The 59,918-nt window shown below is 41.2% G+C and overlaps 2 protein-coding genes across 12 annotated transcripts; both read left to right on the top strand.

Annotated features, from left to right (window-relative positions):
* The first annotated feature begins 8,863 nt into the window (after window positions 1-8,863).
* WEE2 (WEE2 oocyte meiosis inhibiting kinase) lies at window positions 8,864-38,250 on the top strand. The gene is made up of 11 exons (XM_027075630.2): window positions 8,864-9,235; window positions 16,683-16,879; window positions 18,648-18,699; window positions 21,507-21,679; window positions 23,319-23,440; window positions 28,705-28,851; window positions 29,477-29,584; window positions 29,723-29,808; window positions 30,546-30,716; window positions 32,368-32,510; window positions 36,875-38,250. The coding sequence occupies exons 1-11, from the start codon at window positions 8,891-8,893 to the stop codon at window positions 37,029-37,031; spliced, it is 1,701 nt and encodes a 566-aa protein (XP_026931431.1). The 5' UTR covers window positions 8,864-8,890; the 3' UTR covers window positions 37,032-38,250.
* A 4,764-nt stretch (window positions 38,251-43,014) lies between these two features.
* SSBP1 (single stranded DNA binding protein 1) lies at window positions 43,015-59,603 on the top strand. 11 transcript variants are annotated; one of them, XR_008296577.1, is made up of 10 exons: window positions 43,058-43,130; window positions 43,791-43,857; window positions 46,175-46,235; window positions 46,829-46,969; window positions 47,175-47,268; window positions 48,754-48,842; window positions 53,209-53,282; window positions 54,591-54,679; window positions 56,451-56,533; window positions 59,287-59,603. XR_008296577.1 is itself a non-coding variant. In XM_015067073.3 (8 exons), exons 2-7 carry the CDS (start codon window positions 43,834-43,836, stop codon window positions 53,250-53,252), a joined length of 453 nt encoding a protein of 150 aa, XP_014922559.1. In that variant the 5' UTR covers window positions 43,058-43,130; window positions 43,791-43,833; the 3' UTR covers window positions 53,253-53,282; window positions 59,394-59,603. The 11 variants fall into 11 exon arrangements, 8 of the variants coding, with proteins under 8 accessions (XP_053073962.1, XP_014922559.1, XP_014922556.1 ...); XR_008296578.1 differs by lacking the exon at window positions 54,591-54,679 and having other exon boundaries at window positions 59,394-59,603; XR_001429501.3 differs by lacking the exon at window positions 54,591-54,679.
* The last annotated feature ends 315 nt before the right edge of the window (window positions 59,604-59,918 follow it).

Below are 59,918 nucleotides of genomic sequence, written 5' to 3'. Positions count from 1 at the left end.
ATGAAATATAGAAGGAGGGGTGACAGGGCAGATATAATCAGCTTTTCGGGTTGTTGACTTATGTATGACAGATTTCCAGAGGCAGCAATATTGGGTTAAAATGTATTTGTGTTTTTAAGGTTCTCGATAATACTGCCAAATTGTTGATTCATGGGTATGTAAGGGTATCCACTTCATTTTGTCATAATTAGATATTACCGTTTAAAGTACTTTTTGCCAATTTGTCAGATGAACATGGCATTTTAAAACGTTTATTTATTTTGAGAGGGTGGGGGGCAAAGAGAGAGGGCGAGAGAGAATCCCAAGCAGGCTCTATACTGTCAGTGCAGAGCCTAATGTGGGGTTCGAACTCACAAACCATGAGATCATGGCCTGAGCACCCAAGGTGTCCCATGGCATTTTGTTTTTAAGTTAACATTTATTGACTGAATCTAATCATGTTTTCAAAATATATGTTGGTGATTTGTGTTTCAGTGTATTGTCTGTTCATGATGCCTTTTCCTCACTTTTGGGGTCTTTATGCTCTTGCTATCATTTTACGTGAGGTTTTTATATAGTAAGAATAGTAAGAATATTAGTCTTTTGGCACAATTTTTGTTAATATTACAAATATTAACAAATTGTAACAAATAAATGTTACAATTTACTGTATGATTTCAATGCTGCTTAATTGCTCTTTGAAATTTAGAGGTTCTAAATTTTGTGTTGTCAAGTTTATCACTTCTTTTGTGATTTCTTTTTTTTTTTAACTTTTAAAAAATGTTTTTATTTATTTTTTTTGAAGGAGAGAGAGAGAGAGAGAGAGAGAGACAGAGCTTGAGCGGGAGAGGAGCAGAGAGAGAGGGAGACACAGAATCCGAAGCAGGCTCCAGGCTCTGAGCTGTCAGCACAGAGCCCGATGCGGGGTTCGAACTCACAAACCGTGAGATCATGACCCGAGCCGAAGTCGGACGCTCAACCGACTGAGCCACCCGGGCGCCCCCACTTCTTTTGTGATTTCTTATGTTGCTTTGACATTTAGAAAGTTGGTCCCCGCCCAGAAATTTTTTCAATATTCCCTTTTATTCTTTTAGTTATTTATATGTTGATTTCTTATGTTGACTTTTGATTTCTTAATCTAATCCATGTTTATATTGATACGTGATATGAAGTGAGAGTCTAAAATTTTTATTGACTAGTTAATAATTGCTACACCACTTATTGAATAATTCTTTCAATTCCTATGATTAATAATTCCCCTTAAATTACAATATTAAATTCCTGATATTTACTAATTTATGTATTCTTCACCACTGATGTGACTATTCTTACAAGTTTTATAAGTTTTAATTTTTTTTTGAGAGGTAGTGTTCTCTACCCTTTAGAAAAATCTTCAGCTATTTCTTTGACAGTTATTTTCCCAGGTAAGGAACAGGTTACACTACCTCCGTGACCAGACTGCATAGTTAGTTGACTAGGGCGAATACTAGTGGTCCATACAAGAGTCCAGACTGTGGGACAAGCTGAGGTGTAAGAGGGTAAAATTAAGACTGTGAATAAAGGGCTTGAAAAAAAAAATCTTCCTGTGGCCTAAGGAATATCTGTACCCTTCTCTGTCCCGTGAACTTAAGTCCCATCTGTCCTGAGGACCCAGAGCTCGGGGCATCCAGAGGCATCCTGGGGAACCTGGTCTGTTCCAGACTTCTGCCTTCTTAATATCTACTGTATACATTAGACCATATTAGCCATACGTCAGACCCGCCTGCACCGTTTCCTTCCAGATCGCCTGTGCTACAGCCATTTGTTGGTTTGACCCAAGCTGAAAGCACAATAAATCATGTACCACACAGGCTGAGCTCAGGTGGAGGCAGAAATGGTTATAGGGATTAATAAAATGAATAGTCAAAATTACTAAGTTATTTAAAATCAACACATTCCTCCCTTTTAGGCCCCTGGAATTTGCAATGGAGTAGGAAACTTAAAATCTGAAACCTCTTAAAAGGTATTCATTCTGCAGTAGCGCCCACATGAGGATACATCGGATGCATGCAGGGCCCGCACCTTGATTCAGAGCATCTGCTGTGCACCACACCCTCTTCCCGGTAATGAAAACAGAGCATCAAGGGGGAGTTAAGCCCCTGTCCTGATGGAATTTAGATTCTATTGGGGGTCGGATGGGGAGACACAATGTTTAAAATGAACCGTTAAAAAAAAATAAAGTAAAATGCACCATTAAATGTATAAATATGATGTAGTGGTAAGTGTGAGGAGGCGTGAGACATGTTAAGAAGTCAGAGAATAGATGGTGGGAACTCTGTGGGTTGTCAAGGAAGCCTCTCTGACAAATGACCTTTGAGCAGACCCCCAGAGGAAGCCAGGGGCTGAGTGAGACACGCAGGGAAAGATTGTGGTGTCTGGAGGAACAGTGAGGAGTCTGGAGCCAGACAGGTTGTGGGGAGGGTGCTCCGGCCCGTGGGCCACGGAGCAGGGGCTGACTGTATTCTCAGTGAAATGGGAGGCCCTGGAGGATGTGAGTGCAGGACCGACCCTTTCAGGAGGACCCCTTGGCTACTGTTGCAGAACAGGCTGAAGGGAGGCCAGCGGGAAGCAGGGGGTGCCAGTGGGAGGCCTGGGGAACTGCAGGGATTTCTCCTAGACCGGAGGCAGGGGTGCGGAGAGAGCATGCTCAGCGTGTTTCCACTTACGGAGGAAGGAGAAAACTGTGGGAGGAGCAGGTTTGGCTGGAGAGGTCGGACTGCGGGTTTGGCCATGTTAAGACGGAGATGCCCTATTGGACATCCAGAGGGCGGCCGGATTAGGGAACTGCAGAGCGGAGGTTCAGGAGAGAGGTGGTGATGCAGATATACAGTGGGGGTCACTGGCTTGTGGAGGGTTCACGGCCGCGGGCTGCACGCTATTCCGACAAGTGAATGTGCACAGAGAAAAAAGCAGGGGAGACTGAGCCAAGGGACCTGCAGAGTTCAGAGGTCAGGAGGTGCACAGGAGTGGGCAGAGCGATTGAAGCATTTTATCGACCAGTTTGAAATATATATATATATAATTTTCATTTAAATTTTATTTATGTATTTATGTATTTATTTATTTATTTTAGAGAGAGTACACGAATGAGGGAAGGGCAGAGAGGGAGGGAGAGAGGGAATTCCAAATGGGCCCCACGCCCAGCGTTGGAGCCTGATGCAGGGCTCAATCCCAAGACCCTGGGACCATGACCTGAGCCGAAATCAAGAGTGGGACGCTTCATTGACTAAGCCACCCAGGTGCCCATTTAAATTTTTAGATATTATTTTAACATTCTAATAAGCAGGTCTCCATTTGATTAAACAATCAAATTGCAGACGGCACATACAGTGAGCAGCAATTTCCTTGTCCCCCAACCTTCCCGCACCCCTTCTCCCCGACTCAGAGGCTGCCACTTCTGACAGTTTCCGTCTTTACAGCTTCTGGGGGTTACCCTCTGTGGAAGAGCTTTAATTCTTCCCGATCACACTTCCCCCAAATCACTAAACGTTTGCTTTGTTTTGTTTTAAGAAGGTAAAACTTCAGTGTGGGGATCTTGTAATTGGATCAGAAGCATGAAGAGGGGCTGGGAATGTTTGACCAAGTTACTAGCAACTTCTTGAGCCCAGTCCTGGGAGCAGAGAGATACTAAGTCAAGACCCGGACACAGCAGATCCTGCTCTCTTCCGTTCCTACAAATTCCTTCCCGTAAAGCAGTGAGTGTGTGTGCGTGAGAGAGAAACAGAGAGACACAGATATCTAACGTCTGTGGTGGCAGGGATGGCCTTGGACTAGGTCACAAAGACAACCCATCTGGTCTAGCTTTGGAGAATCTGGGAATGGCCCAGGGCCACATAAATTCTTCCAACTGTGGGTAATAGGGAAGAGATCAGACTAATGAGTCTATACCGTAGTTTCAAAATATCTGCCCCTTAAAATATGGGTGGCACACCGACGGTCTCTAAGTTGTTGGGATGTCAGGTTAGCAATCTGTGCTTGTTCTAAGGAGAATCCCATGTCTTGTGAGTCATGTGTCTCTAACAGTTATTTTGACGGACATCTTCTATTTACCAAATGGGAAGTTCTGGTGAGAGAAGCAGTTTGTTAGAATCTGATTTATTCATCAGGTAGATTTATAGTCGATTTGAAGAGAATAGATTAATCTGAGGATTTTACTAATGGCACGAAAGTGGTCATGAGTGAAAGGACATGTTATCAGTGATTTGCTTTAAAATACTCCCACCCACCACCCCAAGACAATTGCAGATATAAATGAAGCAAGACTGTGTGAGTGCCCATAATTTTTGAAGCTACATTACTGATACAACAAGGCTCCTGATACTGTATTTTCTCTACTCTCGGCGTGCTTGGACATTCCTGCAGCTAAGCAAGAAGAAAAGTATTAATGAGGCTTTAAAATGAGCTCCAGGATGGGCCACCTGGGTGGCTCAGTCAGTTGAGCATCTGACTCTTGATTTTAGCTCAGGTCATGATCTCGCGGTTCATGAGTTCAAGCCCCGCATCAGGCACCGTGCTGACAGCATGGAGCCTGCTTGGGATTCTCTCCCTCTATCTCTGCCTCTCTCTCTCCCTCTCTCCCTCTCTCTCAAAATAAATAAATAAACATAAAAAAATAAAATAGAACGACCTCCAGGCTTTATCTTAGCCCACAATCTTTCCTTGGAATTCTGTTCTGCAGTCAAGGCTACTTAGTATAGTTGTATATGCACTTTGAAATGCAAAATTTGGTGGTGGCGAAATACAAAGTATTGTTAATGATTTATGATTTATATAATTATCACTAGATTTACTGCGAGGTCAAGATAAGGTCCCCCTTCAAGGCTCCTGGCCTTGCTGACCGCCCTGGGCTGCTAGAGGAGTCAGGAGCATCTGAAACCTCATGCTGCAATGGCCCCACACCCAGGGCAGCTGCTCCAGTCTGCACCTCCTGTCACTGCTGCCGACAGATTTGTCCTGGGAGCTGGTGACATGATATACGACAGATGATGAACTGATTCTGCTTTTCTCTAAGTTACTGCAAACTTTCCCCTTCAGGGACGAAGCAACACTTCCGGTTGTGATGAGAGACTGAGCAAGATAAGGACAAAGAAGACCATGGGGCTGGAGTGGGTAGGGACCTTAGAGATACCGTTTAGTCTGCTGGTGTCCTCAGCGAGTGGGAGAGCAATCCTCCCTGAGTCGACAGGCCCACAGGCCCGAGTCTGAGCATGCTGATGGCGACACTGTTGCCTCACAGGGTGTGTTCTGGTGATGACGGCCAACTTTCCCCTCTATCACCCTGGAGCTCCCTCAGATTTGCCTCCAGTCTTCAGAGTCCAGGCCCAACAGGCTGGAGCCCCGGAAAGTTGCTTTCAGCCTTAGCCCTCCTCAGGAGTTCACTTCCTGTCCTGGAGCCTGCCAGCTTCCCAGAAAGCCTCAGGGCAAAAATGTCCCTTTCTTGCTTGGGAAACCAGACTTCCCCAGGGTTCCCAATGGGGCAGTCTCATTAAATATACCACGAGCCAACACCGGTAATTTTTCAGAGTCTGGAATGACCCAGTCTTAATTCAGTCTTCAGTACATGATGTGCTAGAGAGCCTCGCGTTGGCTTTTGTTCACGCATCGTTTGCAATTCTCCCTCCTGAGGGAACAATGAGGCCAGCATGTCCTTCCTTGAAGTCACAGACTCCCAAATATCTCATTTTCCACGGGCTTAGCTTTATTTTTGCAAAGGAACAGGCTACCCCAAAGGCGAATACAATTTTCCACCTCTTCTAAACTGATCTGAATGGACAGACTTTCCTGCTTCTGTTCTTACCTGCGGTGTTTCAAAGGCCTCCGCACCAAGGTTGGGTCCGAGTGGGGCTCTGGGTCGAGACACTTTCTTGTCACTCAGCAGTGGGAGAGAGAACTTCTTCCAAGCACAGGGTTTAGGGATCTTAGCCCTGGGAGGCAAAGCTGGCTCCTTCCTTTTACATCCCATTCCTGGGAACACTGCTTTCCTCTAGCGCAGGGACCCCTGGTACGGTAAGAAAAATATTCAAACTTCTAAAAAGTAAAACACTGAGTTATTTATTTATTTATTTATTTATTTACTAATAGCTTTCTCCTTTTTTTTAAAAAAAATGTTTATTCATTTTTGAGAGAGAGAGGGAGAGAGCAAGTGCAAGCTGGGGGATGGCAGAGAGAGACAGAGAGGGACAGAGGATCTGAACCGGGCTCTGTGCTGACAGCAGAGAGCCCAACGCGCTCAATGAGCTCAAGCTCACAAACCACAAGATCATGACCTGAGCCAACATAGGACACTTAACTGACTGAGCCATCCAGGAGTCCCTATTTATTTATTTAAGTTTATACATTTATTTTTAGAGACAGACAGAAAGTGTGCGTGCAAGAGACTGCAGGGGAGGGGCAGAGAGAGAGAGTTCAAAGCAGGCCCTGCACCATCAGCACAGAGCCCCACATGGGGTTTGAACTCACGAATCCTGAGATTGTGACCTGAGCCGAAATTGAGAGTCAGACACTCAACCAACTGAGCCACCTAGGCGCCCCAAACACTGAGTACTTTAAAGAAAACTGAGATACATTAATTTATTTTCCCAAGTACAAAGTCTACTCAAAAACAATTTAAGGAACACCCACTATGTGTCAGGCATTCCCTTCTTGCCACAGATTACCTGGGTTCCCCTTTTGACACGTCATCTCATGATGTGAAGTTCTTTGCCCGGGATAGCTGCCTAGGGTATCCGCATGCAGTGAGGCAAAGATGGGATTTTTTATAAAGTGCAGAAACTGAGAACAAAGAGTAAGAACACCCCAAATAGTGAGGCTGTGGGCCACCAAGGTCAGCAACTGCCCAGTTCTCATTGTTCTACTTTCCAAGTTGGGAGCATCTTTTTTGTACTTGTTATTATGCCTTTCTTATTCTCAAGCCTTAGCACGATCATTTGCCCGAGGGACAATACATGACAGTGACAGGCGAATGGCACAAGTTTCTAACAAAGTCGCCGCTGGTGACATGGGGCCCAAAGCATCACGAAGGCACAGCTCCCTCCCCAGGTAAACAGTGTGGTCAGAAATAAGGGTGAGAACTCTAGCAAGGCCAAGAGGAAAGGGGGAGGTGGTGATGGTAAAGTACAACTTGGTCTGTCTAGTTAGCACCCCATAAAACAGCCGCCCGGTGACCTGCATGCAGGCCTGTGATACGCTCAGAGTGCTTTGGGCAAGTCCTATCCTGCTTCAGAGCAGAGCCAGCCTCCAGCTGGCCTGGACAGGCAAGAATGACCGGCCGAGGCCTGAGATGGGAATACTGGTCAACATCAAGACCGTAGGGAAGGAATAGTATCACACGACCTACCGATTTGTGAACAAGAAACTTGCTCCTCAACCCAGAATCTCAGTTAATAGATATTTATTTCCTTATAACCTGAGTCCTCCTTCCTCTGTTGATGACTTCAATGTCTCTGACCCCTCTGAGATGGTGAAAACCTGAGAAAGGGCAGCCTTGAGCTTCTGTATGCTATGGGCAATACTATTTCCCCTGTGGAATGATTTGGGAAGGTTTGCATGGGTGGTTGTGAGCTAGGGAAGGGCAAAGGATCGGACGGTGCCCACCTATAAAAGGCTGGAGCAGAAGAAAGCTTTTAGCTGGGAAAATACTTTCACATCCTCCCAGTTAGTTTCACTTGGATTAACACCCCTCATGGGTTCAGGTCAGAAATGGGAAAGACCCAGAGAGGAGAAAGGTGTGGAGGGATTGAGAGAGAGGAAATGGAAGAGAGGTGATGGGCTATGAGAAGCCAAAGACTGTAAGAGAAGAGAAATTAAATTTGTTTTGGTCGAGATCAAACTACCCCCAGCACCTCTCTCTTTGGGCCCACGTTTATCATGTAGATATACTTCCACGTGTCCAGGACCTTCAGAGTGTCTCCTGAAGTCACAGGAGGGCTCATGTATATCATTTTCTTTTTTCATGGATTGCCTTTCACACGGTTTCTCCTTTAAAGTGATATCGGTGGCTTTTATTTTCTTCAGGGAGTTTTTTTACTTTTCCCATGGGGGCCTCTCTGAGGAAGAAATTAAATGATGTAGGTTGAAGAGTAAAAAAAAAATATATATATATATATTTTTTTTTTACAAAATAAGGTATTTGGGGGCAAAGTAATCGCCATTTTCAAGTGATACATACCTGCTTCTATGTGTCACTGATCTTTCTAGGCTTTCTTTTGTCAGTTTAAAAATTTGTCTTTTTCCCTGAAAGTTTTAACTGCTGATACCTGGGGGCAGGTGGAGGATGTGAGATGCCTGAATTAGGGCAGGATGAACTCCAGCCAAGATAAGTTAGGAGACCATTTAAGGATGATTATGATATCCTGGTGATGCTGAGTTCTAATTAACTGCTGTTAGCCACTGGGTGGGGGGTGGGGGACAGAGGAGAGCATGATGTTTCTAAACGGTAGGTGGAAAAGAGTGAAAATCATTTCTTTCCGATAATGAGCTTGTTCCCGAATTGGCTAATGGGTATTTTTAAAGCCGTGCTAAATTAAAGGAATCCAACTATCTCACTAGTGTTTTGTAGCACACGGGTTCAGGGAGACTATGTGGGATATCCAAAGGGGTTCTATACATAAATTGGACTTAATTGCTCTAAGAGACACTGGAGCTTTCTTTAATCAGAATGGAAATAAGGATAAGCTGAGGCCTTACACATATGTGGTACTTAAGGGAGCAAACTAATGGTGTGCCTTTGTGTAGCTGTTAGTGGGCAGAAGGAAAGGCAGGCTAAAATTGGGAGGTTTGCTAGCTTACATTTTTTTCTCCTCCTTGCTTCTGCAGCTCCTAGTGCTCCCTTCTGATAGGCCTCCCCGCCTGTGCCATAGAGCTCTCTGCTGAGATGGATGACGGAGGTATTAACAAGGAACTGAAGCAGAAGTTAAACTTTTCCTACTGTGAAGAAGAGGGTGAGCATGAAGGGCAGGAGGAAGCACGAGAGAACAGCGAGGCCCAGAGCCAAACCCCAGACAAGTCTCAAGTTCAGGAGACAGAGGCAAAGTGCACCCCCCCCAGACCTTCCCTCAGTAGCACTCATGAAGTCGGTACCTTTCAGGAAACAGACACGATGAGTCCCAATCAGGGTCTGAGGACTCCGGTGTCACACTCTCGCAAATGTCCTGAGACACCAGCCCAGCCAGATAGCAGGAGCAAGCTGCTGCATTGTGAGAGCCCCTTCACTCCCAAAGTAAGTAAGTTGTGGAGGACAGGGGACCCAAGCCCCCAAGATCTGTGCTCCTTTGGTTCCGCTGATGGGGAAGGAGGATGCGTTCGTTTATGTGTATCTGGCAGATTTGCCTCACGGGCTATGTATCTCAATTACATATTAGTTGGTGAAAATGAAGACGAGTTCAAAGTTCCCAGAAAACAGAACTAAATGCCTTGCTAGCTGTCTTCTCAAAACCATTGATATCAGCAACTATTTGGTGTAGGCCACAAATAAATCTTGGTGGGGAAAAAATTCCTGGTTGAAGAATATTGGAACCGGAAGGAATATTTTTATTTATTTAAAAAAAATTTTTTTAATGTTTATTTATTTAAAAAAAATTTTTTTAATGTTTATTTATTTTTGAGACAGAGAGAGACAGAGCATGAACAGGGAGGGGCAGAGAGAGAGGGAGACACAGAATTGAAAGCAGGCTCCAGGCTCCGAGCCATCAGCCCACAGCCCAACGCGGGGCTCAAACTCACTGACCATGAGATCGTGACCTGAGCTGAAGTCAGACCCTTAACCGACTGAGCCACCCAGGCGCCCCAATGTTTATTTATTTTTGAGACAGAGACAGAATGCAAGTGGGTTGGGGCAGAGAGAGAGGGAGGCACAGAATCTGAAGCAGGCTCCAGGCTCTGAGCTGTCAGCACAGAGCACGACACGGGGCTTGAACTCACGAACCACAAGATCGTGACCTGAGCTGAAGTCGGTCGGATGCTCAACTGACTGAGCCATCGGAAGGAATATTTTTAAAAATGTTTATTTTGAGAAAGAGAGGGTGGGGCGTTCGTGCATGAGCGTGTGAGCACGAAGGAGGGGCAGAGAGAGAATCCCAAGCATGAACTGGAAGTAATATTAAGATCTAGAGCCCTAGTGCATTCTGCAAATGAGAAGTTCAACGTTTTAAGAGTTGAACTGGCTTTTGGCTCGGCCAATGGCAGAGGCAGGACTAGAAACCTGATCTTTTGGTCTCAGTCTACTACTGTTCTTTCCATTACGCCAACCGGCTCTCCTTTTATGTAATTATTTACTAATATTTCCTAATAAAAGAGTGTTCACATTCACTGTTGGAACACATTCACATATCTTTGCTGCTGCTCTTCCCAGAAGGAAATCCTCCCCTCTCCTCGGACCCGTGAGAGACCGGCTCTTCTATGTGAGCAAAGAGGTAACTTGTTGATACTTCTCTATAAGCTGCGGAGGGCAAATAGGCAAAGGTCCCAGGTGGTCGGTTTCGTCCTTTATTCTTGCTGTGATTATTCTCCTGTTATATCTACACGTCATTAAAATCAGGGTTGGGGCAGGGTTACCTCTGACAGACTAGTGCCATGGTGTGTGAGCCTCAGCACTGGTATTAACTCCGCTTTCTGCTGGCTCAGCTTGAGGTACTTAAGGCCATCAGAACAACATCCGCGCTTCTGTTTGTAGCAGAGTTACTGTCAGCAGGTCTCTGCAGTTCCTACTGAGCGTGCACACCACGACTACCAGGGAGGACTAAGCTTCTTGACTGTATTGTGGACAAACTGCTTTCATACGCTTAGGTGTCCATTGTGGGTTTTTCAATGGTCCCAACACCAATAATCCTTTTATTTTTTCCAGAAGCCAGTGTGGGCAAGGGGTACAAGACAGTCTCTGCCCTCAAAGTGCTTACAATCAGCAGAAAGACTGGGTGATATAGGCACTGTATGACAGGTGCTTCCAGACTGGTTTTGACGTATGTAAATTAGGTGGAGAGTGGGCTGAAAGAACATGGCTCTGAGCAAGACTACACAGGAAAGGAAATGGGACACGGTGTGTATGTTTCATTTCATTCACTCACTTAAAATGGAGCACGTTGATATTGGACCTTCTGCTGGAAAACCTTATTCACTGCACCAAAAAGCGCCCAAAAAATGAATACAGATAAACAACCGAAACAATAAAGTTTGGATCAGGCATGCTGAGAAAGGATTGGAAATTGAGTCTCAAGATCAGGAATGCCCTTCCTGAGAGCAGTCTTCAAGGATGAGCTGGAATGAACTAGGTAAAGACGGAAACGAGAACTGAAAGCCAAGGGAAAAGCATCTACCGAGTTAAGAGGGAAAAAAGATCATGCCCCACCTAGAAATTGCATGTTGCTCAGTGACAGGGGCCTGTATGTGAGAGGGTGCAGGCAGTGAGGCCAGAGTAGGTAGCCAGGAGCTAGATCTACTTTAAAAAAAATTTTTTTTTAATGTTTATTTATTTTTGAAAGAGTGAGAGAGAGAGAGTGCAAGTGTGGGAGGGACTGAGAGAATCCGAAGCAGGCTCCAAGCTCTGAGCTGTCAGATGGAGACTGATGTGGAGCTCGAACTCCCAAATCGTCAGATCATTACCTGAGCTGAAGTCAAGACGCTTAACTGACTGAGCCACCCAGAAACCCCCAAGATTTTATCTTGAAAACTTAGAGACAGTCATCAAATGGTTTTGATCAGAGGTCATTTTGAAGAACTGACCATCAGGTGAAGGCTGGCATGTTGTGGGAGAGACCTTGAGGCACAGCAGTATTTACGACAGATCGGCTAACAAAGGAGAAAGGCCTGAATTAGGTCAGTGGTGGACAGTGAGAAAGTGAGAGATGCTTAGGATTTGGTAAGTGACTTTGATGTGGGATAGTCGAGCTCAATGGTCAAGAAAGAATTTGAGACCTTTTATGCTGAATAAAGGTGTTTTTATTACAGCTTGGGGCCAGGACCTGTGGACAGAAAGAGCTGCATTGTGATTGTGAGGAGTGACTGATTATATAGGGTTTTCCATCCTATGGAGGTGAAGGTGATGTTAGGGCTCCAGGAAAGGCCTATAGGAGTCAATAGGTTCCTGGAGATTTCTTATTGTGTTATTCTTGTAAATCATTAAGACAGTTACAAACTGTAGTGGAGTTTCATGTCCTACATGCCTGTGATCTTTATCAACTGCCCATTTGTTTTTCCCTTGCCTTTGTTCTTAGGCAGTTCCTAGTGCCTGAGGAATGTTATATATCCCACCTTAAGCGCGGAGAAGGTGGGAATTGTGGGGTGTCAGCTAGTGTTTTTCTGTCAGCTTGCTTTTTGTTTTCTCCTCATATCTTACCCTTAAGTCTTTAAGATTGTTGAAGGTCTCTTTCTAGCTTCTTCCTGCTGAATAGGGGCGTATAGATGTCCTTACCTATGGGCCAACACCGTTCAGTTGGGGAACGTACAGGGGAGTTACAAGGCAGAGGCAGCTGGGTCCAGTGTATATAGCGAAGAAGTATCTCCATGGTTGGTAAAGAAGATCATCGTTGTTTGAAGAGCAGTTTGGGATCTTGTACAGGTTCACAAGAGTAAGAAGGCATGTCAGTTTGTTCATTGGTTTTTCTGTGAAGGAGGTACAGGTTTTATTCTTGATATGAGCCCAGGAAGAGTATCCCTCTAATTTGACTACAGTGGGAGTATATAATATGACCCAATAAAGACCTTTCTATTTTTTAAAATAAGTTCATTTATTTATTTTGAGAGAGAGAGAGAGAGGGAGAGAGAACAAGCACATGTGTGCACACATGAACAGGGGAAGGGGAAGGGCAGAGAGAGAGGGAGACAGAGAATCCCGATCAGGCTCTGCACTGTCAGCACAGAGCCTGACGCAGGCTCAAGCTCATAAACTGAGATCATGACCTGAGCTGAAATCAGGTGGACACTTAACCAAGTCTCCCGGGGGGGGGGGGGGGGGGTGGAAGGGGGCGGGGCCTGGATCTTTCCATTTTGGATATAAGGCCCTGCTGTATTAGACTCCCAATCTTTTAAATAAATCACATCTCTGGGGCTTACATGAGATGGACTTCCAGTTATAGTTAAATCAGGTTTTAGGAGCATGTGATCAGTATATTCATTAAGTAACTTATGAATTAAACCAGCCTTGAGTGAATAATTTAATAAAGTATTAGAATCTTCACCCAATAACTGGTCCACTGTAAGGAATGGTCTTCTATACCATTCAAAGGGCTGAGTCCTAGAGGTTGTTTTGGTGCAGCCCTAATCCTGAGAAGTTCTACTCGTAAAAGAATATCCCAGTTTCCCTGGGTCTCTAGACTAAGTTTAGCAAGGTGTTGTTTCAAAGTATGATAAGCTTTCTCCACCTTTCCAGAGGGTTGTAGATGCCAGGCTGAATGTAGAAAACATTTAATTTTTAAAGTTCATGCTATTTGTTTGGTTATTTATGCAGTAAAAGGACTATTGTCACTTTGGAGGGATTGTGGGAGGGCAAATCTAGGAATAAGCTCTTGCAACAAAACTTGGGTGACTTTTGTGGCTCTTTCCGTTGGACATGGAAAGGCCTCGACCCACCCAGTGAAAATCTCAACAAACACTAGTAGGAACTTCTAGCCTTTGCAAGGAGGCATTTGTGTGACCTCAAGCTGCCAGTCCTCTCCTGGATATGTTCCATGCCTTTCTACTGATTTTGAAAGGGAGGGGGGTGTGGACGGTACCTTCCAGATTTACTTGCATACAAACAGTACAATATTGGCAGACTTATTTTATTGTAGCTGTTAAATTCACTCCGTCAAATGTATTTTTAATTCAATGTTTTAAAGCATTTTTGCCCAAATAAGTAGCCTGGTATAAACCCTATATTACCTTCCATTGGTTATTTTTGGATATAAAGATTTTCCCCTCATTATTAGCAAGTCAGTCCTGTGCATTTTTTTCAGTATCCTCATTCCTGGGCTATATGAATTTCTTGGTCTGAATAGACCTTATCTTGCCTTTTGTTCTCTCATCAACTTGATGGAGAGGTTGAGGGGAAAATGAGGGATCTAGGGTCCTGTGAGGCTTCTGTCTTGTTTGAGTAGATGATATCTTGAATCAAGATAGTTGATGCTAGAGGACGTACAGGTCTGGAGAAAGCAGAGATGTCCTGTAAATCATTGGATAAATGAGTCTGGAGTGCAGGAAAACACACTAAATTGGAGATCTAAATTTGGATGTCATTAGCATCTTGGAAGTTGTTGAAGCCTTGGGTGCAGATAAGCTCAAGTAGCCTGGGTGCCAGAGTAAGAAGAGAAGTGGTCCAAGTTAGGAATTCTGGAAATGCCATGATTTGAGGGGCAGAAAAAGAACAGAGCTTGAAAGGGAAACTGGAAATGCTACTGAAGAATGCACACTTTGTGAGGAATATAGTTTGGATCAGAAGAGAGAGGGGGGACACTGATCAGAAGGGGTGTTATGCCAAAGACAAGAATGTCCAGGAAAGGAGCATTGGCCTAGTTCAGGCTTGCCCGAGAGACAGGACTAGAAATCATGTGAAGTGACTTCAGGTCACCATAAAGACTTCCTAGCGGAACTACCTGGAAATAGAAGAGCGTCCCAAGAGGGCTGTATGTCCCTGTGGCTAAATGCACTGAACACTAGTTGATGATCACTTGGTAGGAACACTGTAGGGGGGATTCAAGCATCAGGGGACTAATTGTACCAACTGGGCCTTTAAAGTCTTTCCAAGTCCTGAGACACTATGATGTTGTGTCTTGAAGGTGGGAGGTATTCCTCAATTTTTCTTCCCCTCCATCCTCTGTACCAGAGCTGTTACTTCTAGAATTAGCTATACTCCCTGGAACGCATTTATACTCTCAATCTGGACATCTTTCTCCAGAAACTTTCAATCTGCTCTACTTTTAGGCAGAACTTCCTTTCATAAACCTTGTTCCAAACTAAGTTCTTTTGAATTTCCAAAAGAATTACTCATTATTCTATTATTCTGGCAATAAAAATCCATGTTAATATAATTCATATATTTCCCTGTGTCATAAGCAGAGCTCACAAAATCTATCAGCCTTCATATTTCCAGATTAGGAATTCTGATATTGTCTGCCTTGATGTGGATACTTCTCCTTCCTTTTGTCAGAAAATGTCTAGGCTCTTTTTGTTGTCCTTGAAGTGTGGTCACCAGGATGTGCATCATTTCAGGTGTGGATGCCCCACTGTTTCATATGTGATAGATACGTTTTACTTTCCATATAATCATCAGTATCACAAAAAACTGTTTCTCAGGGACTGATTTACTGTAATTCTATGTTCATTGCCTGAGTCACAGACAATTGAGAAATATTATATAGTACAGTTGTACTTTGAGCAAGTACTCAGTCCTGTAATACACTTACAGGAAAATTGTGAGTTTATCATAGATAGCTTTGTCTGACAATAGCCCCAGGATTGTTCATCCTATAAACTCTAAGACCTGTAAAACCCTTGTAAAAACTTGACTCCAGCAAGGCCTTTTTCTTCATAAAAAAAAAAAAATGGTTGGGTTACTGGGTGTACTCTGTATTTTCCTTCATTTCTGCTTTTATCATTTTGGATTTCTAATTTCAATATTCATTCTTTGTATCCTTACATTCTTGAATTACATTTTTATAGAGTGAATCATGTTATAGTCTAGCTTCTGCTTCTACTCTGAAAGCCATGGACAGAGCGTGTCAAATAGTGGCATTTTTTTAGAAAGAGCCCCACAGTAAATGATTATGAGGTTATATCATGGCCCTGTGTCTACTGCTATGCCCATAACACAACTATTCCTCTGGCCCCTGACTTAGGTCATAATGGCATTCTGCTGTCTCCTCAGAATTCTTTGTCTTTGGCCTGTCACCTCTGTCCTTTTTTTTAGTTCTGGTAAGTTTGTAGGCCTGATGTTCTCTTACTGTACCCCACTTGGAGTGGGAAGTACAGCACATTTTCCTACTTATTGGTATGTTGGCTATAGCCACTACCAAGCTCAGACGATTATTTTTCAATTTCTTTACCCCATTTTATGGAAATTTTCTCCTTTGGTGTTGTATTATAAGTGGAACTGGAAACTTCTCCCGTGATTAGATAGTCTATGAAATCCTTCCTGTACAAAGTGAATACTTCTGCAAGACTGATGGGCTGTTGACTAACAGACTGTGCATTCCTTAAGAGATGGAATTCACCTATGTATGCCTCAGCATCTAGCCCAGTATCCACTAATTAGTAGGCACCAAACAAATGTTTGGATGAATGATTGAGGGGGAGTTAAAGCATACGTTGAGAACATAAGGACCAGGTCTTTTAGAGTCCTTTTTGTTTGTCTAAGCTTCAGCCTATCGTCTTTAAAAAGTTAGTGGTAGAAGTAGAGTTGGTATTTTTCTGGTCATCAGAATTGCCCGGGGGAAGGCAGTGGAGCTTAACAAAAGTACAGACTCCTGTGTTGATTCCTTGAGTTGGAATATCTAGAGGAAGACCAGGAATCTTTATTTTTCATAACAGGACCAGTTACAATGCAGCTAGTTTGCACTGAACCAGATAACCTCTAATTCCTTTTCAGCAATAACATTCTTTGGTTCAAATATTAACTAGCTGATAATGGATTTTTTTTTTTTTTTTTTTTTTTTTTTACTAAACTCCTTCTGTCTTCCCTTTTTGTCATCCTCATTCAGTGTCTGCTGAGCCAGTCAGTGATTTCTTCAACAGAGAAGCTCCCCTCCCGAGGCTCTAGACACTTGAGGCTCACACCTATTCCCCTTGTGGATGAGATGACCTCATCGGCTCTGGTCAATATTAATCCCTTTACGCCAGAGTCCTATAGAAAACAAGTCCTTCAATCCAATGGCAAGAGGAAAGCCCGAAGAGATCTGTAAGTGTACTGTTGCCTCTAACTTTTGAGAACTGATCTTACTATGGTCAAGTAGAAGGAAGAGTGTAAAAGTAAGATTAGGAACAAGAACTCTATTTGAATGCAGTTCACACATCCCCTCCTTCCTAAATGTTAATGTGGGTTTGTGACCTGCTTTTGGCACAGAGATTCCAGCATATCCCCATTCTGAAGTGTACTGTGAGGGGCCTTCTCTATAAAAGAATAGGGCAGAGTAAGCCATAGACCGCTGACTTCCATTTAGCAAGTTGAAGGAGCTACAGAATTGCATTTAGGAGGTCTCCTCTGGTTAACAGAAGGCTAGCCCCGGGGAAGGTGTAGCTCACCCTTTAAGGTCTAGCTCACCCTTTACTACTGCTTCAAGTCTAGCTTGTGTGACTCGGGGCTATAGAGCAAGGATTTGAACTTTTCCACAGGTGATGGCAGATCGGCTACTGAGAAAAAAGATAGTGTTGCTTTTGGAGGTGCTAAGAATGGAAAGCCAAATTGCATGCTCCACAAAGCCGCTGAATGGTAGAAATTGTCCAGATGAGGATTGTGCAGATTACTCAGGGACATTTCTTGACCATGTCTCTTCAAGGCTTCCTTTTTACAGAATGGAAGTGCCTCTAAAATGGGTCAGTCCTTTGTGTTCATATGTACTCAGCTAAATAAATGCACAGCTAACCATGTGAAGTACGCAGAGCATTTAATGTTAGGTTGAGATATTTCTTTTGGAATCAGTGACTCTGTATTAACCAGCTTTGTGGCCAGAATAGGTTGTCTCCGTACTATCTCCTGGATCTTAAGTAAATGGAACTTTAGCACAAGTACACAGGCCCACTTTTGTTACCCAGAATTGGTTTTAGCTCTTGAGGATTCTTTACAAACCATCAGAGTTAATGGACTCACTTCTCACTGCAGCTGGACAGAAAACACCATTAATTTGAATTTCCTGCAATGAAAGTGGGGATACTCGAGTAACATCTCTCAGTGCTTCTGTGAAAGTACTTTTCTCCCTTCTTTATTGTGGTGTTGTTACTTTATGAAGTATTAGAATGTAATATTAAACTTAAGTCACAAAGGTCCAGCATCAGTTTGTTTCCATGAGTGTTATGTCATCCTCCATTTGCCATTTCTACCCTGTACTTCTGCAGAAGAAAAATCTAGAGCTGGATGATGTAAGTGAAATCTTGCTTAGAGATCCTGAATGCAAGTGCTCAGGCCAAAGAGAGGGTCTGTCAGAGACTTCAGCTGATTTGCAAAGTCACTGAAAATCTCTTAGCCAGTGTGAGAGCTTATTCTGCTACACCGATGGTCTTCCTGTGAACCTAGTGCAAGGCCAGGTTCAGGGGAGGTGGGTGTTGGAGGGGAAGTGAGGCAGAGAAGAGTGCTTAGTGTCACATGTTCTGTGCACTCTCCCCTCCACTCTTCAGCACTGCTCTGTTTGCCTAGACCCCCACTCCTGCCCCTTAGCTGATTCCTACTCATTCTTGGAAACTTAGCTTGGAAACTCATTCTCTTTTGGGAAAGACTTTTATTCGTGACATCATGATTTGGGTGCTGCCTATAGTATCCTTGATATCTTGTTCTTATTCTTTCCTAGTGTCTTACGTTGAAATTTTCTATTTATCCCTGTCCCCAAATAAAAACTGAAGGGGAAAAGGAATGGTTTTATTCACTCTTAGAGCCCCAGAACCTAGTATAGTATCAAGCTCTATACTGCTAATCCTACATCGATATCATTTCTTTTTGTTATTCTTTTTTTAAGTGGGGAAGCTGGTCCAGGGGAAAGCGATGTAGAACCAGGGCTGCCTGCCAAGGTGAGCACAGTTCTCTGTTCCAGCTGTCATGACTCAGTCACTTCGTCCTATCACCAATCTCTCTCTCTCTCTCTCCCCCCCCCACCCCTAACTTCATAGATTTACAAATGTGCCTTGCAACTGAATTTATCTGGACTCTTCATCAGGGTCTACATTCTTTGCTTAGTTCTTACTTTATCAGACAGTGTCTGACCTGCATATTGCTGAATCATTACCTTGGAGTGTTTTTAAATTAATGGCTACTGCTTCTATCTTTGATTTCGGGAAAAGTTCTATATTCATGGAGGTACAGAAGTGAAGGGAAAATTCAAGATATTTAAGGCCCCCCAAAATGGAAAAACAGGACAGAGAAAAATGGCATAAAGCTGGAAGTTTAAATGTAAAATTTTAGCTCTTAAATGTGTCCGTACCTATTGATTTTTAAATAGTGTTTACAACTTTTGATGTAGCATCCCTCATTTTATAACCTAGCCTAAGAAAATAATAGTATAAATGTTATCAGCAGAGATGTGTACCGCAGCCTTAACTGTAATAGCTAAAAAAAAAAAAAAAAACCCAAAAAGCAAAAAACCACACCCTCCTAAATGTCCAATAAAAATATGGTCAAATAAATTATATTTTAAAGTGGAATTTTAAATTGCCATTAAGATGTTTATAATATGAAAACGTGCCTATGTTCAATATTCAGTATACAAGAGGGGGAGGGCTTGAGGTTGGGGACTGATGTGGATGGTAAGCTGGCTTATTTGGTGTCTGAGATGGGGCTAGGAAGGTATAGTGGGTGAGCAATTGGTAGAAGGCCTTGAAGCCTCTGACCAGAAGTTTGGCTTCCTTGCGGGAGATAATTAGGTGTGTCTGATTCTATGGTATCATTTTGCAAAAACGATTACTGTTTTTAAAAATTTTTTTTAATGCTTATTCATTTTTGAGAGACAGAGATAGAACGTGAGTGGGGGAAGGGCAGAGAGAGAGGGAGACACAGAACCCGAAACAGGCTCCAGGCTTCTGAGCTGTCAGCACAGAGCCTGACGTGGGGCTCGAACCTATGGACTGTGAGATCATGACCTGAGCTGAAGTCGGACGCTCAACCGACTGGGCCACCCAGGCGCCCCAACGATTACTATTTTTGATTACAAAATTTGTTACCATTTGAAGAGATAGAGAGAGGGCTGGTAGCTGTGAAACTCCAGGTATGGAGAAAAGAGAACTTGAGATTGACCAAAGGCAATGAAAATTCTAGATCTTGCTAATGGAGACTGATTGGCATTGTTTGTTGAAATGAAGAGGTAGTCGGAGTCAAGATGGTTTAAACTCAAAGCTAGATGAAAAAGTTCTTGCTAATGGGGACATTGAAAAATGAGGACTTCATGGAGATAAATCAGTTCAGATTGAGATTCATATAAATTTGTGGAGATTTTCTGTCATCTCAGCTATCATTTACTGAAGATTTACTGTGTGCTTGGCCTTGAACTAAGTTACACACACAGGCACACATGCACACGTCTTCTCATGTGATACTTAAAAAGAACCCGGAAGAGTAGTTGCTATCATCCTCCTTTACTTTAGATGAGAAACCTAATAAAGGAGTTCAGTGATGTGTCTAGGGTTACTTACTAGCTGGGCAACGGGTGACAGTGCGAGTGAGCCAGGAAGCTGAGATCCTAAGCTATACCTGAGCTATACCTGAGCTTATAAACTGAGGTAATCGATCTGATAATTTTGCTCTCCAGACTAAGATTTTTGAGGAGGCAAATTGAACACAAATAAGTGTACTCAACTTGAGATGAAAGTATTAGCAGCCAGAGTGTGAGACAAGTAGAAAGGAGTCAGAGGGTGGTGTCCTTCCCCCCCCCCCCCACCCCGCTACCCCTTAACATGTTCCACCCAGATCCCAGCCATTCTCTCAGCTGAGGACAGTAGCTCTTCTGTGAGCAGGTGTGTCCCCTCTAAAAACATAATGAGAAGAAGAATATTCCAGACAACAGAAATAACCTAGAAAAAGACCTAACCTATTAAAAGATGCCAGTACATCACTCACAGGTGGAATTTAAGATACAAAACAGATGAACATAAGGGAAGGGAAGCAAAAATAATATAAAAACAGGGAGGGGGACAAAACATAAGAGACTCTTAAATACAGAGAGTAAACTGAGGGTTGCTGTAGTGGCTGTAGGTGAAGAGATGGGCTAAATGGGCAAGGGGCATTAAGGAGGACACTTGATGGGATGAGCACTGGGTGTTACACATAGGGGATGAATCACTGGAATCTACTCCTGAAATCATTATTGTACTATATGCTGACTAACTTGGATGTAAATTAAAAAATAAAATAAAAATTTAAAAACCCCCAAAGAAATTTAAAAAACATTAAACAATGCAAGTACAGAGTTGTATAGATGGTTATAAAGAGTACAAAGAAGGTAGTCGGCAATTGGGAGGTTCTTGCTGCTATGAATACTGACACAGAGAGGTACTTGGGTGGCTCAGTCGGTTGAGCATCCGACTTCAGCTCAGGTCATGATCTCACAGTTTGTGAGTTCGAACCCTGTGATGCAGGCTCTGTGCTGACCGCTTGCTCAGAGCCTGGAGCCTGCTTCAGATTCTATGTCTCCTCCTCTCTCTGTCCCTCCCGTGCTTGAGCTCTGCCTTTCAAAAATAAACAAATTAAAAAAAAACACACAGAGACAAAATCCAATAGATTTGCTTTGAAAGTCTTTTTGAAAACTTAGAGAAATTTAGGAATATGCCTTAAATTTATTGCTCGTAATATGTTAGAATTATTTTAATTTTTTAATAAAATATTTCAGAGATGTGTTCTACGAGAAACCAACATGGCTTCCCGCTATGAGAAAGAATTCTTGGAGGTAGAAAAAATTGGAGTTGGTGAATTTGGTACAGTGTACAAGTGTATTAAGAGGCTGGATGGATGTGTTTATGCAATAAAACGTTCCATGAAACCTTTTGCAGGATCATCAAATGAGTAAGTACCTTTGAAATGTACTAGAAGTATAAACTTGGATTTGGAAAGTTGTTTCTTGTTAAAACATTTCAGTTTGTTTGTTTATTTATAGACAGAGACAGCATGAATTGGGGAGGGGATAAGAGGGGGTAGAGAGAGAATCCCAAGCAGGCTCCAGGCTGCCAGCACAGAGCCTCATGAGATCATGACCTGAGCTGAAACCAAGAATTGAACACTTAACTGACTGAGCCATCCAGGCGCCCCAAAACATTTTAAATAATGGCACTGATGTCATTAAAAACATACCCATTGCTACCCCCTCCATTGTATGTGGTCTCACATTTATAACTTTTCTGAATTTTCCAAGTCAGAGATAAGTTATTTCCTAAAATGTACCATGATCATTTGGGAACAATCATGTTGCGTTTTTTCATGGTTCTTGAGGCTTTTACTACTGGTCTTACTGCTTTTTCTTAAATGAATAGATTTATGGATTTTCTTCCTGTTTCATTCATTAGAAATATTGCCAAGTAGGAAGTTAATGTTAACTCATTGGTTATCTCCACTTTGTATTAACAATGAATTCATTACTAAATTCATTATGACTATTGAAATCAATGTTTTGAAGACTACAAGTGAGAAATTAAGAAAAATTTAAATTTCATTCTCAGAACTAATTGTTCAAAAGTTCTTCCTTTTACAAGGAAAACAAATATTTCCAGATTCAGCCAATGTATTTTGTGAACTGTGGGGATGTAATGCTTAATTTGCTGAATCTGAAATTATGGGCCTTAGAACTCTTCATTTTTATACTGAAATTCATCTAGTACCACATGCTACTTTTTTGTGTTGGATTTCCTATTCCATAATGAATCATGAATATTGGCAGTCCCCAAGACTGTCCCTATGACTATATCATATTGGCTGAGTGCAATATTATGACTTTCTAGCCTTCACAGAGAAGACAGAGGACCCATCACAATATCCTTCATCAAGTCTATGGTGGGCCTCTTGTTAAGACCATCAATATATTTTTTTAAATTGTGATACAGTGAAATTAAGACTCAAAGCATGTCTGCCATTGATATAATAGCAACCCAAGACTCCTCTTTACATATGCCATGTTCAATGAAAACAAACAAACAAACAAACAAACACACACCATGGATTTTGGCACCAGGATGACCAAGGTTCTGGTCTTAGGTCTACTATCACCAGCTTGACTTTGGGCTAGTCACTGAGCTTTCTAAAGCCTTCATCCTTGCCACTATATCTTACTGAGTAGTCATGACAATTAAATGAGGTAAAATAGTAAGCAAGCAATGAGCACTCAACGTTCTGCCACTGTTAATAATGCCTCATATCATGGAGCACTTGGGTGGCTCATCGGTTAAGCGTCTGACTTTGGCTCCGGTCATGATCTCACAGTCTGTGGGTTCAAGCCCCACGTTGGGCTCTGTGTTGACAGTGCAGAGCCTGGATGGAGCCTGCTTCCAATTCTGTGTCTCCTTCTCTCTCTGCCCCTTCCCTGCTTGCTCTCTCTCTCTCTCTTTCTCAAAAAGAAATAAACATTGAAAAAAAATAACACCTCATATCTTGTCTTTGAGAAACATTTGTGTGTATATTGATTCATTTTTCTTGATGCTTGTCTGTCTGTTAGGAGTTTGGCTTTGCATGAAGTTTACGCTCATGCAGTGCTTGGGCATCACCCCCATGTGGTACGTTACTACTCCGCATGGGCAGAAGATGACCACATGATCATTCAGAATGAATACTGCAACGGTAAGTATGTGGACTATCAGTGGTGGAGAGGGAGATGAACTTTTAGTCCCCAGGAAGAAAATCTTTGCCTCCCCCTTGTAGTTTATGCCACATGTAGCAGAGTCCTACCTAAAAGGTCTGTACTACAGTTTGGCTTGGAAGCAGAGAGCAGGAGACACGAAGTTGCATTGAAAAGGAATTTCAGGTTTATACTATTTCATATTTTTTTCAGAGCTGATGTGTGGCTGACACCCAGAAGCTACTAATCCCCTCACAGTTTACTCAATACTTAGAAACCTTTACCCCGGTGGTTTGAATGGTAAATCATCCTCCTCTTACCATTTGCTAGGTATTCTTAGAGAAGCAAGTCATACTCTGTACCATTTTTGGGGAGCGGGTGGTAAACTTAAGCAGCCAACTTTTGATTAATTTTCAAGTGGATTCCTGAATTTGAGGATTGTTGTTACCTTTGAGGCTTAGTGTTCTCACCAGAGGAAGGGCATGGGGTGAGCGCTGGGAATGAAATGCAGTGACTTCAGATTATTCTCGCAGGTCTTTCAGGACCATACATACACAAATAACTGGTCAAGCTTTTTTTCTGGGCTACTTACATCGCAAAATGTAGTCCTTTGGCCTAACGTATTTCTACTCTGTGATTAAGGGGGTGACCTAGCGGTATCTTTACATATTATTATTCTCAGATATTTTTAATCAAAATGTTCAGTGGTAAAATAGGAAAATGCTCCCAAATTAAATAGAAGCTTGCCATCCTTTTACGAGTGGTGATCTATATTCTGGCCATGGCAATATTGGATAATGGCACCCCTCTCAAACCTGCTCCCCTCCCCCACAACATGTACACCTACGCTGAAGTTTCTCTAATAGCACAGTCTTTGAGTAATTTTAGTAGCCACCAGATAGCCCTGAGTATGTAAGCACAGCCTGACTTTTGAGGACAGTTGACAAAGCTTTATCATTATATTTATGGATAAGGGTGACCTAGCGGTATCTTTACATATTATTATTCTCAGATATTTTTAATCAAAATGTTCAGTGGTAAAATAGGAAAATGCTCCCAAATTAAATAGAAGCTTGCCATCCTTTTACGAGTGGTGATCTATATTCTGGCCATGGCAATATTGGATAATGGCACCCCTCTCAAACCTGCTCCCCTCCCCCACAACATGTACACCTACGCTGAAGTTTCTCTAATAGCACAGTCTTTGAGTAATTTTAGTAGCCACCAGATAGCCCTGAGTATGTAAGCACAGCCTGACTTTTGAGGACAGTTGACAAAGCTTTATCATTATATTTACAAGTAGGTTAAGTAAACAATACTATGAAACACTAGAAACACAGAAAATGGCACACATATGATGCAAATTAATGGCATTTCTCTTACTGTTTCCTTAGAGCCTGATTTCCTTGTAGTCTTAACTGTGAACTTTTTTTTTCTTTAAAAAGGGAAAAATCCCTTTTTCTATTAGTCTTTTCAGGATAAAAAATGGACCCTTTCCTCGTGATTGAGATGTTGAGACTTTTCTTCCTAATTCCTCTTTACTGTAACCTGAGATTCCCTATTCTTGCCCTTCCCATCCCCCAAGATTGGTTTTGTTTTCATGACTTTCAACTACTAACAAAGATAATGGCAAGTCATAAAAATTAACCAAGAAAGTCAAACAAAACAAATGTAACCTGATTTAGGGCATTGTAAAGATTTCAAATGTTCGAAAAAGAATAAGGTGGAGTGATGGTTCTTGTTACAAGTCCTCTTCTAGTTCTTTGCAACATTTGAATACCTTCTACAGGCATGTCATTCTGTTAAGTTCTAGGGTGAGCTGTACCAGAGAGTGAGAAAAGTCTTTTGAGGAGCTTTATTCCACTTGCTCGCTTACAGTGAATCCACATGAGACCATTTGGTGCACAACCAGGTGGTACAGCTATGGATAAAAAGCATTCAGAGAAGACGAATTTGAGCAAGAGGCAGCACAGTGTGGTGGGATGGGCCTGGGCTTTAAAGTCAGGCAGGAGTGGGTCTAAAACCCAGCTATACTGCATACCAGTTATGTGATCTCTGGGATGTCAATCCCACTGAGTAAAGAGATAGTAATATCTACTTAGGAGATAGTAATACTTCTTAATTTGAAGAATCGGAACAACCTACATCAAATGCTAGCACACCGTCAAAACCTGATACAGATTGAGAACTCAGAAACAGTTGTTACTAGAGTAGCCCAAGAAAATCTCAAAAAGGAGGTAAGACTTGAAAGAGACTTTGCAGAAGGATTACCAGAGTTTAAGGAAGAGCAAAGAAGACATCTATTAGAGGAACAGCAAGCAGGCAAAGGGCATGACATTGGGGATGGGTCTGACCTAGCAGATGGTAAGGAGACTGATGGGACTAAGGTGACCCTATAACAGGAAATAAGATCAGCAAAGTCAAGTGTGGGAGGAATACAGAGGGCTTTTGCATGTTTCCAGGCAGCAGATTTTCAAGAAGATGTGATAGATGAAGAGGAATCATTGTCTGTTTGCCATGGTGGTCCACTAACTTCACTGTGTCCTTGCCAATTAAAATGTAGTTCTGATTTATCAAAATGTAATTCACATACATTGCTTTCAAATGTGAACTGATCACGGAAAATAAAGCACACCCTTATACTTGTCTTGTTTGTAGTTATGGATAATCCATGTTGAGACTCTGCCCTGTGGCTCTAAATAAAGGAGAGTTAAGTCCAAAGTATTTGTAAGGTAGCAGAGTAGCTAGTGCCTGATTCCTTCTACTCCTTTCTCCTTCTATCCTCTGTCTCTCCCTCTTTCTCACCTCTTCCTCCTCATGCCTGCCACCCTTAGCTCTGTACCCCCAGCCTGTCAAAGCAGTCAGGCTAGAGCATGTAGAGTTATGGTTTACTCAGATTATAAATTGGATGTTTTAGATAATGTACATCATAACTAGTAGAGACCAGCAGTTAACTGATTTCCCCTACTGTCCCTCCTAAGCTCTAAACCAATCAAATGTTCCTTCTTCCACCCTCACCCTTGCCAAGATCCCCTACCCGTCACCTGTGGGTCAGCCTCTGAAATCTGAAGGCTTTCCAGCAGTAGATCGATTGTGCAACCACCAGGATTCCAAACTATTCAGGATGGAACGATTAACCTCTCGCTAGAGGCAGTATTTTCTTGTGACGTCTTCTGTCACTGAAGTTTTACAGAGCGTGCTCCCCTTGTTCTAGTGATGTGGTACCCAGAAGTCTGCACCATCTGTGGAACACCATATATTGGTTATATTTTCCCACCAAACAAGGAATAACTTTACCAACAGGAAAATATGCTTGTGTTGTAGAGAGCAACATAAAATCAAGATTTTGAGAATACAAATGTATGAACAGAATATCCTGTTGGTCTGCTGTTTACATTTTAGTGTTGGAAGGCATTTGCTATTTGTTTTAGTGTCTGTCAGGTTTCATAAGCAGACAGAAAAACATAGATCTGTTTTTCTTAAGTTTCCTTTTTCCCTCAGCCAAGTGGGGGAAATATCTTTATTTTATCTAAAGAAAAGAATTTGGCAAGTCCTCTCACCAAGATGGTTTGAGAAGAGCTGTCCAGGAGCTGGCTGTTTCCTCCTAGGGCACAATCCTGTCAGTTACAGTATTATCTCCAGATGGCGTCTTGGGTTATGGAGTTAAGGCTCCGGTATAGCTGAGATTAGGAGGGATGAGGTTTATCGTTCATTCAGTATTGCTCTGTCTATACACACAGACTTCCTTAATACTGTTTGGCAAAGAACAGTTAATTATGCTCCTCAATAAGAGGAAGACCATCGGCTTTAGCTGTAGCAAAATAAAGATATCCTAATACCTTTGCATAAATGCTCTCCAGTAACTTTTACTGTTGTTTTATTACGTGGCTAACCTGAATATTACCTGCAGGGCTTCTAAGTAATTAAAAGTGCTGCTGGCACTGGTCTAGTTACCCTTACTAAACACCCGTAGCTCTTCAGGAATCGGCAATATCTCTGCTTATAATCTAGAAGACCACATTAAAAGGTTGCTAAGTGCCGCCAGGGTGCTTCTTTCTTCGCATACCTTTTATGGGCTCCTTGTCTTTGTCTTTCCTTTGCCTCTGTTGCCAGGATAGACCTTCAGTCCAGAATATGTGCAGAGTGCATGCGAGACCTTGAGAAAGTGAGGATGGATAAGATGGGGGTCTCGGATGAACACCCAGTCTAGCGGGAAATGAATTCCAGTAGACATGGGGGCCTTGGATACAGGCTTCCTTCTCTTTGGCACACCTCACAACTTCATCTGCAAACAGACTTGAGGTGGCTTTGGTCTTAATAAGCTTCAACATACTCTTCCTTTCTAGCTAAGGTCATCTATAGAACATAGAATCTTTTTTTAAGAAGATTCCCAGGAAAAAGACACACTCTTTACTTTAGCCCTCTTTGTGTTTCTGGAAAGGGCTGAAACTCTCCTTCTTTCTTAACTGAATTATTTTAACATGAAAGATCAATCTTTAAACTGAATACTACATAGGATACTTTAAAATATGGATTTCCTAAAAACCATTAGTATCTTAGATCCTGTTCTGACACATACTTGAGGGCTGGAGTTCTAACTGCCAGGGAGACCCAGGACTCTACAATTTGACTGAAGAGGCTGCCAATGAATGCAGATTAACAACATAAAGGGTTCAGAAGCATTCTAAATCCTTAGGATGGGGCACCCAAGATCGGCAGTGGCAGGGGAGGGGGGGTCACATGAGTCCAGGCCTTATTTTTTACTGATAACAATGATAAACTAAGAGTCTATAGTGGATGTGCAAATACTGTGGCTCAAAAAGGATTTAGGTGTATATTGAAGTTAAACTTCAAACTCATTACATTAAAGTTACTAGTGGCCTATAATTACTAGCTGGACTCTGAACTAATCATCAATGCTAATAGCAGCCATCTGTCCAGGCTTGATTGGCCTTCTGCTTAATAATCAGGTAACACTTTTAAAATGTTAGTTGGGGCAGGGCATACTCAAGGCAATGTCACCACATATTGGATACCTGGGCTACGGCACTTTATTTTTTTCTTTCAAAGTCCTGTAATTCTTTCCAATATGTCTGTGGTATAGACAGACAGGGGGGCAGATATTACTGTTATCTAGACAATAATCTAGATTTGTTGGACTGAACTCATTCATGAGGAATTTACTGAATGTTTACTATGCTTCCATCTATTAAGATTCATACCTTTTCTCCATTCTGTGGGGCTGCTCTCTGTTGTTCTTTCCTAGGTGGGAGTTTGCAGGCTGCTATATCTGAAAACACAAAGTCTGGTGATCATTTCCAAGAGCCGAAACTCAAGGACATCCTTCTGCAGATTTCCCTTGGGCTTAAGTACATCCACAACTCTGGCATGGTGCATCTGGACATCAAACCTAGTCAGTATGGCTCCCCTCTGCTCCTTTGGCCAGATTTAGTTCTTTCCCCACTGTGTCAGAATTGTTGTCTGTGCACCTACTAAGTGTTGAAGATGCTGTTTGCTGGCAAAATTTCTTTCTTTCATGTGTTTCCCTGAAAATCTTAGTCAAACAGCTTTATCCATTCCCCCCGGTCCAGGGCCAGGGGACAGAGAAAAGACTTTTTCCCAGGTAGTAAAGCCAAAGTATGAAAATATTGGCTACATCCTGAATGTGTTCGACTACTGTTGTATATACTCTTTCTAATTCAGCACCGACTAAAGTGAACAGAAATCAATGGTTTTGACACTCAATAATGTGAAACTCAGAGAAATGTTACCATCTTCAGGGGCTTCTTTCTTTGTTTTGAAGCCACCAGCCTCTTCAGAGGATGGGGTGTGTCTGAGGTCGGTTTCACTTAAAATAGGTATTCTTAACCACTGAGTTGTTCAGAGATTCCATGGAAGATAAGAAACCTTGGTAGTCTTGTTACACGAACTCAGAAGAGGAGGAAAGGAGGGTGGCCAAAATGTCAAATACAGAAAAGACTCTTTGGGGGTAAAAAAGCTTAGGAGTCATTACTTACATTAATTCTGTATTTATTTAGGTAACATCTTCATTTGTCATAAGATGCAAAGTGATTCTCCTGTAGCCCCAGAAGAGATTGAAAATGAAGCTGATTGGTTTCTCTCTGCCAATGTGATATATAAAATTGGTGAGTCTGCCTTAAATCCTGACCTGTATATTATCATCCTATAAAATTTATACTGATGAATCCCATTTATTCCAGTTTTAAAGACATGGTTGTAAAGGGCTCTGTTTCTTTTTCTTCTTCTTCTTTTCTTTTTTTCAGGTGACTTGGGTCATGTGACATCAATAAACGAACCAAAGGTAGAGGAGGGAGATAGTCGCTTCCTGGCTAATGAGATTTTACACGAGGTAAAGATCAGGCAAGCAGAGGGCATTTTATAATTCACTGAATCCTTTGACTCTCAAATGAAGGTTCACAGAACAAGAAATGAAAAGTATATATTTATAATTAAACTTTACATTATCTCTTTTCCTATTCAGAATTGAGACTGAGGATAAGAAAGAAACTTAAAAAAAAAAAAAAAAACAACGAGCAAAGCAGGTTCAATCATGGATTAATCACTGGTTTTACTGTTCTTTATAAAGTTCCTTTACTGTTTCTAGTCTTTCTTAGACTTCCTAAACTCATGAATTCCCTAGTAGATAGGAAGCCTTTATTGGTTCAACCCATCTTTATCAGGCTATCATCCTTTTGATAGCACCACCAGCTCTGGTGAAATGAGCTTTGGTTATTGTCTACCTTCCAGGATGTCTGCAGAGTCAGGGCTAGGAAGGATTTAACTCCTTCCAGGATGATCATATCTGCGACCAGTTAATCTATGCTTGGAGTCTCTTTGAGCCTGACAGAACAAAATGACGCTAAGATTCTGCCTTAAACTCTTCAGGGCACAGCAGTGTGAATCAGGTGGATTTGCACCGTATCCTTTGTCTTCTCCAGAAATAAACCACTAGCCACAGCAGATGTGACCTTGCCCATTGTGTCTGTTTAAGCTCCTACGTACTCAGTAATCTCTCTCACCCGTTGTCCTGATCTAGACTCAATTCACTTAGCAAACTAACTGGCTTTCCCGTCTTCTGTTTTGAAGGATTATCGGCACCTTCCCAAGGCAGACATATTTGCCTTGGGATTAACAATTGCAGTGGCTGCTGGAGCAGAGTCGTTACCCAGCAATGGTGCCATGTGGCATCATATCCGTGAGGGTAAACTTCCAGACCTTCCTCAGGAACTCTCAGAAGAATTTTGCATTCTACTCAAGGTGGTATCTCTTATGAGATCAAGAGAAGATAGAAATGTCTATTTTTAAAAAATGTAATGGCCAAGAGGTGGGGAAAGAGGAAAGCAGATGCTGGTAGTGCCACTGACAGAGGAAAAAAGGAATCATGATCCCGAAGACCAGGAAAGACATAGATAGGACAGACCGAAAGTTTCTCAAGAAAACTTAGAGGATATCATAAAGCCTTTTATATTCCAGTTTAAAATCCTGTTACATTTTTTTTTTCTCTGCCCTTCCCAACAACCCTGTTAAGGTGGGAAATTCAGGAAACCAAGGCTCAGAGCAGTTCCTGGACTTGTATTCTCATCTTTGATAATTGATTCACTCTAAAATCAAACTTAGGTCTTTTTGCTCTTATTTTAGGGTTTTAACTGTTGTCATTGAAGTGGTGAGACTACAAAAAAATTTTGAATTTTGAGTGTATAGAAGAAAACATAAGCTACTTTATTGATGAATACCGGACACCACCACCAATCACATGCACTATTAGAAAGAGGCATAATGTCAGTTCAGGAATTTATGTGTTACTTGAACTCCATGGTATCTGAGTATGTGGAGGGACAAGGAAAGGAAGCTGTTATGTTGAAACGGAGGTACAAAAAAATACACTGTTGAGAAGTTTAGAATTATACTAAGAAAAAAAAATGTATACATGAGACTTCATGGCTTAAAGAACAGGATTGGTTAGAATTCCTAAAACAGCTTTAGAGACATCTACTCTTGGCGATTAAATGTGAGTTTCATAGTTCACCTGAAAACTTGAAATTTAGTTACAAACTTGTCTTCTTCCGAATGGGCAAACCTTGCTCACAGTGGACTTTAGTGCAAGCCTAATCATCTATTTCTATGTGTGAATTGCTCTTAGACTGAGTTGATACATACTGAGTACTTCAGTGCTGGCCCAGTGTGCTAATAATACATGTATGTTAATTCATGTAATTCTCACAATACTCCAGTAGGTGAATGTTGTTCTCCCAAATATCAAAAAAGGGGAAGTGAGTTTCAGCAAAGTTAAGTGACTTGCTCAAGGCTACTTAGTAAATGGTGGAGCTGCCTCTGAACATTGGTTCCCAAATGGAAGGTTCAGTGTTTTCTCCATTATACAACATTGCTAATTGCTGTAAACAATTAGCTATTTTCTACTGTATTCAAGCCATTTTAGGTTACAGACACCCTCTACCTGAAGATGAATGCTGTAGGAATACAGCCATGGTGGGGTAGCCTTAGTTTTAAGTGAAAAGGAGCATGTTGTGGTAGAAAGCAAACTGAACTAGGAGTTGGGTGACCTCGGTTTTAGTCTTGGTCCCATCAATAACTTGAACAAGCCACTTTTTATCTCAGGACCTCAGTGTCTTCCCATTTAAAATTAAGGCATTAGATTGGTTAATCACCCAACCAGCTCCAAAATAGGATACTTAAAGGCAGGCCAAAGGTGTGGATGACTGATGCAGAGTGTAGAGAAGATGCTCCCATCTTCGGTGGAGCTAAGTTCTCACTTATTTCTTCCCCTGCAAAGTTAAAAGCAGTTTCACAAAACTCCCCAGCAGAGGTTGGGTGCAGCTGGCTTGGGTAAGGAGATTCTCCCAGCAGTGAAGAAGCTTCTATTTCCTTCCTTTTGGTCTAACACCAACAGAACATGATCCACCCTGACCCAAGGGAGAGACCTTCTGCAGCAGCTCTGGCCAGAAGTCGAGTTCTCCGGCCCTCCCTTGGGAAAGCAGAAGAGCTCCAGCATCAGCTTAACTTGGAAAAGTTCAAGACAGCCACACTGGAAAGGTAGAGGTTTTGTTGAGTAAGCTCTAGGCCCAATGTGGACTTGAACTCACAACCTTGAGATCGAGACTTGCATGGGCACCTCTGGAAAGGTAGATTTTGGATGCTGGAGTTTAGAAAGAATCTCTTTGTGTACTATGTACAGTGATATGACTGCTCTGCTGTGTCTTCTCTGGACTCAAGTGGAACCCAACATTAAAATACATAGGCCCCTCTTCACAAAGATATGAGCAGCATGAGGGAGACTCTGATTAGACTCCTTGAGAGAGAAAATTCCCATTAATGCAAAGGAAGCAAAGTGAGGAATACAAGGAAATACAGCCAGCAAAGAACTCTTAGTGGGATTCTGCATGACAATAGGGGTTCAAAGTAACTGGTGAATGATCACCCAGTGAAGATACCTGTAGTTAAGGTCGGAAGAGACCCATTTAACAAATCCATTACATTTCAAGGGCAGGCAGACACATTGTCTTGGTACATGTTAAGAAGTATTTCTCCAATCCAAAGGAAGCAGTCTGATCACATATTCACGTAAGCTTATATTCACGCATGCATTCATTAATCTATTCTTTCATTAAACAAATGGGAATTCATTAATTAGATAGGATGGGGTTAGTATAAAGGTCAGGCACTGATGTTTGAGCAGAGTTCTGAAGGCGTTTTTTTTTTTAAACTTTTTTTTTCAACGTTTATTTATTTTTGGGACAGAGAGACAGCATGAATGGGGGAGGGGCAGAGAGAGAGGGAGACACAGAATCGGAAACAGGCTCCAGGCTCTAGGCTCTGAGCCATCAGCCCAGAGCCTGACGCGGGGCTCGGACTCACGGACCACGAGATCGTGACCTGGCTGAAGTCGGACGCTTAACGGACTGCGCCACCCAGGCGCCCCTCTGAAGGCATTTTTAAGTGATTATTGCATACCCTATGCACTGCTGGAAATATAAAAGATGAAAAATGGTCCTTGTTTGAAATAAACTTAGAAATCCAACTTCTTTTGGATATACAATCCATCTTGAAATGATAAACTTTAAAAGTCCCCCAAGTGATTTTTTGGCAATGTTGTGGAGACACCAAGCCTTTAGTCAGGGATTCTTCCGAATAAGCAACTTGATATTTTTTTGCTCTAGTTTTGGATTCCATTTTCCTAGCTAATAAACAAAATAAAAATACTTATATTCTTATATATACATATACATATTCACATATATGTTTGTATTATGTATATAAGTGTAGTGTGCACCTTCTGTGAAAACCAGCTATGGAGGCACAGGTGACTGTCGTTAGACATCACAGTAATGGGGGCCTACCACAGAGATGGGGCAGATGCCTTCTTGAAATTATCTAGACCAAGGATTGGAAACTTTTCTGGAAGGAGCTAGAGAGTAAATATTTTATGCTTTGTGGGGCATACTATCTTTGCTGCAGTGACTCAGCTCTGTTGTAGTAATGTGAAAGCAGCCACAGACAATACATAAACAAATGGGTATGGCTGAGTTCCAACGAACAGGTGGTGGGCCAGATTCGACCCATGCGTTGTGCTTCACAGACCCCTGCAGTTTTCATATATAGCCAGTAGGGTTGTTTCCTTATTTAAAATTTTTTTCATGTTTTCTTTCTTTCTTTCCTTTTAAAATGTTTTGTTTTAATTTGTTAGTTAACAGTGTCAGATATTAGTTTCAGGTGTACAATATAAGTAATTTAACACTTCCATACATCACCCTGTGCTCATTGAGACAAGTGTACTATTTAACCCCCATCATCTTTTTGACCCATTCCCCTACCACCTGATAACCATCAGTTTGTTCTCTATAATTAAGAGTCTGTTTCTCGGTTTGTTTCTCTCTTATTTTTTCCCTTTGCTGCTTTGTTATGTATCTTAAATTTCACATGAGTGAAATCATATGGTATTTATCTTTCTCTGACTGACTTATTTCACTTAGCATTATACCATCTAGCTCCATCCATATTGTCGCAAATGGCAAGATTTTATTCCTTTTTATGGTTGAATAATATTCCAATATATATATACCACATCTTCTTTATTCATTCATTTATCAATGGATACTTGGACTGCTCCCATAATTTGGCTATTGTAGATAGTGCTGCTATAAATATAGGGGGCATGTACCCCTTTCAATTGGTGTTCTTGTATTCTTTGGGTAAATACCTAGTAATGCAATTGCTGAGTCATAAGGTAGTTCTATTCTTAACTTTTTGAGGAACCTCCATACTGTATTTTAGAGTGGCTGCACCAATTTGCATTCCCACCAACAGTGCAAGAAAGTTCCTTTTTCTCCACACCCTCACCAACATTTATTTCCTGTATTTTTGGTTTTAGCCATTCTGACTGGTGTGAGGTGATGTCTCATTTAGGTTTGATTTGCATTTCCCTGATAAGTGATGATGAGCATATTTTCATTAGTCTGTTGGCCATCTGGATATCTTCTTTGGAGAAATGTCTGTTCACATCTTCTGCCCATTTTTAAATGGAATATTTGTTTTTGGGGTGTTGACTCCTATTCTTTATATATTTTTGAAATATATAAATCCTTTATCAGATATGTAATTTGCAAATACCTTCTCCTATTCAGTAGGTTGCCTTTCAGTTTTGTTGATCATTTCCTTCATTGTGCAGATGCTTTTTATTTTGATGAAGTCCCAATAGTTTATTTTTGCTTTTGTTTCTGTTGCCCCAGGAGACCTATCTAGTAAGAAGTTGCTATGGTTGATGTCAAAGAAGTTACTGCCTGTGTTCTCTTCTAGGATTGTTATGGTTTCAGGTCTCAAATTTAGGTCCTTAATCCATTTCAAATTTATTTTTGCGTATGGTGTAATAGGTGGTCCAGTTTCATTCTTTTGAATGTTCTGTCCAGTTTTCCCATTACCATTTGTTGAAGAGACTGTCTTTTTCCCATTGGATATTCTCTCCTGCTTTGTTGAAGATTAACTGACCATATAATTTTGGGCTTATTTCTGGATTTTCCATTCTGTTCCATTGACTTGTGTGTCTATTTTTATGCCGGTATCATACTGTTTTAATTGCTATAGTTTTGTGATATAACTTGAAATCTGGAATTGTGATGCCTCCAGATTTTCTTTTCTTTTGCTTTGGCTATTTGGGGTCTTCTGTGGTTCCATACAAATCTTAGGATTCTCTATTATAGTTCTGTGAAAAATGAAAAAATGTGAAAAATGTGAAATATTTAACAGTATTTGTTCTTCCAATCCATGGGCATGGAATGTGTTTCCATTTCTTTGTGTTGTCTTCAATTTCTTTCATCAGTGTTTTATAGTTTTCAGAGTAAAGATCTTTCACCTCTTTGGTTAGGTTTATTCCTAGGTATCTTATGGTTTTTGATGCAATTGTAAATGGGATCAATTCCTTGATTTCTCTTTCTGTTGCTTCATTGTTGGTGTATAGAAATGCAACAAATTTCTGCATATTGATTTTGTATCCTGTGACTTTACTGACTTTGTTTATCAGTTCTGGCGTGTTTTTTGTTTTTGTTTTTGTTTTGTTTTTGGTGGCATCCTTCAGGTTTTCAATATAGAGTGTCATGGTATCATGTCATATGCAAATAGTACAAATTTTACTTCTTCCTTACTGATATGGATTCCTTTTATTTCTTTTTGTTGTCTGATTGCTGTGGCTAGGACTTCTTGTACTATGTTAAATAAAGATGGTGAGAGTGGACATCCTTGTTTGTTTCTGATCTTAGGGGGAGAGCTTTCAGTTTTTTCCCATTAAAGATGATGTTAACGGTGGTTTTTCACTGATGGCCTTTATTATGTTGAGATATGTTGCCTTTAAACTTTGTTGAGGCTTTTTATCATGAATCGATGTTGTACTTTGTCAAGTGCTTTTTCTGCATTTACTGAAAGGATCATATGGTACTTATCCTTTCTCTTACTGATGTGATATATCTCATTGATTGATTTGCAAATACTGAACCACCCTCACAACCCAGGAATAAATCTCACTTGATTGTGGTGAATGATTTTTTTAATGTATTGTTGAATTTGTTTTGCTAGTATTTAACTGGGAATTTTTGCCTCTATGTTAGAGATACTGGCTTATAGTCCTTTTTAGTGGTGTCTTTATCTGGTTTTTATATTTAAAAATTTTAAATATCCTTTATACCCCAATCAGTAGGATTTAAGAAACCTAATCTGCCACGTGTCGTGGCATGTGTGTACCAGCTATTTTTAAAGATAATCACAGGAGCTAAATTTCTCTTCCGTGTATAGCTCAGGCTTGCTTCTATAAATACTGAAATAAAAAGAAAAATCTATATGTTGGTTTTGATCATAAATATTCTCTTTAATTTAGGATCAAGTAATATGTTTTTTCCCCTTTTAATTGCCAGGGAACTGAGAGAAGCTCAGCAGGCCTGTTCCCCCCAGGAAGAACATGGTGACCCTGGGGTCTCTGGGACCCCCACAGGACCAAGAAGCACCAAACGCCTGGTGGGAGGAAAAAGTGCAAAGTCTTCCAGCTTCACCTGTGGGAAGTCTTCCCCATAAGAACTCCCTTCACACCAACCCTCCTTCTGACTTATAGCTTCCAGAAATAGATATTGACTGCGTCCATCTTCCTCTTACAAATGGGGAGATTAACCAACTTGAATGCCCAAAGATTTCAAAAGCTACTCATAATTTAGCATTCACTGCCAAGATCCTAAAGCTAGTAAGCCTCGTATTAGTGGTGGTGCCAGGTACAATCATGGGCAGCCATTTCTCTTCTCGGTTATATTCCCAAGGCCACGTCACCACGGTCACGTTTCACATTCATGCCTAATGGGAAAGCATGTATCTCTGAACTAAACAAGAGGGAGGAAGGCCCTCGGCACAGCCTGTGGACTGCGGGGCTGTGGTAGCTGACTGCCTCCCAAGGAACAGGACGCTCCCTGCACGTAGAAAGGGATATAGTTTTGTTTTGAGTTGAGGTTAACAGCTTATAATAAAATGTGCATGTATTTCAACAATGCTTCTCAGGGTAAATTCTGGCATTCCTAAAAGAATTCTCAGCCACTTTGAGCAAGTGATTTTCCTGCTCTATTCTTTTAGTGAAGACCATCCCTTATTCTGGTATTATATTTATTAAAAAAGTGACTTCACCATTCTGTGAGGTGGGTAGAAATAAGACTAGAGAACTTGTAATTTCTGAACTGGCTATTAACTTATGGTACAAACCGCTGGGTAAAGGGTTTGAGGAAAATGTAGTGTGGCTGTTCTCCTTCAAACTGTTTGCCCTGATCCAGTTATGACTGGTTTTGATTTTCTGGGGGTCACCAATCTCTTCTTGGTTTTTATCAGAATTTGGCTTTGTTTCCTATGATTTTATCATATTTTAATCGAAATTCTTTTCTCTGTATATATTTTTAAAGGAATGGAACATTTGTAAATAAAGGTTTTTATCTTGTCCAAAGCCAAATATGGGTGAAGCACTCTTCTTTGTGACATGTAATTAACAAAGAGTGAAATTTCTGTTGGAAATCATTTCATGAGTAGATAGGTGAATCAGTAGGTTGGTAGTAACAGGTCTTGGCTGCAAGGCCCAGATTTGTGGACCCCAAAGCTAATAATGGTCAAGCTCTGATATATAAAATAATGTTGGTCATAAAGGCACTGATAACTTCTAGTGTGTCCTACTAATAAAGGTAGCTTGTTAATGGTTTGTAGGCTTTTTTTTTTTTTTTTTTGCTGCCTTACATCCTTCTTTCCCTTGCATTTTAAAAAGCAAATTAAGAAATTTTTAAAAACTGAATAAACCATCATACCATTATTTCTTCTGTCTTGGAGTTGCAATTATTTCCATGCAGTTAAGTGGGGTAAATTGCTGTGTATTGCCCATTGCCATTTAAAGAAATCTAATCTTTATTCAAGGTTTTAAAATGGAGTTAATGTATCTCTTGCTTCTCTGACCCTGGCCATATCCCTTGCAGTATAGTGTGGGGTCAACTACAATTTGTGATTTAGAAAAAGGTATATTATTATGAATATGCAATGCATAGACCAGAGTTCTTCTCAGCACTGATAAGTAGTATTATCAAGGTCTATAACCCCTCCTTTACCCTGTTCCTCAGAGCCCCTGTTAGCACCTGAATGGCCTGGTTGGGGGGAGGAAGACGAGGGGGGGCGGTTTCCACAGCACCACAAAGCTACTAAATCAGCAGGTAGCTGCATAGACACTGCTGAATGTGAGTGGGACTGGGTCTTCACTGGGCTAGCGATTTAATCCCTTCCAGTTCAGTTGGAGGTTTAAGTTTACCCCTTGCCTCAGTAAGAAGCTGCATTCTCAGTCCTGAAGTTCTGTTTCTGCACAGAGATCACAAGATAACCTGGGGAACTAATGATCAAGTATTAACATCATTGCACTGCCAATATTAAAGTTAAATATTTTAGGATATAAATATGGTGATTTACTATAGATATTCTTTTATTTTATTTTTTATTTTTATTTATTTATTATATATTTATTTATTTATTTTCAATATATGAAGTTTATTGTCGAATTGGTTTCCATACAACACCCAGTGCTCATCCCAAAAGGTGCCCTCCTCAATACCCATCACCCATCCTCCCTTCCCTCCCACCCCCCATCAACCCTCAATTTATTCTCGGTTTTTAAGAGTCTCTTATGCTTTGGCTCTCTCCCACTCTAACCTCTTTTTTTTTTTTTTTTCCCCTTCCCCCATGGGTTTCTGTTAAGATTCTCAGGATCCACATAAGAGTGAAACCATATGGTATCTGTCTTTCTCTGTATGGCTTATTTCACTTAGAATCACACTCTCCAGTTCCATCCATGTTGCTACAAAGGGCCATATTTCATTCTTTCTCATTGCCACGTAGTACTCCATTGTGCACATAAACCACAATTTCTTTATCCATTCATCAGTTGATGGACATTTAGGCTCTTTCCATAATTTGGCTATTGTTGAGAACTATAGATATTCTTAAACACACACTGACATTAAGCTGCCAACAGATAATCTTGAGACTTATAGTTAAAGGAATACTATTATACTTCACTAAGCTCTAACATACGTATCAGTTTATAGAAGCCATTCATCTAAAGCTCTACAAAGATGAACATTGAAAGATAAAGGTCAGCATTTCAGCCTGAATGGTTAACTTTTTTATCTCTATATGAACCATAATTTTGATCCTGATTTACATAAAAATTGTCAGGTTGATTTTTTAAAAATGATTTAACAACAAAACATAGCCATAATAACTAATAACTGAAGTATTGCTAAAATTGCTTTTGAGCCACTTTAAAATAGATGCTAGTAATCCATTTAGATAGGAAGTGCTGTAATTTTCCAACCATTATCATGAGGCTAGAGAAAAACTGATTTAGAAGCAAAGTGAAAACCTGATTAAAAATTCCAAAAAATGTTTTTCTACAGCAATAATATTGTCCAAAGCTTCCTATCTGTGATAAAGCATTACCAGCCTTAATCTCTACCACTCATAGCTGCTCATAGCTGAGACTTTTTCTAATTTAGAGGGGAAAAAAAGGCATGGCCAAAGATAACTTTGTGGCCTTGGGCATCTATGAGATACTTCTCTTTCTCAGCTAGCTCTGCAAAGGATGAGAGCCCTTGATTATTCCACTACTGCCGGGGGTAATGGGAGCTGATTAAAGCTGCAATGTTATCTGTCAATACTTTTCAGCACTGAGAAGGCCCTTTCTGGGTCCATGGATGAACGACAAAGTCTCCAATTATGCAAACTGGAGATTCTTGAAGGGGTATCTCCATTATGAAAATGCATTCAGCCATTCTTCCAGGTCCCTGATTTTTTTGTTGTTCGTTTTTAGTTTTCTAATTTCAGGCTTATTTGAACATCCTTCTGCATTCTTTCTATTTTTTCTTCCTATTTCTTTGTTCTGGCCTGTGACCAGAACCCTTTTAAAGCCTCTCCTTGATTTAAAGCATGATTTTTGACAAGATATTCACAAGGTCCCTGTCTTCTAATAACTCACAGTCACTGGGGAAGAGGAGGCACCTTCATGGTCATCTAAATTACAACACAAGATAAGCTGTGTGTAAAGAAAGTGAAATGCGAGAACAAAGTAAGGACTTTATTTGAGTAGAAAATTTTGAAAGTATGGAGAAGGGCATTTCAGACCCTGAGGACAGTGAGAGCAAAGCAATGCTGGAGGATTTGTTGTGGGGAAGGAAGATCGAGTAGAAAACAGGAAAATGCTTTATCTCCATTCGTCCATGACATTGTATATTTTATACATTTTAATGTTTTTGCTTATCAAGAAAAAGGAAAGTAGAAGCACTTGCAACTGTTTCAACAGTCTAAGGAGCATGTGTATTGGTAAATCCTGTGTGAGAACTGAGATTAGCTTAACATGCTATTTATGTAGATTGAGATGTTATTTATAAAGTTATGAGTTTGCCCAAGGCTGTCTGTTTTTAACTGGTGTGACCCTTTCTTAAAATTATTTATTTTGAGAGAAAGAGAACATGCGAGTGCCCACAGGGGAGGGGCAGAGAGAGAAAGGGAGAGAGAATCCCAAGCAGGCTCCACACTGCCAGCACAGAGCTCAATGTAGGGCTCGAACTCATGAAATATGAGACCATGACGGGAGCCCAAATCAAGAATTGGATGCTTAACTGACTGAGCCACCCAGGCACCCTTTCTGCTTTTTAATTTGAAACAACCGTTTTCATACTCCTCACTCAAAAGTATGTGCAAATAGAAAGAGGGAGATGTCAGTGGAATAATGAAATAACTTATAGGGCTAAGTGAGTGGATATAGACAAATGCATGTAGGTGATCAGGGAGACGTTTTTTAAAGATGATTCCAAAGTTCAAGTCTGGGAGAATGTTGGTACCATTAAAATAAACAAATAGCTTAGAAGGGAAAAATTGGCTTTGGAGGAAAGGATGAATTTAGTTTTTCATTTGACTCAACTGTTCAAGCAGAAGTTGAGATTTTTAAATAGGAAATCATTGGAAGGCACTGGCAGTAGTAACATAGGTGGTGGGGTGTAGGATGATCAATGTCTGTGCAAGGCCTGAAGGCAGTATAACATGCTGTTTCAGGAGCTAAACATTGAAATAAAATGGTAAAAAAGGTAACATGGGAGATAAACATCTAGGATATGCCGACTATTATTTTCTCCTTTAAGGGCATATTTTCTCCTTTAAGGCCAAAAATGGGCCAATGGAGGATTCAAGTAGGATCCCAAGAAGGTGATTTGCTTGTTAGAATGATCTGGAGGGGGGCGCCTGGGTGGCTTAGTCGGTTGAGCGTCCGACTTCGGCTCAGGTCATGATTTCACGGTTTGTGAGTTCGAGCCCCGCATCGGGCTCTGTGCTGACAGCTCAGAGCCTGGAGCCTGCTTCTGCTTCTGTGTCTCCTCTCTCTGTCCCTAACCCAGTTGCATTCTGTCTCTGTCTCTATCAAAAATAAATAAACATTAAGAAAAAAAAAAGAATGATCTTGAGGATACTTTCATTTTCTAGAAGTTGGACAGTACCAGGACCAGCAGAGGAGAGGCCTGTATCCTGCAATCTGTGGGGCCCCCATAACTTCTTCCTAAGCAGGGCCAAGATTAGAGTGAAGGAGGCAAAATTTAAGGGTGCTAAGAAACACAGCAATCAAGATCAAGGACACTTTAATGCAATATTTAAAAAATATTAAAATTAATGAAAAAAATCCACAATGAACAAAATATCAGAATTAAAAAAAAAAACCCACAAGATCAGTAAGCTGAAGTTAACTAAAACTAAGTTTGCAACTTGGTCAAGAAAAATCATCAGACATGGCAATTCCTGCAATTGGAAGTCAGATAAGCAAAGAAGTAGATTTTGTAAATACTATTGATCAATTTACTTCTATTAAGGTCAGTAAAGCTACTGTAACTTCTGTTTTTGGTATAAATAGAATATTTAAAGTTAAAAGTGTTGTGAGTTTTAATATATCTACTCTTCAAATTTTCCATATTTCTTCAAGTACTTTAATGCTCTGGGATTTTTTTTTTTTTTAATATGTAAAAACGTGTATCGGTGCACCCATTTTTTCTCGTGCCTCAGATCCAACGTGGCTCAGATCTTGTGCTTAATTAAAATTTTGGCTTTTTTGTTCACCACTGATTTTTTGCATTAATTTTGTCTTCTTGAAATATTATTTTGATTGCCAATTTTTTGTCACCCCCTTAATTTTTCGCTCTCAGTTCCTGCTCTACTTCTTTTTCTGGTTTCCTTACTGCTTTAGCAGGCTTGGACCTTTCCAGTCTTTCCCAGGAACCAGCCATCCTTTGTTTCGTCTAACTCGCTCCCTCCTGGTCCAAGCTGGGAAGCTTGTGAAATAATTTCATTTCATTAGAAACTTCAAATCAGCTCCACTCACCACCCGGCGGCGTTGCTTCTCTGCTCCAGCCGGAAAAAAAAAGCTCCCGGAACTACCGCATTAAGGAGGCTTGCTTTCCGCGGCGCTAGCCGGAGCATTTCTACAGACGCACACCACAGACTTTCCGTTTTCTTAACCCTATCGCGTTGCTTGCGTCGCCTCTGTATCCGGAAGTGGTCACCTAGCTCGAGGTTAGTTCGGGCTAGAGCGTCCGGTGAGGGTGGAGGGAGCCAAGAGTTCTTTGCTAGGTGTGCGTGCAGCTCTTTGTGGTTTGGGTGGTGGTGCTGTGTCGGTGTCTTGGCTTTTCTCTTCGCACCCATGCGGAGGACTTCAGGGTTTTCTGTCACCTCCCTGTCCCTTTACGTTGTTGGTTGGGAGCGCCACCATTGAGAAAGGGCGCCCTCCCATCCCCGGCGGTGAGGCCGGGGAGTCCAGGGCTCTCCTTGGTCTTTGCTAACGGGTTTGGAGGCAGTAATTTTTGGAGCAACAAGTTTGGGTTTAAGTCCCTTGGTGACATTCTAATACTGAGCCCTTACCATGTGTTAGGAACTAACTTAGAAATGTTGGTTGTGGCAGTAAATAAGTCAGACAAAAATCCCTGCCCTAAGGGGCTTGCAATTTAAAGAAATTTGGAAAGTCGGTGGAATGCACATGGGAATAAATCAGAAAGTATTTTCTGTATGGTTTGGAGGAAGAGGAAGCCAAGGGGATTAAAAAAAAAGACAGTAAAGCGTTTTGGGGGGTTGGAGGAGTCCTAAAATGTGCAGGGATGTTGATGTTTATGGTCGCAAGACCCACCGCATGAAAATTACGAACGCAGTTAGGCATTTAGGATTAGTGAATTTGTGCTCTTGCTGTAAGATGCGTTTATTTATTTATTTTTTTCTCTCTCTCTCTCTTTTTTTCAGAGGAAGACCAAAGTCTAGGTTGTAGGAAAAGCAAATAGAAGCCATGTTTCGGAGACCTGTATTACAGGTAATCACTTTTCCTTCTTAGTGTTGAGATGCCTTATTATCAACCATAGTGATCAGATTTCTACAGGCTTTTGACTGCAGAGGCAAAAGACCTTTGAGCCCACCTACTTTATGTGTACTCCTTTGATAGAGAGGATTGGGGGTAGATTTTCCTTGTGTCAATAATGTTTACTAAAACAAAACAAAAATTTCCCACCAGTATATAATGGGAGTCATGATATTTTATTTTATTATTTTATTTTATTTTATTTAAAATTTTTTTTAACGTTTTATTTATTTTTGAGACAGGCAGAGACAGAGCATGAACAGGGGAGGGTCGGAGAGAGGGAGACACAGAATCTGAAACAGGCTCCAGGCTCCAAGCTGTCAGCACAGAGCCCGACGCGGGGCTCGAACTCACGGAGATCATGACCTGAGCCGAAGTCGGCCGCTAAACTGACTGAGCCACCCAGGCGCCCCAGTCATGATTTTTTAAAATGTACTCCTTGTATTTTGGTCAGTTAGGGAGCATTTAGTGTCCTTAGCGATCTAGAGACTATGAGGATCATTTCCAGCATTTTTCTACGAGGCATGTGGTTCCTTTTTGACCACCTACCTCTTGTTGTCAGCCTTCCACCCCTCATCTCCCTGTACTGAGGAGTGTAGCTCACGTCACCCCATCATGACAAATGTACAATGTCCACAGTTCCTTCTCATTCTACCAGTCTGACTCCTCATTTCTTCAGACACTCTAGCCAGCCTTCAGCCCACCTAGACTACCCATTTTCCCGACTTAACCACATTTGGGCTGCCACTTTGTAGATTCTTTTTTTTTTTTTAATTTATTTTTTTTAACGTTTATTTATTTTTGAGACAGAGAGAGACAGAGCATGAACGGGGGAGGGTCAGAGAGAGGGAGACACAGAATCTGAAACAGGCTCCAGGCTCCAAGCTGTCAGCACAGAGCCCGACGCGGGGCTTGAACTCAGGACCACGAGATCATGACCTGAGCCGAAGTCGGCCGCTTAACCGACTGAGCCACCCAGGCGCCCCTGTAGATTCTTTATAACACCTCTTAACTTCCCATCCTGTTAAGACTAAGTGTGTGGAAACATGAAACAGAAAAGTTAACGACTGTCTTAATGCTTTAAGAAATCTTTAAAGCTAGATGTAAAAGTTAAGAATTTAATTTTAAAAATTATCCCAGTTAATTCTTTACCTATTTCTGTTTTTCTAGTAGGTCTTAATTTTCGTTTGCCCAAAATGAGACATATTATCCTATGAGACTTAGGAGCTCTGGCTCACCTCAGTACTTAAATTGGTACAATTCTAGAAGTATGACACAAGTACTAGTTTGCTTGAGTCTTTGCCGTGTTATAACTCCATCTTTATTTCTTGACCACCTGCTGCTCCAAAACACAGTGGTAGGATTCCATAGTCAACAGTATTCCAGGAATGGCTGTTCATTTGGTTGGTGGATGTTTGCTTTTTATATTAAAAGTGCTACCATATGATACCTGTTTCTCTGATGTAATGGTTAGCTCTCTGAACGTTGAAATCAGCAATGTGCCTGGTGACCTGTGCTCCTACCATGGCAGTAGCCCTTGAACAGAATGTCCTTAAGGAGGCAGCAGAGGGCGGCGGGAACAGTGGCAGCCTTGGTGTTGGATGGCCCTGGGTTCCAGGCATGACTTGCCAGTTACTTCCTGTAGGATTTTGGGCACTTTACTTAATCTCCCTAAGTTTCATTTTTTTCATCTCCAAAGTAGGGATAATTTTACACAGTGTATACATTTATTCTGAGGATTAATTTGTAAGAGGTAAAGCACTTAGCTGGTCTTCAGTAGTGATAGCTGCAAGATCATTGAATGCCGCCACCAGTTTGTGTCAGTTACTGCCTTCCTCTGACAGACTGACTTGAATAGTCCTATTTTGTACCTTATCAGAGAATCAGATTTGTCTTAGACTTTTCTCTTTGGTCTATCAAAAGCATGAATTTTTCCAGCATATATATGATTTGACCTTTTTTTGCACAACTATGGAAGCACCATAATCAGGAGGGTTACCACGAAAGAACCAGGAGAGGATTCTAAATTAGCTTTCCTGGGCATGCCGTCTGGCTCTGTGTACCTTTGGGCTTCTGTAGTAGATGGCCCTCAAGCATTTGCATGGTCCTCCTGGCACTGTGGTGGGGGGACAGTGAAGGGCACTGCTTGTGTTCTGGGCGTGAATGCTGTAGGACCTGCCAACCAAATGGTGACTGAGTGTGAGCAGGTCTTCTGTTTGGGTTTACCTTCCCCCCCGAATTAAAACCATTTCACTGATTTATTCCCCTTTAGGTGTTTCATCAGTTTGTAAGACGTGAGTCTGAAATAGCCAGCAGCTTGGTTCTTGAAAGATGTAAGTAGTGGCTAATTTCCAAGTTTAAAGTATGTTGTTTGTTCTTAAATGTGTGGTAGAAGAGGTGCACTGGTTGCGTTATACGCAGGTAATCGTCATGCCTTTGGCTCCTTTTGGGCTCTCCACTCTTGGCCTTGCCCCATCAGGCTGCAGGGGCCTTCTAGAATCTCCTTGAGTCCTATCTGGTTATCTAATTCTTCCAAGGTCATGTGCTATTTGGCTGAGAGAGTGAAACTTTGGGAAAGCTCTTCTTTCATGGAGTAGTCCTGTGTATTTATAAAGATTTTCATATCTCAGATTTGTTTTTTTAACCTTATGGGTTTTTTTTTTTTAAAAAAGGTATTTCAAAGAATTTAAGGTAAAGTAAAGAACTTAGTGTTTGTTTGTGGGCTACTTTTTCAAAGAATATTTTCTCCTTTCTTGCCAATCCTCTTTTCTCTCCCATACGGCCTTTATTTGTCCCTTCAACTTACCTTCTGAATGTGTAGAACTTGGGTTTTGCTCAATGCTGAGATTGAAATTGAAGTAATATTTGTAGCTGTTCCTCTTCTGTACCTTTCTCTCAAGCTCCTTTTATTTACACGTTGTTTCAGCTCTGAACCGTGTGCAGCTCCTTGGGCGAGTGGGTCAGGACCCCGTCATGAGACAGGTGGAAGGGAAGAACCCGGTCACAATATTTTCTCTAGCAACGAATGAGATGTGGCGGTCAGGGGAGAGTGAAGTATACCAAATGGGTGAGTATACAGACTGGGGTTTTAATTGTATCAGCAATAAATAGAGATTATTCTCAGCTAATTAGATATGAGGTGCTTTTAGAAAGAATCTTCTCTGATTCTGTGCTTTTCTCTTCGAAATTGTGACGTTGGTTTTGCTGGGCATGTTGTCTTTTGGCATTGGTTTGGTCTGCTGGCGTTTATAACCACATTTTCTATTCTTGAGATTTAGGTGATGTCAGTCAAAAGACGACATGGCACAGAATATCAGTATTCCGACCAGGCCTCAGAGATGTGGCGTATCAGTATGTGAAAAAGGGGTAAGTTGAGAAAGAAGGATCTTACAGATTGAATGGTTTAAAAAAACTGGTAACAGGTGTTCTCAGGGAATGCCTACCTCCTTTATTCTCCTTTATTCTAATAACTCTGTGTTAACTCGATACTTATTCAGAGCTTAGTGTTATATGCACGGTGTGTCGCCGTGTGTCTAATTCAGAGATGTATAGAACATGGTTTTGCTTGCTAAGAATTTATAATTTAGGCCAAATAACAGGTATACATAAACAGAAGCAGATGAGGCAAGAGAGAAGGCAAAGTGTACTGAGCACCGTATGAGCAGGTGCAACCCATGCTGTTAGGAGTTCCTATGCCGCCGCAGCCAGGGATCCCCACGGCGGGTGTCTTGCCTCTTGGCATCTGCATGGAGTCCTTAGTACAGGATCTGGAATGTGTGTGTAGCCTGGCACAGGTGAGGTATTATGGCAGTGTTCACAGCTGTTGTTTTATATTTGGTAATTTTAGTTTGGCTCCCTTTTGGAATGCTTAGTGTATAGATAAAAAGTGTCATTTCCAAACCTGTGGAAAGACAAAAGCGTATGTTGAACAGCAGTTGTATTCATAGTTAATGTATTTAGAAATGTGCTAGTTTTATAGAAGTAAAATAGATTTCATGGAAAACAATTTCAGGAATAACTAAAATTTCTGTTTCTTTTCAATAAACTGTGTTCCTTTTCTTCTGTTTACTTTCTTAGTCCTTTATATATGTATGTATAAATTTGTGCATCTACACATACGTATAAATACAGGAAATTTCAAGGAAAATATCTGTTTGCGGTTTATGTGTATATTCGACACCCGATCACTTTACCAGTTTTGTCTCCTATATTATGCTTTTTTGGTAAGGGTAGACTGAAAATAAATGCTAGCATGCATTTTCTATCCTTTAAAATCAGAGTTATGGTTGTCTTCTAGTTCAGCCTTCTAAACAATGCAGAAATGGTCTTAGTGATTAAGTCTAAGTGAAATACTACACCAAAACCTCTGTTTTGAATTTTAATAATCTAAGTCCCTGGAAAATAAATTCATGAACGTGACTATGGAAAGGAACTGAAAAATAAGTGAAAATCAACAAATCTGTTAGGGGGTCAAAAATAAAAGGTGAAGAAAAATGGCAGATTGGAAGTCAGTCCCAGAGATTTAAAGGATGCCACTATGTTGCTCTTCCATTTCATGGTCTTTTAAAAAAATTTTTTTTTAAGGGGGAGAGAGAGAGCTTGTGTGCACATGCACGCTCACGCAGGGGAGGGGCAGAGGGAGAGAGAATCTCAAGTAGGCTGCGTGCTCAATGAGGAGCCCAACGTGGGGCTTGATCCCACAATCCTGGGATCATGACCTGAGCCAAAATCAAGAGTCAAGATGTTGGTTCTGTATTCATCCTCAGTGTGTACTTGTTCCTGCTCTCACCTGACTCTCTTTTCAAACAGATTAGAATCTCCGGACTGAAAAGTGAATTTTATTTTTATCAGGTCCCGTATCTATGTGGAAGGGAAAGTCGACTATGGTGAATACACAGATAAAAACAATGTGAGGCGACAGGCAACAACAATCATAGCTGGTAAGAAGCTTGTGGTAACAACTGTTCCCTCCTCTCTCTTCCCTTATAAAAAGCTTGGCTTCTTATAAGTAACTTTAACAGGGACTTTGGGTACAGATGCTGAGATGGTCAGGCAACTCACCGTGAGAATTGCGAGTGTGGCTCAGGGATTTGCTATGGTTTCTACAGTTCCTTCAGAAAATTCTCTCTGTCTCACTTTCATTTCACAAGTAACTTTTGAGTAGAGTGTCTGTTGGTCCTTACTGTTTGAAGTAAAAAAAACTTTAGTGTCTGAGGACATGGCCTAAACAGGCAGAAGCCTGTGCCAAGGTAAAGTTACACCGCCGTGAGGGGCATTAGACATTTGTGCAGATTTATTGAGAACCTGCTCGGTGCTGGACATGATGATTTAAAAAAAAATTTTTTTTTAATGTTTATTTTTGAAAGAGAGACGGAGAGACAAAATGTGAATGGGGGAGGGACAGAGAGAGGAAGGGAGACACAGAATCCAAAGCAGGCTCTAGGCTCTGAGCTGTCAGCGCATAGCCCAATGCGGGGCTCGAACTCGTGAACCGTGAATCATGACCTGAGCTGAAGTCGGATGCTTCAGTGACTGAGCCACCCCGGCACCCCAGAACATGATGATTTTTAAGTTCCTAAGAAAATGCAAACAATGTAGGAAACATGGACACACAAAGCTTAAAGATTAAGAAGATACCTCCTAGGGGCGCCTGGGTGGCTCAGTCGGTTGGGTGTCCAACTTTGGCTTGGGTCATGATCTCATGGTTCATGAGTTCTAGCCCTGCGTTGGGCTCTTCTGCTGTCAGCGGAACCCACTTCCGATCCTCTGTCCTCATCTCTCCATGCCCGTCCCCTGCTCATGCTCTTGTGCTCTGTCTCTCAAAAATAAATCAAAACATTAAAAAGAAAAAAAAAGAAGATATCTCCTAGAGCAGAGTTTTCAAACTGTTTTGAAAATTCTACAAGAAGTTTGAAAAGATATAGTTCTTTTGGACATACTTAAGTTGACGTAAAAATCTTTTTTCAATAAGAAGTTGTTACCCTGAAATGTATCAGTGGCTGTAAATACCATAGCAGTTTGATACTCATCATTTTTTTAAAAAAATTGAACAAGCTCTTAAGCATTTGGAAATTTTGTTATTTCTTGTTCTCTGAACTTGTTTTTCCATTTTCTCCTAAGAAAGGTATTTTAACATATATTGTACAATTCAGAGCTTTTTATTATTCATTGTATTATGTTTGTAACAAAAATACATACCTAAATAGAAATTTTAAAACATTAAAAAAATTATGTGATATTAAGGCTCTAAATGTTACATATTTTTTGATTGGGTTATCATTATAGTTGTTTTTAGAACATATGTGACCAAAACAATTTTAATATATAAATATGAAAACTGAAATTTTATTAAAAATACACTTTTTAATGAGGAAGATGGTTCTTTTTTTTTTTTAACCTCTTGGAAAAATTAATAAGACAGTTGTTAAATGTTAATTTTGTTCTTTTGTTTGTTTTTATGGATGTAAATACTGAGAAACCTAATTTTTTTTTTTTAATAAGTAGATGGGAATGAAAGAAAGTAATGTCTCAGTGTTTATGAACTTTTGAGATACGCCAGTTAGACATCATTTAAAAATTGATTTTTTTAAATTATGGAAAACATCAAACATACACAAATATAGAAAAGTAAAAAAAAGGAAATGTATCATTTGGCTTCAACAGTTACCAACTGATGGCAAGTGTGATTTCTCCTATAGCCCCAACCCACTTTTCCTCCACTTGGATTATTATTATTTTTTTTTATTAAATTTTTTTTTTAACATTTATTTATTTTTGAGACAGAGAGCGAGCATGAACAGGGGAGGGTCAGAGAAAGAGGGAGACACAGAATCTGAAACAAGCTCCAGGCTCTGAGCTGTCAGCACAGAGCCCGATGCGGGGCTCAAACCCACGGACCGCGAGATCATGACCTGAGCCGAAGTCGGATGCTTAACCGGACTGAGCCACCCAAGCGCCCCTACACTTGGATTATTTTGAAGTGAATCTCAGACATTGTATTATTTCATCCATAAGTGTTTTCAATAGGTATATCTGAAAGATATGGATTCCTATTTAAGGCATAACTACTATGCTGTTATCACACCTAATATTAAGAAATTATTTAAATATTTTTACCAGACATCACAATGTTTAAATTTTTTTGATTGATTAATAAATACAAGTCCATACACTATATTACATGGCTTATATCTTGAGTCTCTTATTTTTTTTTAAGCAGCAAATTTATTTTCTCAGAATTCTGGAGGCGAGAACTCTTGAGAACTTAAGTCGCTTTTAATCGACAGATTTTCCTTTTATCGTTCTCCTTTACTTTGCTCCAGAGTTCATGTCTTAACCATATTGATAAGTTCTAATTTGTTGTAAATAATAGTCAAAAAATATATTCTCTTACTGGTTTTTTTGAATGTGTATTGACCTTGAAAACCAATATAATTATCTTTGTACCCTCATCAGACTTTAGATGAGGTCCTTTGTGACCATTTTGCTTCCATAATTTCTTGAATGTCTTGACAGTATTTCATTTCTGGGTGCCCTAGTCTTCCTTGAGCCATATCTCCAGAGATACCTACCTGTTCAAAATTTTTTTCTGGGGGTGCCTGGGGGACTTAGTTAAGTGTCCCGACTCTTGATTTTGGCTCAGGTCATGATCTTAGGGTTGTGAGATTGAAACCCGTGTTGGGCTTCCCACTAAGCTTCGAGTCTGCTTAAGATTCTCTCCCTCCTTCTCCCTCTGCACCTCCCCTGCTTGCACACGCATGTGCATTCTCTCTCTCTCTCTCAAAAAATAACAATAAAAAAAGTAATAGACTTTTATGTGGAAACGTGGAAAACCAAACTTTCTTTCCTTCCTTCCTTCCTTCCTTCCTTTTTTCTTTCTTTCTCTCTCATTCTTTTTCTGTTCTTTTTTTTTCTTTCTTTTCTTTTCTTTCCTTCTTTCCTTTCTTCCTTCGTTCTCCACACTGGGCATGGAGGCTTGTACTCACAGGTTTGAACTCACAATTCTGAGTTCAAGACCTTGAGATGGGATCAAGACTCCGATGCTTAATTAACCAGCTGAGCCACCCAGGATCCCCCAAACCAAACTTTCTAGTAAAACAATTGAATTTCTAAGTCTTTATCAATTTTGTGTTTATTTTATCAATTATGTGTTTATTTAATACTTTCATACTCTGTTGTAAACCAAAAGTGTGGGTAAACTTTGGACTGTGTGAATGAATTATTCTGAACCAAACTAGCTACTCAGTAGAAACAGTTCAGATTATCTGCCATTTTGTTTTCTTCTTGTAACTAGTATTCACCGCATGGGTGAGTTGATTGAGCTTTTAAAGTGGATTTATGGCTAGTAGTAAAAATGAATAGATGTTCAGTAACATTTGAATTGAAAGAAATAGAGTTTAAATTTGGTTGCTTGGTTTTGTAGGTCATGTTTTTTCCTCCTAGGGATCCATGTCTAGAACTTAATCACCAGTGGATGGCACTCTTGCCATTTTACGCTGTGGTGTCTATTCTAATCTCTTCTGAAATAACCGTTCTTTACCAAAATATTCTATTTTTAGAAGACTAGTCATAAATACTGTCATGTAATAGCCACTTTTTAAGTAATCTTAAAGTTACGAGTATCTAGATCTTTTCAAGTTATACAGGAAGTACTACTACTTTTCCTTTGCCTGTCCTGAACTAACTCTGTCTGGGACAACGTTTTAAGTGCAATGTCTGATGTTCTTGTATGAGAATGCTCTCTCTGTGATATGGAGTAGTAAAAGTTTTCCCAAGAATGAGTATATAAAAATCAGGGTGTTTTAAAATTTAAAACTAGAATGTCTTCTGTGAGCCTACCTAAAAAAATCAATAAATCTGTGTTTGCTAACAGGCCATACGTTGGACCTTGTCCTCTCTCTACCTCCAGCATGTGTAACATTGTGCCTTGGCCCTCTTGTGTGTGTGGATGTGCTGCCTGGTATCATGGCATCGATCAGAGCATTGCAAACTTTGAAATCTGTGACTAGTTCTTTTGTAGCAAGTTACTGCCAGGTGGTTATAACTGTGTTCAGGGAAGACAGGAACTATCACACGTCTCCCGACAAGGTCTGAGTTGTTGAAAAATAGCTGAAGCCCAGCTTTTAGCTCCATTTTTCCTGTTGTTTATGCCGCTAATGAACACAGCAGGAGTCACTTCACATTTTGGGAATTTTTCTCAAGTCCTTTAGTTAACAGCATTTAAGTTTGTGTGTATTATAGAGGAGTGATTAATTGAGATGGAGAAAGAGTTCTGAAAATAATACTTCTGCTTTGGCTTCTTTACAGATAATATTATATTTCTGAGTGACCAGACCAAAGAAAAGGCATAGAGTGGACGATTCTTCTTTGGCCATTGTTTGGTACGGTCTCATTTCCAAATCATGTATAGTCTTTATAGTTCCTAAGGACAAGAATTAAAATATTCTTTTATATAAAATGAGTAATAATACTTTTGACTGTTCCTCCCCCTTGTCTCATAAACCTTGGTAGCTAATTGTTTATTCTTTTAGGGATGGTTTCTGTGTACAAGAGTATAAAACAGATGAACTTGGGTTCATCTATGTTATGGCAAAAGGATAGGTGTCCTTTGGGATGGGCTCTTGCTTTTTATACACGCTTGTATTATAGTACTGATCCAGCCACTAAATATTCTATGTCAGGCCTTTATCCCATTGTTGTGAATAATGATTTTCTTACTGTTTATAAACTAAATGGCGAGGACTGTACTGTATGCTTTTTGTTTCCTGCACCTTAACCAGTGCTTGGCACAGAATAGGTACTCGATAAATGTTGACAGATGAATGATCCCAATGGGATATTAAGCTTCAGCCCAAACTGAAGGGGGTTGCTGAACAGGGGTTGGTATCTAACCTAAACCTAGCTTTAAGACTAACCGACTTTCTTTACATCTTTTGTTTTTGGACAGATTTCACTAGTAGCACTTATGAAATAGAGTTTATCAATAGTAGAGACCCAAAATATAAGTAGGGATGAACTAGTTCATTTCCAGGTGATGCCACAGGGGCTCTGGTTCCACTAGTTTCTGTCTTTCTAAGCCCCATTCTCTATCCTTTTAGTCTCACCCAGAACTTGGGGGAGTCCCCGAAACAACCTTTGACATTGCCTCTGTAGGTTAGAGCCTGAGGTGTGACATTTTCCTTTTATTTTTCCACCTGGTCTCTTGATGCACATACAAAGATCATTGTGTACACACGATTACTTTCATTATGAGATTCTGGAAATTACAGAGTACTAGTAATTTCCTAATAAGTATTACATAAAGTAAAGTCTGTTTTTCAGTGCCTCTTGTACTTTTTAGGTTTGCATCAGACCTCCACAGGTCTGCTAGCTGGCTGTGCCTGTTTAGAATTGGCCACTGTCGAGCTGGTTGTCCAGTTCAAGTTGTAGCAGTCCCTCATTCTGTCTCGGCCACTCAGGCTCCAGCTTTGCCTCCAGCCCAGCCTGTTTTTTGGTGCCCTAGACTACATGTCTTGTCCCCTGTGCCCGAGAGCAGGGTGCTGACTGTGGTTTAGGTCATGCTGGACTGTCACGGGTTCCCGGTTTACATGCTGCCGTATGGACCCTCACCTGAGCCCCTTTTTGCACTTATGGTACAGTTGGGTCAGGGTAAAGATGGAATTCTTCAGCTTTTCTCTCTTCTTGTCCAGGAACGGTAGAAAAGGAATTGCCGTTTCCTCATATCAGCCGTCTTTTTTCCTGCAGCTGGGACCATTAATCAGTACATGAACTCTGCTTTGTGAGTTTATACGTTAAAACTGTCTGGTGATGTAGCCCTCACTTCTTTATGCCACATTCCTTAAGGAAAATGTAGATAAAATTGATCTTTGGGCAACTCTTCGTTAGCAAAAGCTGCGTTTATACTCCTTAAAAGTTGTGAGAAGTTCTGCAGATTAGTATACCTGTTTAAATAGTGTGATGAATCTGTGCTTTGGGAAGGTAATAGGTGAACAGACCAATTCAGTGACCAGCCCAGAGCAGCTCTGAGTCCAGGGCGCAGGGGCAGAAAGGTGCGCCCCGCCGGATCCCTGTGAGCCGAAGGCGTTGCCGCCCTCCTGCTGCAGGTTGCCTGGAAGGCTCTGAGGTTGGGCAGCAGGGCCTTCAGAGGCGGGTGTTCGGTGCAGAGGCCTCGGCCATGAGGCTGATGGTGCAGATGTGAGGTCTGCAACTGGGCAGCTCCCAGAGCATGGACTCTGCCCTTCCCTTCCTCGGGCAGCCCTGGGTGCTGAGAACTCTGCACCTCTCCCAAGCTGGTCTCGGAGTAGATGTGTGGAACCTGGTAGCTTTAACAGTCGGTCAGGGTCTTGTAGCCCCACGTTTTGTGTCTTGCATTCCCTTTGTCATCTTTTCACGGTGTCAGGGAATATTCCTGTGGAAAACTGCCGTGTGACTTTGATTTTGGGATTCCATGTCGGGTGGGAAGATGAGTAGGATACACGGAGTTGTGGGTGAGAAGGTAGCACACGTGTGGTACTCTCCCATTTTTGAAAAAGAAGTAATAGGTATGAATATATGTTTAGTAAAAGTCTGGGAGGAGAAACATCAAAAGATTGTGATGATCTCTGGATGGGGGGATTATGTGTGAGTTTCCTTATTATTATTACTGTTTTTTTAGCCTTGAGCTTATATTACTTTTGACAATAAAAACCAAATAAACTGTTTTCACTTTTGGAAAACAAAAATCTTTCCGTTATTTCCAAGTCAGGCTGGACTGCTGATTGACCTTCATTTAGTACTTACTGCTTCCTGTCCTAGAGGCGAACAAGATATCTTTCATGTATTTCCCTCCATTGTCGGCATCTTTGTAGTGCATGCTCAGATACTTCACTTACCTTTTTTTCCCTTCTTTTTCTTTTCTTTTCCTCTTAATACGTGTATAACCTACAACAATTGACTTTAAAGACCAACCCGTATGAGATCCACTGTTTGCTGTCAGTAGTTTTCAGAGTCATTCATTTCTTAAAAACGACTGGGCAGTTAATCCAGAGACATCCAAAAATACCAAAGACATGTTTTTGTGGCTGTTTTGGGGATTTCTTGTCATTGCCAACTGGGTTGCAGCCTAACCTTTGCAGCTCAGGAGGAATTATTGGTGGTTTCCCTTTGTTCCCCAAAGAGATTGTGCAGTTCTTGAAGGTGGGGTTATCTTTTACTCAGACTACCCGTTTGTCCCTGTCCAGCTTAGCCTAGCAAAGTGACATTATAGGGCTTTCAAAATGTTTGGTTGGATTGCACCGAAACATTGACATGAAAATGAAGGCAGGCTCACTTTACTTATTTTTCTGTCAGGGTTTGCATTAAGTGCTGTGAAGCTTGGTGGGAGTAACAGCAAGCAAATCATTCTAGAAAACTTCGTGAGTTACAGAGAAATCTCTTAGGGAAAACAGTTACCATACTGAAGGCTGACCTTTTTGTGTATATACTAGGTGCCAGGCCCTGAGCTCAGTGCTTTTTATCATTGTCTCGTTTCACTATTACCCTAAGAAGGTGGTATTATCCTGATTTTGCAGGTGAGGAAACCTGAAACTGCGTGGTTAAGTAACATGTCAAAGTCATGCAGCTTATAAGAGGCACAGCTGGAGTTTGAGTTTAGGTATGTGAAGTTTGCATTTTGTTCTCTGCCTACAGTCTGCTTCCCACTGCGTCCCACCTCCACTGGCCCAACTATCCAGAACCCCCACTGCTAACTTTTAGCCCTGCAGGGTGTGTCTAAGTCACCCTGGGAGTTCCAGTACATCATAGGTTTTGGCTGGGGTAGAATTAGGGAGAAATACCACCACCTCTTTATTCTTTCTCATTTTCAGTCTGATGATCCTATAGGAAATAGATCACAGTTAATTTTTCTGCTAGGTTATCTTTACTGATTCCTCTTGATCCCTTGTTATCAAGCCATGTTTCTTTACTGGTTAAAATAGGTTATGGCGTCTCCTCCTTTCATTGTTCCTTCTAATTGTTTCCTTCCTACTGAGAGTTGAAACTGTCAGCAAGATTGTGCAAGAATTTGACAGGCTCACTTTTTAGAGAATGAGACTGTTGGCAGGCGTCAACGGCGTTATACCCCCCCTCTCACTACTGTATATGTCCCTGTGCTGTTCCCACAGTCTGTGATAGGATGGTGTGTAGCTTTTTAGGTTGTCCCAAGTCATGCAGACACAATAATGAAATTTCTCTTTTTTGTCTGTACTCTTCATCCGTTTGCTTTGGACCTCAGGGTGGTGTTTGTCCATACAGGTCTACACCTTAACATTTTGCAGTTTTCCTGCCGCACCTGTCCTTTGAAAAGAAGGTGGTTTAACTTAATAGTCGTGTTAGTCGCACAGCCTGGATTTTCTTCACTTACCACCTGAGTGACCTCTGCTGAGTTTCTTAACTTTCCCTGCCTCGGATTTTTTGTCGTTTTGTTTTCCTGTGAATAAAACAGGGATGATAGTAGTCCTACTTCATAAGCCTGCTGGGAGGAACACAATGAATAATACATATAACTTACTTGGCACATACTAACTGAACCCAGTGCTCAGTGCCTACTGGCCATTATTACTGTTGTTTGTAGTTACTTTCAACAAGGCATATCCCTTTCAGTCACCATGCCCATCTCCCCAGTCTCACGGGACACTTCTGGGAGCCTGTAAACTTTAGATTAGTTTATTGTACTTGACCTTCCTTGTTGTTAATGTCTGTGGATTACTGAGAACATAGTCCACTTTAGTAGTGTTTTTTGGTTTGCTTTTAATCTTCCGTGGCTATTTACAGTTAATCTGAGCATCTTTTTAAACTTGAAAGTCACTTGGGCATCTGCTTTAAACCTTGCAAGCATACAGGCCTGGATATAGGGATAAATATAACAGGATTACTGCATTGAAGGGGCTCACAATCTAGGATGATGGGGGCTGGATGGGGAGGACAGAGGCAGGAGCCTGTGTACAAACCGTGCTGTGGTGTGAGGAGTAGTGTACTGATGGTAGAAATAAAGTCCTGTGGACACAGATGAGAATAGTTATAGATTGGTTTTCAGCAGAGGAAACAGCATGAACAAAGGTCCAGAAACATAAAAGCATATGGATCCATGAAAGATAAAACATGAAAAAGGGGTTGGGGCTGGATCATAAAGAGCCTTGAAAGCTTACACAGGACTTTGGCAGTGGGGAGCTGCATGTTTTGAAATGGACGTATCAGAACTGTGCTTGAGAAAGAAGTGAAGGCCTGTGAAGGGTTAGAAGTGGGGAAAGCTTGCAGGCCGTCAGGAAGCTCCTGCAAGAGCCTCGAAAGGTTAGCAGAGTGTGCATTACAGGGGACATGTGGGGAGTTTGGGGTTCACGGTTCGTTCACTGTGCAACAGTTATGTGCCAGATCGCGTGCTGCGCTCCAGGTTAGGGATACTGAGAGCATGGAACTCCTGTCCAGGACACCCTGGGGACAGTAGGTGCTGGTGGGAAGAGAAGGGCCACGAAGAGATCATTCTGAAGCTGCTCGGGCAGCTGTGTGGATAGTGACGTTTTGTTTCTGAGACTAAGAAACATGAACGTGGGAACAGGTGTAAGAAGAGGGAAGATCAGGAGTAGTTCTGAACATAATTGAGTTGTAGACTTCCTGGCTTCTATTTGATGATTAACGAGTGGAGCTCAGAAGAGAAGTTGAGACGAGGGACTCTTTTTCTTCTGCCAAACACATTTTAAGCATATTTTGTGAGATAACAAATGTTGCCAGGATTCCAGCTTTCTGCTGTGGAATACCGTATCGTAGGAGAGGTTTCCAGGGCTTACCTATTTTACAATGTAGGTGGGATTTGTGTTAATCCGGTGTGGTAAGATGACAGACATAAAGAAACTGTCTTGAAAGAGGAGTTTATAAAAGTTGCCAAGAGGAGGGCACATGCCACACCACTAGAGCCACCGGGGGAGCCCCAGGGCAGGCCTAAAGCTTTTATTGTGATTTTCGTGGGACAATGATTTTCACCAGGCTCCGGGCCGAAGGGGGGGGGGGGGGTCTCTAGTTGTCTGGTACCTTTGAGCAGAGAAACAGTGTTCTGGACTGCAGGAGCCTGATAAAAGGAGGCTGATGGCAGGTATGGAATCAGGATTGGTTGGTTTGCATATGAAAGACATGCTCTTGGGCAAGTGTTTACTATTTCCAGGAATTAGCTAATGTTGGGAAGGACTTAGTTCCTCCCAAGGTCTGCCAGACTCCAGGATGTCAAAGCATCATAAAATACAGAAAATAAGAAACATGATGAATACACTGCCCAATATCCATTATTATCTACAGAACCCATTAATTTACAGAGCCCATGTTTTATTGGGGGTGACAGTGTGCATGGCTGAAATACTGCATTCCTGTTCTCCTTTGCAGTTAACTGTTGCTAAGGGGGTAGAAGCAGACGCCATTTGGTGGTGCTTCCAGGAAAGCCCCTTAAATGATTAGCTCTGTTGGGAGGCTCATCCATTGTGCTTCTCCAGACCCTCACCTGGCTTTTTCTGGTCTGAAATGTGGACATGATGGCTGAGAGTCTCCAGTAGCCATTTTAGACCACAAGACTATCTGCAGGATGGAAGATGGAAGAGGCTGGAGTCCGTGATGACCATGGAACCACCATCGCGGTCCTGGACAGTCTACCTCTGGACTTCTTTGGGAGACACAAATAAATCTCTACCTTGTTTAAGCCACTTATTTGTGCTTTGCATTTAAACCTAATTCTTACCAATTCACACATTCTTTATCTCCATATACACAATTCATTACTTCAGTTCTTTCTCTTCTAAGACCGTTCACTACTGGTAGAAGTAAAATATCACCTCCACTGCCACAGTCTCTCAGACTTTTAACCTCGGTCTCATTCTTAATTTGGGGAGGGACTGGGACATAAAATGTACAGGGATCCTTAGCAAATACCTTAAAAAGGGTAAATACAAACTTTTTTTTCATCAAATAGTTTAATTTTGCCTGAAGCCTGAAATGAGGACCCTTAGTTAACAGCCCCTTGT

The sequence above is a fragment of the Acinonyx jubatus genome, chromosome A2, assembly GCF_027475565.1.
Source record: "Acinonyx jubatus isolate Ajub_Pintada_27869175 chromosome A2, VMU_Ajub_asm_v1.0, whole genome shotgun sequence".
Lineage (NCBI taxonomy): Eukaryota > Metazoa > Chordata > Mammalia > Carnivora > Felidae > Acinonyx > Acinonyx jubatus.
This window is presented reverse-complemented; position numbering and strand designations above follow the sequence as displayed.

What these genes read in the sequence shown, in the direction of transcription:
- WEE2 (XM_027075630.2), top strand. Translation starts at nt 8,891, where the DNA reads ATGGATGACGGAGGTATTAACAAGGAACTGAAGCAGAAGTTAAACTTT. An exon ending in AACCAGGGCTGCCTGCCAAG is followed by an intron (nt 18,700 to 21,506) that starts GTGAGCACAGTT and finishes AAAATATTTCAG; the next exon opens with AGATGTGTTCTACGAGAAAC. An exon ending in AATTTTGCATTCTACTCAAG is followed by an intron (nt 30,717 to 32,367) that starts GTGGTATCTCTT and finishes TAACACCAACAG; the next exon opens with AACATGATCCACCCTGACCC.
- SSBP1 (XM_053217987.1), top strand. Translation starts at nt 43,834, where the DNA reads ATGTTTCGGAGACCTGTATTACAG. An exon ending in TATCAGTATGTGAAAAAGGG is followed by an intron (nt 47,269 to 48,753) that starts GTAAGTTGAGAA and finishes TATTTTTATCAG; the next exon opens with GTCCCGTATCTATGTGGAAG. An exon ending in GGCAACAACAATCATAGCTG is followed by an intron (nt 48,843 to 50,685) that starts GTAAGAAGCTTG and finishes TTTTTGAGACAG; the next exon opens with AGAGCGAGCATGAACAGGGG.